Here is a 72089-nt window from a genome sequence, read left to right as displayed (position 1 = left end):
TCACCAGGCTGTTGCTGTACGTTTGCTAGAGAGTCAGCTTTAATCATAGCTACTTGAGAAGCCCTGAATGCTCTCTTGAAATCAGCGAAAAAGCTCTTCCATGAGCTGATTGAATGCCTCTTGTACTGTTTGAACCATTGCCTAGCTGGCCCAATCAGAGTCGAGGGGAATATTAAGCATCTTAGCTCGGGACCGATGTTGTGGGCCATCATCATGGTGTTGAACATCTCCAAGTGGTCAGACGGATCTCCATCTCCATCAAACTTTGACAAATTTGGCATCCTGAAACCCTGTGGATATGCATTCGCCACAATATTCGGGGAGAAAAGCTTGAGCTCATCCTCTGAATCACACTCATCTTTCTCTTTTTCTGATAGGATCCTTTTCATCAGCTCCTCCATTTGGGCTAACCTTTTGAGGGTTTGGTCCCTAGTTCCTGGGTTATTCTAGGGCTGTTCAATAGCTCCCGTCCTATCGTATGCGTTCGGCGGGTTGTTGTCCTCCAAGTTCGGGCTTGGTTTTGTGGGACATTCCTGTTATCATGTACCTCGGAAGGACCTCCCCCGTGACGAGTGTAACTAACTCCTTCATTTTGAGCTGAATTTCTTCTCTGTGAGTTTAAATGATCTCGCAGATTAGGCTGTGGATCGAATCGAGGACTCTGAGTCGAACTCGGGTGATTTCTCAATTCGCCTTCAGACCTGCCACTTCGATGGCTCTCAGTTCAATAACTTCCATTAGCAATGCTCACTGCTCGCGGTTGAGGCTGAGGTTCCAGACTATTGACACGAGTTCACGGGACATAACTAGGGGCAGACGGAGGAGGATTTCTCCTGCTGTCCCCATAAGCAGGAATGTCCCGCACAGACGGAGGAGCATTTCTCCTACTGTTTCCATGAACAGGAATGTCACGTGCAAAACGAGGCGGTGTCGGATGTCTTATGGGTGATGGGGGATGCCTAACTGGCGAGGCAATTCTTGTCCCATCAGGGTGAACTAAATCAGCCCACGGTCGCTCTGCCCAACCATTTCTAGCTCTTTGTGCCTGGCAATCTGATTGTGACACAGGAAGATTGGTCGGAACATTTTGTCTCTGTGAGCCCGCCCCGGCTCCTCCTCGTGGGTTTCCATGGGTAATCCCAAGTGCATGCGACGGTGGTACCGAACTTGGGGTCGCAGTTCTAACCAATTGACTGACCTACCGATGACCCCTGGGAGGGCCACCAGGCTGAGTATTTTGGCGATCTCACGCTCTGGGCACAGAACTTGGGGTGGCAGTTCTGACTGACCGACTTGGTTTGGATCGGTTATTCCTATGGGACTTATGAGACCCACTTTGCCTCTTTCCGACATTAACGTCGGTTGCAAAAGGGGGTAACTGGGCCAAAACCTCCTCGATTTGCCTGTTTGCCTTAGCAAGATGGCTCATTAACTGTATGTTTTTTAGTTCTACTGCAATTGAGTAGTCTAGGTGTGGATTCGGCGGCAATGATGTCAAACTCCCAATATCGTCGTGGCCCACCGGTCGCTTTTTCAGTCGTTGCTGAACTGTAGGACCATGCTCATTGGAAACAACGGTATGGTGGGCCCTTTTCCCACCAGGTTGTTCCATCTCATTGTTGTGCATCGAGCGAGTGACCACCATGATGGGATTTTGATGAAAGCACTAATTTTCCTCTCAATGAAAGCACCAAACTGTTGACGCAGTTTTTCGCCAACATTGAATTAAGAAAATAACATGGTTGAATTAGTGCTTGATGGTAAACTGAAGTAAGAAAATAATTCTCAAGAACACTGATCTTTTACGTGGTTCAGTGGTTAAAATCCACCTAGTCCACGAGTCCATATTATTACTGTTTTCTCTCTCTATTTTGACAGAGTTTCGGTATTACAGGATAATCATCCCTTTTCTTGTCCAATATTCTCAGTATTTATAGAGAAATTCATTAGACAAGTTTGGGTAACCCCATAAGTCAATCACGGATTTGCGTATTTATTACATTTATTATGGAATATTCTCATTTATACTAGGATATGATCTGATCATGAAATAAATAGACTCCTAATATCTGGGGCATTAAATATCACGGGCTGGCCATAAACGATCGTATAAAGTATTCGGGTCTTTGGGGATCCGCGGACATGCCATATATTCAATTCACCCCGAGCTGAACACACCGCCGAGCTCGTATCATGGAGGCCATGCCTTATAAATACTGTAAGCTCGCGCTTATCAATTTATGCATCCCTAGCTCGTACAACCATCATGAAAATCGTGTTGTCTATATGGAAAGTACATGGACTTCTTGGCTATTTCTTCCATGCATTTATTTGCCAGCTGCACACAATCTGAGTGAAAGACCCATGTTGAAATTGGGATACACAATAATATCATTTAATTATGAATCGTCAATAGATTATTAATTTGTATGAAATTATTATATCAATGGACACTTTATGATTACAATAAAGTACTCAGTAAATATATGTCTTTAATTCTCAATAGTTCAATCTCATATTTATAGTGGAATAATCATGAGATTAATAAATATGATTATTGAATCAAAGATTTTTTGTTAATAATCATTTATTTATTGGAGCTTGGAATTATTGGTCCATAGGTCCCCGGGGTGGCTCTATCAACACTAATCAAGGTAAGAGTTGATACGAGGAATAACTTTGAATGGGCTATTTGAGAGAATAATTATTCGTCGGGATAAATGTGCTATTATGTGATAATTGAAGTTGCACAATTTATCATTGCATTTGTGCAATTTCAAAATTGTGTAGAAATAAAAGAAATTGATTTTAATCAATTATTTTATTTAAGTGTGAATAAATAAATATGGATAGTCAAAATTGGTTTCAATTATTATTTTTATTTAATTAATAATAATATGATAATGGAAATTCAAATTTCGAAATTTAAGTTGTTATCTTTTTCCTTAAAAAGATGATACATTATTTGAATATCTAACTATTAATTAATTAAAATAAAAAAACACATGAAAAATCAAAATCTCATTTTTCAGGAATATGCCAGCGCATAGGGCTTAGACTGATCTATGCGTGTGGCACATCTGAAGTTATCACATATTGGTTTTTTCATTTTTATTTTTAATTAATTAATTAAACATTTTAAAAGGGGTTTTAAAATGGAATGTTAGATTTTTTTGTCTATTATCATTATTACTATAAAAGATAATTGATTTTCTTTATTATTATTATTATTATTATTATTATGGTAATAATGTCTATATATTTTATTTGATAGAAAATAGAAACAACAAGTCTTGACAACTTTGATACAGATAAGAAAAACTATCATCTTTTTTCACAAAAAAGAAAAACATTTTCTCTCTAGCCTATGATCAAAAGTCTCATGTGTTGAGAATACTTTTGATTCACAAAATTGATCATTGTTCTCTATGTGCTCACCCACATCTTGAAGTATAGAGAACATCTTCGAAGATCTAGGTATGAGTACTCCAACATGGATACGAAGATCGAAACATATACGAAAAGATTCAAAGATTCTTTATAGGCTACAAGAGGTAAATCATTTTCGTATTATTTTTCATATTCATAATATATATTGATTATCATATTTCATATTAAAAGATCCTAATATAAAGATTGTTGATATGAAAAATTTTGTTGTATACCATTACCGCAATTTCCGTTGCGCACTAGGAACTGTTCCTATCAGTATGGATGTTACAAAATCATGCAGGAAAGGTATTTAGACGTTTTGAAAAAAGGAGAAAAATTGGGAGGCTGTAACAGCCTCCAGGCCGCGGCCACAAGCATGCCAAGCTGCATCTTGGGAAGCAGAAGCTCATGTCTGTAACGACCCAAATTCGCTAATAAGGCTTAAGGGCCTTGATTAGTGTGCCAGGAGGGCATGATGGGATTTATGTGTGACTTTAATGAGTAAAATGCATGATTATGATTTAAAGCATGTTATATGACTATTTGAATATTTGAGATGCATGACTATGTGTATTAGTATGCATGTAGGCCCTGATTGTGTTAGAAGGGCATGATAGTAATTTTGGCCATTTTGGGCATAACTGTATTGATATGAGATGATTGCCGAGACCACATTGTTATGTGGATGTATCTGTGATTTGTGACTCAAGACGATCCTAGAGAGCAGATTAGCGGAAAGTCAAGGCGGGAATTTATGCCCGGCTCGGGGCGAGCCTGGGGGTGTGAATAGGAAATTTAGTGAGTATATTGGGGTCTATTTTGATATCGAGGAATATTATTGGTGATTAATCAGGTATTGGAAAGCAACGGGAAAATATTAGAGACACTTGAGGAATTAGCGGGAATTGGGTAAAATGACTAAAATGGCCCTACTTGGACAAAAGGGTTTAGAATTAATAGGGAGGGCATTTTGGTCAATTGGCTTCTTATTAATAAGTTTATTGAGGCTTTATATACTTAGTGGGATTGATAGAGAGAGTGAGATGGCTGTGGAAAAGAAAGAAAAAGGAAGGAAAAGAAAAAAGAGAAAGACAGAGGGGTTTTTTTTCCAAAAGGGGCGGTTTGTGGATTCTAGCACCATTTCTCTTCAATTTTCTTGGAGCAAAGCTCATAGGAGAGCTAGGATAGGCTGAGCATCAAGGATCCTAAGTTAGACTTGAAGATTTGGCAAGGGATTAGCAAGAACACATCAACTTTTGAGGTAAGTTTTTAGAGTTTTCAGTTTTTGGGTTTGGCTGGTTTAAGTTGTGTATTAAGCTGAATGATGGGAACTTTAGGGGAATTTCTGGGCAAGCTTTGAGGAAGAGCAAGCTAAGGAGGTCTAGGAATTGAATCAAGGTCGAAATTGCATCAACGGTATGAATTCTAAGCCTTTAACTTTGATGTTTGACTGAATTTCTGGGTTTAGGGTTAATCATGGTAAATTTTGAGATTTGGGATGAATGTGCTAGGGTTTTGAGGATTTGGGATGCTTGGGAGGAGTGGAGAGTGTTTATAAGCTTGATTTTGAGTTTGGTAAAGATTTGGGGAAGTTTGGGTTGAGATTGGCTCAAAGAAATCGCAGAAAAAGAATTTGGGTGTTGCCTGCCTGCAACTAGCGCTACAGCGCTAGCCTTTGGGCGCTGTAGCGCTAGGCCCTGTTTCTGGGGGTGTCGGTTCTGCTTGTAGCGCTATAGCGCCCTCTTTAGAGCGCTGTAGCGCTGCCCTGTTCCCAGAAAGGGGTTTTTGGGTTATTTTTAAGGGATTTTGACCTAGGGTTCGGGGTTCGATTCCACCACCTTGTTTTGTGGATCTAGGACTTCCCGGGGGGCTCGGGATTGGTCCCGAGGCTAGGTTTTCGGACTTGAGGTTCGGTGATGACTTTGACCTATGGCTGTGTTTAGGTGTGCGCTAGGGCTCGAGTGGGATCGTGCTCAAGGAGTCAAGTGATGAAAGCTATCAATTTGACAAGTAAGAAAACTATAGCACCCGTAGGACAGGGCATGGGCCCATAGTGTGATTGCAGGGCACGGCCCTATATTGCATTACATGTTAGGGTGCAGACTTAATTGAATTGATATATGTTTGAATGTTATTTGAGTTATACTATTTGTGATTATAGTAAGAATGAATGGCAAAGGAGCCGGGAACGGCAACGGAGCCGGGAACGGCAACGGAGCCGGGAACGGCAACGGAGCCGGGAACGGCAACGGAGCCGGGAACGGCAACGGAGCCGGGAACGGCAACGGAGCCGGGAACGGCAAAAGAGCCGAAACGGCAAGGAGCCGAGAACAGTGAAAGGCTGAGAACGGCAGCTGGGCCGGAAGTAACACTTAGCACATGAAGTGCTTGTAGACAGGGTGGGACCCCAATGGATACAGGGGATATCCTTACGGTGAGGACCGAGACCCCAGGCTTAGGTAATGCCTCTGGGACGGCATGGCCGTGTTTGTTTAATTTGATGGAATACTTGTTTATCTGTGGATAATCTGATATGTTAACTATATAATTCGCATATGTTATATACTGTATGATTTTTCTTGCTGGGCTTCGGCTCACGGGTGCTCTGTGTTGCAGGTAAGGGCAAAGATTGAGTCAACCAGCCATGAGTACGGAGAGCGTGAAGCGACGCGTACATGTTTGGCCTGCCCGACTGCTTTGGTTGGGGGTTTATTCGAGAAATGGCTGTAATAATCTGTGATTTTTTATAATTAATCAACTGTAAACTTATTTTAAGTTGTAAATAGTTTTCAAACCTTATTTTGGGATCCCAAATGTTAAATACTAGAATTTTTCAATGAAACACCGCATTTTTAAATATTACAGCCTTGACTTTTGCTTAGTCACACTTTTGTTTTAAAAACCTCGGTTAGCGAGTTCTTTGCACAAATTTTCTTTTAAAACTCAATTAGTAACGGCTCTAAGGTAGTAGGGCGTTACAATGTCTATTTACTTGTATTTTGTGCAATTAAGTTGTACTTTTATTTAGTCTACTACCTTTTCTATTGTATTTTTGCATAGAGTAGTAATTTGGTTTCACAATTTCTATTGAGGCAATAATATTTTTTCTAACACATTATATATTTTTAAGGGTTTCTATTGGCATAAAAGTCCCATAAGTTTTTTTATTGTTTATCAATTTAGTCTCCGATAAATTCATTGAATTTTAAAACAAGTAACAATTAATTCCTTCAAGTTAATTTTTTTAACAAAGTTTTGGATATATTTTATGGAGAAATTTAGTTTTTGCTGTAAATGTATTAAACACCTCCGGCTTTTTTTTTACATATAATACTGTTTTGAAAAAATTAAAAAAAAACTAAAATCTTTTTGAAAAAAATAATCAATAAAAACTTAATTGTTATTGTTTATTTTTCTTTAAGAACTGAAATACTAAACAGTGAAACATTTAGAAGGTATTTATGCTACTAGCCTGTATTTAATATTTACTATTAATGTATTTCCTTTTGATTTAAAGACGTGTGAAAGAACTCAATCTCACTGGCACGCTTCCTCCTGAAATAGTTGATCTTCATTACCTTGAAAAAATGTAAGTTTTTAATTAATTAATTTTACATATGTTCTAATAGATATATATCACTTCTTTTTTAGTAATTATGTTTTAATTTCTTAAAAATGCTTGTGTTATTAATGCTTGTGGATTCCTTTCATTAGACACATTTAGTATTATAGTCTCTTCTTATTAGCTCTTATTGGTTGAAAATTAATGAAATGCAGAAGTTTTGAAGCCAACAATCTTTCTTGTATGTTCCTAAGGATCTTGGGAAACTGACTAGCCTAACTCACCTGTATGTCATTATATAATTCGTTATTTTTTTTTTAATTTTCATTTGTAATTAACATAAGATTTCGAGTTTAAATGAATATGAATCTGTATTTTTTTTTTAAATTTCAGCTTCTTTTCTTCTAATAAGTTTGTGGGAAGGTTGCCAAATACACTTGTAAACTTGAAGAATTTGCGAGAGCTTTATAGTTTTTATACTTTCTCTTTTTGCTGAAGTTTTCTTTAAAATGTGTGTTCATTTCTACACGTTATACGGTGGTACTTTTTTAAGATGCGCTAGAAGTTATTATTTGTCATGTGCAGTGGACTAAGTGATAATCATTTTGAAGGCCGTATACCAGAATTTCATTCAGAATTCCTTCAGAAGGCCCTATAGGGACTTTTAATGTAACTTGTTTATATTTTTACCTATTCACATAATTATATGCAATCGCATTAGAAGGACCCATCCCTGTTGCCATTTTTCAAAAGTTAGAGAACTTCACTGATCTGTAAGTAAACAGATTATCTTACTAACATGTGACTTCGTAGTTCTCATGATTAACTAAATAACTACAGGAGGATCTCTATGGCTGGAGGAAAGGCCAACATCCCTATTCTACATATTCAAAATCAAAATCAAAACATGATTTTTTTTTTGTCAGGTTCTTGAGAAATGTGAGTTTATCTGGAACTATCTCAACTGAAATCTTATTCCAGAGAGAGAGATGTTGTAAGTTTTTTAAACTTCTTTCCTTTGATTTCTTTGGGAACACTCTAGTGGTGTGTGCGATTGGCCTTTTCATTTTTCTACAATTAGTATTTCTACGAGATTAGGGCTTGTGTTGTGACAATTTTCACTTATCTGCATTATTTTTATATAGATTTATTAATTTTGTTTGTGAGATATGGGACAAAAAATTTGAAGATCAATCTTATGAAAATCTCCACTATCTTTTTTATTTTCTTTTGAAAAAATCAGATAAAAATAGTGACCGTTTGAGTACAATCAATTAAACACAAGATTGATTCTATATTCATGCATCCCAAAATATATAAATATTTTATATATAATTATCATAGCTTGCTCCGGTGACATGCATGATGTATGATAAATATCTGGGATGCATTCTCTTGTAACACTATAGACTACAAGATACCAAGCAATAATAAGTGACAAAATTTAGTGAGAAACTAGAAAACATAATCGCGCTAATTATAGCTTTTGTACTGATTAAAAAATATATATATATAAATTTTATTGGGAAGATTGTGTGGTAATGAGGCTTTTTCACCTTACCTGTACAATATGCTCCTTATATGCACACGTGGACGCGTCTTGACCCCAACTTTTTTTTATGATTGTGTTCATTATGTAACGAATAATTAAAGTGTCGAAAACAAAGTTCAAACAGTTTGTTGTACACATAATTTTATTTATATATTTATTATTATATACTTTTCATGATATTTTTAATAAAAATTATAAATTGTGTATAAAAAAAATTATGTTGTGTAAGGGCTATTTTGGCCGATTACCATTTATTTTTAAAAATTAACTTTTACCCATGTTTTGCAAAATGTTAAAAATATGAATATATAGATTGATTATTTGAACAGTCTATTTTGACCGATTACCTGTTTTGAACTTTTATTTTTAAAAATTAACCTTTGGACCATGTATGTATTCAAAAGGTTCAAAATTCTTTATAAAAAAAGTAAATTATCAATAATATGTTTTGTGTAAGGGTTCACACCATTTTGAACCTTCTGTTTTAGCCGATTACCCGTTTGGACCTCGTGTTTTGTCAAAGCGTTAAAAATAGGAATGTATGGATAGATTATTTGAACCACATATATTTTGGTCAATTACGTACTTTGTTGAGGCAGCTCGGGAAAAGCGAACTAACAAAAAGCCATAAGCAATATGCCACGTGTTCACCATTCATCCGGGGAAATCTGGTACAATCCCCTAGACGAATAGCTCGAACTGATGAATCATTCAACAACTTATCACCTGGAACCATTGTATAAACATGGCACCAAAAGACACAAGCTAGATTTACATTAAGCTCGTGGTACCTCAGAGGCCTGACATACCCCAGGGTCTTTGTAAAGTTGACCACGCAATATAAACGTACCTATAACAGACATCACGTGTCTGTTTAATTCCCGAATTCCCGGATACGCAATTTAAACGTGCGTAATCAGACATCACGCACCTGATTAAGGCCATGCGGCCCATTACCTTTTTTATCTGGTTGATTAGACCGCACCTCAATGTAAAATTTAGATATTAATCATCAATGTCACAGGAATGATGTGAAGGATCAAGAGATCACGAGATGACCCTAATACCTACCTAGAGATCATTCTCCTATAAATACCAGGATCCTGGGTAGTGCAAGGGGGGTAGTGCAAGGGGTTGGATTCTTTCTGTAATGCAAATACTCTGTAAAAATAGCAAGAGAGAGAAACAGTAATAATATTGACTCGTGGACTAGGGAATTTTAACCTCCGAACCACGTAAAAAGGAGTGATCATTTCTCTCTTCATAGTTGACTTCCAGCATCCTTGAGTATTATCATTTTCTTATTACGATTTATCATTAAGCACTAATTCATCCTAGTTATTCATATAATTCACTGTTGGTGAAAAACCGCGTCAACAGTTTGGTGCTTTCATTGAGAGGATTTAGATTAGTGCTATCACAAAAACCTGATCATGGTGATCACTTGTTCGAGACATGGTAACGAGGCAGATCAGCATGGTGGGCAGGAGGCTCACCATACCGCCGTATCCAACGAACAAGACCTGAAGATCGAGCAACGATCGGGGAAACAGCCGATGGGCCATGATGACACTGGGAGTTCAGCGCCCCTACCGCCAAATCCAAACTCAGGTTACCTGACGACGGTGGAAATTGAAAACATGCAGTTGAGGAGTCTTCTAGCCAAAGCAAATAAGCAAATCGAGGAAGTCTTGGCCCGACTACCCCCTCTTGCAACTGACGTTAACGTCAGAAAGAGGCAAAGCAGGACTCACAAGTCCCGCCGGGATAGTCGGCCCAGGCCCAGTCGATCGGTTAGAACCTCAACCCCGAGTTCTGCGCCCATGTGGCACCATCACCAGGAAACTGTGTTTGATGATTTTCCTAGGGCCCATCAACGAGTCAGCCGGTCAGTCAGAACTTCAACCCCAAGTTCGGCTCCACCATCGAATGCGCCCAGGAGAGCTCACGATGGTTCAAGGAGGAGATCTGGGGGAAGCTCACGTAGCCAACCTGCTCCGACTAGCCCCCCCGCAGCGATCAGATCGCCAGACGCAGAGGGTTGGAGGCGCTAGAACAGAGAGACCGCAGGCTAGTTTGGTCTGACCTGATGGAACTAGAATTGCATCATCGATCAGACATCCTCCTTCGCCGATAAGATATCCATCTCCTCCTCATCCCACTCAAGACATTCCAGCGTATGGGAACAGTAGGAGGAACCTACCTCCCGCCGTTCCTGCTCATCACCCGCGAGCACACGAAAATGTCCCAGATCCTCACCCTCGGCAGCATGCCCTGAGCTTTTCCAATGGGAGCTATTGGACCAAAAGCCGCCGAAGTGGCAGATCTGGTGGAGACCTGAGAAATCATCTAAGTTCGGCACAAAGTCCTCGAGCCACCCCGCGGACCAACCTTCGAGATCGCCTCAACTCGCAGAGGGGAGAGCCGACCAGAAACGAAAGTCATGCTCGCCGAGAGGATGGTCCTTCCGAAATACGTAACAAGGGGAATGTCCCACCAAACCAAGCTCAAGCTTGGACGGACAATAACCCTCCTAACGCGTACAATGGGACGGGATCTGTTGAATAGCCCCAGAACAACCCAGGGATCAAATACCCAACCCTCGAAAGGTTAGCTCAGATGGAGGAACTAATGAAGAGGCTCCTATCAGAGAAGGGAAAAGATGAATATGACTCAGAGGACGAGCTTGAGCTTTTTGCCCCTAACATCGCAGCAACGGCATACCCGCCGGGTTTCAGGATGCCCCATCTATCCAAATTCGATGGGGACAGAGATTCGTCAGATCACTTGGGGATGTTCAACACCCTGATGATGGACCATAATATCGGGCCTGAGCTGAGATGCCTGATATTCCCTTCGACTCTGATCAAGCCAGCTAGGCAATGGTTCAAGCAATGTAAGAAATAGTCTATTAGCTCGTGGAAGAATTTCTCTGCCGATTTCAAGAGGGCATTCCGAGCCTCTCAAGCAGTTTGAGTCAAATCAGATTCCCTGGCAAACGTGAAGCAACAGCCCGGAGAACCCTTAAAAGCTTATCTGAGCAGGTTCGCCAATGTTGCGGCCCGAGCTAGGGACGCGGACGAAAGTTCCAGACTCATGGCTATGAGAACTAGAATCCTTGTTGGGGGCGAGCTATGGAAAGAAATCCAGAGGAAAGGTGTCACCATCATGGATGAATTCCTGAACAAGGCCCAGAGATGGATAAACTTGGAAGAAGCGCGAGCATCGGTTGCGGGAACCGGCCAAGTCTCTAACCAGCCCGTTGGAGCGGAAACGGACGTCGTAACAACGACTCAAACTGCTCCCCAGAATAACCAGGGGGGAGGAAACAAGAGAAAGGGAAGTGGTGAGGGTGATCAGCACAGTCCAAAGAAGAACAAGCCCGTGGAGAAGTTCAAACCGGCCTACGCGGTTTATACCGACCTCACAGACACTAAAGAGCACATTTTCCTAGCGAATTCTACTGGCCTTCCCTGGAAGAAGCCAGAGCCCTTGAAAAATCAAAAGGCTAAGAGACAGACCCTTCAAAATTCTGTCGATTCCACAACAACATCAGTCACAACACCGATGATTGCAAGCATCTGAAGGATGAGATTGAGACATTCATCCGGGCCGGACCCCTGGCTCAGTATGCCCGGAATCGAGTCACTCCTAATCAACCCGCCAGGCAAAACATTCAATCAGCTCCGGAAGTCCCAGCAAGTCCGACCGGAGCCCAGGTGGGTCAGGACATCCCTCCTCCAATAATAGGAGAAGAGAGAACCACCATTTCTGGAGGCCCTCATTTGGTAGGCTCGAGCAGAGGTGCTCAGAAAAGACACGTCAATGAGTTGAAGTCTCATAACAGAGTCGAATTTGTCCCAAAGCAGCACATACCCAAACAACAGCGATTGGAGAGGCAGCCAATCAGTTTCACCGAAGAAGATGCTAGTCATGTCCAGTTCCCACATAACGATCCTCTAGTCATAACCGCCCATCTTGCCAATCGGAGAGTTAGGAGGATACTAGTTGATAATGGGAGTTCAGTGAACTTGTTGTTTCGGTCCATGCTAGAAAAAATGGGGCTGTCGGTAACCAAGCTGAAAGCCACCTCCATCATGTTGTATGGGTTCTCTGGCGAAGGGTCGGTAGCGATAGGAACAATTGAGTTAGTAATAACCTTGGGAGAGGGATCCCGAACTGTCTCCAAGTTCCTCAAGTTTGTGGTCATCGATTGTCCCACCGCATACAGCACAATTTTGGGTCGGCCTACGTTGATGGCATTTGAAGCCATAACTTCTATCCGCCACCTCGCAGAAAAATCCCCCTCCTCTACGGGGATATGTACAATCTGAGGCGATCAGCTCGCTGCTATGGAATGCTATAGCATTTCCATGAAGGGAAAGTCACAACCTGGGCAGTAGACGATGGCCATTCAGGACGGAAGCGAGGATCCCCAGGAAGTGAGAACTGGCTCTGGGATAAAGGAATCTCAGCCAGCTGATGGCGTAGGTACCACCCTGAGTGATGATATCGACCCTAGAATTGGCGAAGATAGGTCCGAGCTCCAGGCTATCGAAGAGCTCAAAGAGGTAAACATCGATCCTAAAGACCCTTTGAGGGTGGTTAGGCTCGGGAAAAACCTTGGTGATGAGATAAAGGCGGAGCTGCTGAAATTCCTACAAGGAAATCTAGACGTTTTCGCCTGGTCTCATGAAGACATGGTAGGGATCAGCCTGAGCATCATCATGCATACCCTCAACTTGGACAAAAGCATGCCTGCGAAGTCGTAGAAACAGAGGCGTCTGGGCACGACCCGAGCTGCGGCCCTGGAAGAGGAAGTTGCTCGACTTTTAAAATGCGACTTTATCCGCGAGGCAAAATACCCGATCTGGGTCGCCAATCCTGTTCTGGTCCCAAAACCTAATGGAAAATGGCGGACCTGCATCGACTTCTCTGACCTTAATAAAGCATGTCCCAAGGATTGTTTCCCCTTACCAAGAATTGACCAGTTGGTGAACGCCACAGCAGAGCACAAGCTCATGTCCTTCATGGATGCATACTCTGGTTATAACCAGATCGCTATGAATCTCGCGAACATGGAGCATACCAGCTTCATGACTCTAACCAATGTTTATTGTTACAAAGTCATGCCCTTCGGGCTGAAGAATGCGGGAGCTACATATCAGAGATTGGTCAACAGGATGTTCATCAATCAGATCGGGAAAAACATGGAAGTGTATGTTGACGACATGTTGGTCAAGTCAAAAACTGCAGATGACCATGTTCCCGATCTGAGGGAATGTTTTGAGGTCCTAAGGAAGTATGGTATGAGGTTGAGTCCCCAAAAATGTACCTTTGGGGTGGCGTCAGGAAAATTTCTAGGTTTCATAGTCAACACTAGGGGGATAGAGGCGAACCCTGACAAAATCAGATCGCTACTAGAAATGCCATCGCCCCGGTCGCGAAAAGACGTCCAGAGTCTGACAGGAAGGGTGTCAGCCCTTAATCGGTTCATTTCCAAGTCTACCGACAAGTGTTTGCCATTCTATAACCTGCTCCGAGGGAATAAAAAGTTTGAGTGGACCGAAGAATGTGAGCGGGCCTTCCTCAACCTAAAAACACATGTAGCCGAGCTGCCAGCGTTGTCTAAGCTAATGGCAGGATAGCCTTTTTTGCTTTACTTAGCTGTTACGGAAGATGTGGCTAGCGCTATGCTGGTCCGGGAAGAGGACCGAGCTCAAAAGCCAGTCTATTACATTAGCAAAAGGCTTCTTGGAGTTGAATCTTGATATCTGTTGATGGAAAAAATGGCTTTCTGCCTAATCATGGCCTCCAGAAAGCTTAGGCCATATTTCCAGTCCCATTCAATCCACGTCATAACCGATCAACCTTTAAGGCAGGTACTGCAGAAACCTGAAGCATCGGGACGTCTTTTGAAATGGGTATCGGGACGTCTTTAATGAGAATTTTGTTTATTTTGGTTAAAGATAATAAAATGATGATATGATTAATTTAATCTCAATGAGGGGACATTTTTAATTGTAAAGCCAATTTTAAGTATAAGAAATCAAAGTATGTAAATAAATCAATGATGGTTTATTTTCTTTGATTTAAGTATTTTTGACATCTTCAAATTGATCTTAGTGAGGAAAATCAATGGATGTCAAAGTGGTGATTTCAAAAGAATCTCAAAGAGACTCTTAGAAAAGGCACAAAAGGTGTTTAAATGATTTTGAGATTATTTAGATAACTAAAAGTGAAAATTAGTTATTATTTTCTTGAGAAATTTTCACATGGTATTTGTGTTCACATATTTCATTTTGTGAAATATATAAAAGAAAGAAACCAAGTGAATGTTCAAAGAAGTATGTCTTGCTTTAGCAAGTAAATAAATCAAAATAAACAAGCATTGATGTTTTGTTTATCTCAATCTATTGAGAATTTATCATGTGGCTTAAATGACTCATGATGAACTTTAGAAATTATAAGTCTATATTTATCTTGAAAGATAAAAGACTTGATATAAATAAAGATTTTTCTATTTTAAAATGATACTTTTACTCTATGTGAGAAATGTAGGTGCTGCTTCAAAGATTAATCAATTTATTTTGTTGATAATAATTGATTAATTTGGTCATCCTATAAAATAGGTGATTTGAAATTCTGCATTCTAAATTACTTTGCATATATGTGTATAGAATGAATAAATCTAGACATACTTGACGTCTAAAGTTATTGTTTGTAAAATATTTGATTCAAGAAGTAATAAATTTAAAACATAAAGGAGCATTTTAGAAACAAAGAGGTTTCTAGAATTAATATTCAAGAAAAAAAAATTATCTTGGATATTAAAGTATAAAATATTAGGGGTGTTGACTATGTTCAAACTTACTATTTTAAGGGTGTAACTATCTTAACTAAACTATAGCTATAACCAAGGTTTGAATAAAATAATGAGAGAATGATTAAGTATGCATACATGAGAAAAGAAATTACTCAAATGAAATCATTTCTACATCTCAAGGGATGAGACTTAGACTCCCTAAAGAGATTTGCGGTTGACGGTAACTTATCTTAATACTAGTAACCAAACTAGTATTAGGTTCAATAGGTAATAACAAGTCAATAAAGTGAATAGTAATAGTACTCAAAAATTGTGTCCCGTCTCAGATATGAGTACTAGAGTGTTACCAAAATGAAGGTTAAAATCGAAAGGATTTTTTAATAGAACTCAGTCTTGAAAAGACAAGCATTTTAGGGTAACGAAATACTGTAAGAGTTCTACCTATATAAACCTAGGAGTAGTGCCGCCCCTTATGAGAATTGGGAGTCATTCTCAAGAAAATTCTATGAATGGAATGTGCATATGGCCAATAACAATGCAAAAGTGAGACATTGAGGTCTCAAGTGAACATAGCAAAGGTGTATGTGTTAACACCGATTTGTTATCAAGGAATAGTGGTTCAATACTTTGGCAACCAAAACTTCAACAAACTTTATGATGATTACACTAAGATAAAATTCAAGTCAAAAGACGTTTTATTTTATGCACCAATACAAATGTTTCTATTGAGGGTGATTATTTAACCAAGTGAGGAAATATTATATTTTAATATAATGTTTGATTGATTAAATAAGTGTTACAAAACGTGATTATTTAATCTAAGTGGGGAAATGTTATATTATTTTGAATAATATAATGTTAGATTAAATTGTAATGACCCAGATTCACTAATATGGCTTAAGGGCCTTGATTAGTGTGCCGGGAGGGCATAGTTGAGTTAAATGTGATTTGAGTGACTTTATTGTTTTGAATGCATAACTATATGATTAAAAATGCTCGTATGATTATATTGATGTTAATGTGATATATATATATATGGTATATGTGAGAACCACATTATTATGTGGGTAGGTTTGTAGAGCACGACTCAAGGCGATCTTAGGGCTAGATAGCGGGAAAAGTTACAACAGGGCTTAACAGTTGACTTTGGATAAGTCAGGGGTATTTTAGGTATCGGGTAGTTATTTAGACTATCAGGTTATGAAAATAAATATATGGAGATATATTTGAGGTTAGGAAGTCTAGGCGGGAATATTGGGGAATTTTACCGTTTTGCCCTTAGGGATGTTTCCGGCACCCCGAGCCTCGGGTTTGACCTATGTGATAAAGGATAGACTTACAAAAAAAAACAGTAGAAAGAAATAAGCCGACCCTTTTTCCTTCTCAGCTCTTTTCCTTCTCTCAAGGGAACTAAGAAGAAAACACAAGGAACACTGAGAATTTTGGAGAAATTGCTAGAGTTTGAGTTGGGATTTCAGAAGAATTCAGAGGGGAAATTAGAGGCTAGCTCAAGGATTATCCAGGGAACATTCAATCAAGGCTAAGGTAAGAATTAAACTATGTTTTGAAGTTAGAAACTTTGAGCTTTTGGCTGAGTAATGAGATGATTGTGATATTAATGTTTAAGGTTGAATTGGAGCTGGAAAACTTGGGAATTAACAGGGATTCTGCTTAGAAAAGGAGTTCAGCTGAAGAGGTCAATTATAATTCATGATTTAGAGGCTTAAATTCGAGTTTTGCATGGCTGGTTTTGGTATTTGAAGTTCTTGAGTTTCAGAAATTGAAGATGGGATTTCCATGAGTTTTAGGTTGAGTTTTCAGTTGAATTATGTTGTTTAAGCCACTTTAAAAGTGTTGGGATTAATTGTTGTTGAAATAGGGAACTTTGGGGTGACAATTGTTCATTTTGCCTTTGTACGGCTGACAATTGTTTGTTTTTTTTGGGAGTCTATAATCCAACTTTTAAACCTTGTTTCTTTTGGGATCCCATGTATATAACTGCTTAATTATATAAAGTGAAACTTTTTGAGACCAAAACCTTTTTAACCCTAGTTCATACATGTTTAGTGACACGTTTTTAAATTAATGACTTGATTAGCAGGTCTTGCACCTTTATAAGTACACAGTGTAGCGGTCTTGGCTATCCAGGGCGTTACATAAATAATGTGACAAAATGTGATTTGTCACACCTTATAGCATATTATTGAGAGTTACCCAAATTGGACACATGTGTGTGCCCAAATGTAACATATTTTGGAGTTATAAAACCAGTTACAATTTTGTAACTCTCAAATATTACTCAATAATGTTTAGATTGTATGCTACACATTTGAGTTTTAATTTCACAAAGTCATAAGTGATATGACTATTGGAGAGGTGATTTTGACACCCATAATGTGTATGGAACTTACAAAATCAAGTGGGAATGAGTTTGGGACGTTTTGGAAAAGTATGGAAAATTGGGAAGTTGAAATGCATTGTGTTCGCGGCCACTGTTTATCCCTGATCGTGGCCTATGGGACAGAAGCCAGTGCTGACAGGCTTGCCAATTTCAGTTTTCTCCAAATTTGAACGTTTCCAACACCCAAGTAACACCTATGGGACATAAACATCTAATTAAACATTGGTAACAACTATGGAGGTTGGTGGAATTTAAAATTCAAATGATGTCTCAAAACTCTATAAAGAGGAGCATATTGCTCACTTGTAAGACACATTATTTTCTATCCATAAAGCACTTGGCTGGAAAATACACCATAGGAGTTTGATAATTCAAGAGAGTTATTTCCTTGAGATATCCCTTAAAGCTTAGAGAATAACAGGAAATAAGCTTTTGGACAAAGGTCTTGAACCTTGTTCAAGTTGGTGATCCACACTACTCTAAACTTTGGTTGTGTGATAGTTTGTATTCTTATTATTGTTCATTTCACTCTTTTACTCTTCTTATTCTTATTTTACTTGTATTATTGTTATTTTGAGTTTTGTGATCTTCCTCTTTTACATCTTTCTATTTACTTGTATTTTGTGCGATTAAGTTGTAACATTACTTTATCAAATACCTGGTCTATTGTATTTTTTGCATAAAGTTGTATTTTGTTTTTCCATATTTTCATAGAATATATATATGTATAAATATTCTCTAACTGTTATTTAGGTTATTTTCTGAAATTGTTGGGGATAGGATATGCTTATTTTTTTATTTCCTTTTCATTAACTTGTTATCTAATAAATAATATATTTTTATCTTAAATAATACCTTTATATTTCTAGAAAGACAAAATTATATTCAATTCGTCATGTGCTAAACATTTAAGTTATAGTCAATAAATTTACAAGATTTTTGTAGTCACATGTGAAAATCTACAGAAATGATATATGTTGATGGTGAGAACTCGTCAACGATGTTAGATCGGAAAAATCAAAGGTAAGTAAGAAGATAGCTAGATAAGAACTTATAATAAACTTGAGGAAGAATAAGTGTAGATCAAAAATGGAGTAAACATTCGTATATTGCTTAATAGCCTGAATATACAATGAAATTTCCAACCCCTTATTCTGAGGGGTGAAGGTCTAATTATAGTTGGGCTCTAATGGTCCCGTATACAAGGTGGTCCTTGGGCACAAAATAGTATACGAGTACACCGTCAGGGTAGTAGCACAGGTGATAGTGATGTCGGAGGAGTGGTGGTTGGCCTTAGTACGGGTCAGGGGTCTGCAAAAGTACTCCTGCCTTGGTACCATAATATACCTCCACTACTTGTCGGGTACGGACCTCATAAGCGTGTTAAGGGAGTCCTTACCATGTACCGCTCTATTACTGCCACTGCTTGTCTAGCGTGGACATTGTGTCCGTACTCTAACTCCTCTTGGTTTATAAGTGTATTTTGTATCTTTCCTGACTTCATACCGAATCATTGTGAGGCCTTCCCTAACCTTCCTTGAACGCATGTTCAAGAGGTCCTTGACTCTACATCTCATGAGACCCACAGGGAAAAAGTTTCCTCGTTGTATGCAATGAGACATGGTGCCCATGTGTGAGATGAGAGTCTCACTTGACGAGACCATTTCCCTGCAGCCCCCATGCACGAGACCCTCTTGGCGTGAGGCCCCTCCGAGGTGTGGGACACCCTCCAGGCACGAGGCGACGAGGCTCTGCGCGCGAGGCCATGGTACAAGACTCTTGGCGCGAGACTGTGGTGCGAGTCCTTCGGAACAAGGCCCTTAGTGAGATGCTCGCGCGCGAGTCGAGGCTCCGTGCACAAGGCCGTGGTGCGAGGCCCTTGGCGTGAGACCGTGGTGCGAGGCCCTTGGTGAGATGCTCGGCGCAAGGTGAGGCTTCACGCGTGAGGCCGTGGTGCGAGGTCCTTGGCGCGAGACCATGGTGCGAGGCCTTTGGCGCAAGGCCCTTGGTGAGACACTTGGCACGAGGCAAGGCTCCACGCGCAAGGCCCTTGGCATGAGACCATGGTGCGAGGCCTTTGGCGAGACACTCTGGTGTTCATCAAACCGCAAGGGAGTGTGGCACCTAGGCACAAGGAAATTTGGTCTTCACCGAGGCAGAGGCCTCGTGAGCCACAGGGAGCAAGACTCCTAAGAGCTTGGCACTCAGGTCTTCAACCAGGCAAGGGTCTCGCGAGGTACATGAACGCCCGACACATGGGCGCGAGGCGGGGGCCTCGTAAGGCCCAGGGGCATGAGACACACAAGGGTGTCGTGAGCCTTCGAATCTTCAATAAGGCAAAGACCTTCGGGGCACTTGGGAGTGTTGGCTAGAACGTGGTCTCGTGAGACCTATAGGCCTGAGCCCGATAGCAGGACTAAGTGACCCTTAGCCATGTATTTCAACCAAGGATCAGAGATTTTTTCCTTGGTGGATTTTTGGCATCCACACTTTCCCCCCAGTCTATAAAGAGGTCTTTAGGCGACCTTGTAGACTCGTTATAATGCTACACTTACTATGCTCTGGTGGTACTGCTGTGTGATTTCTTGTAAACCAAGTTGTTGACGGTGAGAATTCATCAACAAAGTTTGTGATTATAGGGACAATGGTGGCACACTCTGGGCTGTCTTGGTCACGTGAGTGGAAAGACAGCTAATCGATATCCAGGCATGCATTACCTCCACGGGGGAGTTGTCGAGCATCATGGCACGTTGTTATTATTTCGTGAGATCTCTTGGGATGACTAAGTATAGATGAAATCGTATGGCACTCGAGAACGGGCTTTGGAGGGCATGATCAAGTGTTGGATGAAAAGGACTGGGCATTGACATGCGAGGCCACAGACCAAGTTATTCGGGGGCATCGGGCCAAGGGTGACCTTCCCTCTTGCCTCCAAGTCTTCAACCTTCATTTGTCAACACATGAAGGCCTTTGTTTGTCATCTTTTTAATGACTACGATACTTTCATAATACTTGGAGGCATATAAGGCATCAAAAGATTTCATTCAGCACTATTGTTTGATGAAGACCTCGCTATGCAAGATGGTCTCGCACAGTGAGACCCTCTCACATGGTGAGATTTGCCTCCTTCTCTCATTGGTGTGAGACTTTGAGAAGCCCACTCTTTTCTTTAGTACGGAACCTTGAGAAGCCTTATTTTTATTAGTCTGGGACTTTAAGAAGCCATTATTTTATCTTTTTTTTTGTATGAGGAGCCTTTGCAAGTCCTCATGGTCAATAGCTTTATGTTGAAAGGGTTCACTTTGGGACCCCTCTACTGCGTGTGATTCATGTCTGTTGGTGCACCTTGATTACTTGTAAGGATATGTTGACCATTTGGGTTCTCGCTATCCTTTTATATATTTTTGCACGCGCATTTTATTTTGTGCGAGAAGCGTCCTTCTCGTCATTATGCATAGTACTATTTTTGCAAGCGTCTTCTTCGAGACCCTTTTTGCAAGTGTCATCTTTGAGACCCTTTTCACAAGCGTCTTCTTTGAGACCCTTTTCACAAGCACCTTCTTTGAGGCCCTTTTTGGGCTAGGTGACCTTGGCCAACCTAGGATTGTTATGAGGACCTTTTTTGGTCTTTGACGTGATCTACCCTTGGGTTGGGACCCTTTATAGGGAGATGGTATTTGTGAAACCTCGCAATCGCCTATTTTCAATGCCCTTTTTCCCTCGGTAAGGCGACTCAGTCGATCTAGACTTAGGGATCTCTTTGGGCTCCCCTTTGGTCTTCTATGAAGTGGTCCTTTTATAGGGTGCGTGTGTTCGTGGAGAGGTAACTTTTGAGGGACCTTTTGAATTTCTTAGATTCTATAAGGGTAGCTAGTCCTTATAGATTCAAATGTTGTCTTATAAGATTCACCACTCATACATACATATATTATAAGTACTTACATATATATTTCACAAGGCCAGACACCCGTTTCGAACTTTGCCAGGAACCTATTGAGGCTTGCGAGGCTAGTCACCTATTTTGCACATGGCTAGGTATCTGTTGAGGCTTGCGAGGTTGAACACCTCCCAAGTGGTTGATGGGGTCTATCTTGCCAAGCAATTTGTTTTGTTTTTTTATATGCTCTGACAATTTCATATCTCTGGAGTCAGCTTGGTGACCTCTTTGGATCTTTATGGAGGCAATTGTGATGACTTCTTTGGTTCCTAAGCGACTCATATAAAGGGAGTCTTATCGAACGTTATCCTTGATGAATCCCACTTGCCTCTTCCTTGAACCCTTTTCGTAAACCTCTTCCAATCTTCAACTTAATCAGTGACTCCTCTATCACAACGATCTCTTCTATGCGGAATCTTCAAACGTATTGGTAGAATGATGACCAAAGGAAGGCTTGCTCTCCTCAACATGCAAGTTCCTATGGCCCTCTTCCACACATATATACTTTTGGGCTCTTTCGAAGAACTCCTCTAAGTTTGTAATCTCCCTCTTGAGTATGTTATCCCATAACTTGCTTCCAGAATGAACCCCAGTTGTGATTTCCCTCTTGAACTCTGCTCTAGCGCACTCCCTGTCTTAGTTGCTTCCATATTGAATCTGTGGATATAGCTCTTCAGGCTTTCACTTTTTTCTATTTTATGTTAGCAAGGCAGGTACTAAGCATAACATAGTCACAAAGCGCATGGTGCTGCTAAAGAACTTCATCAGAGAACTGTTACCATGACTTGATTGTTCCTGGCCTTAACCTCTTCAACCACTTATACGCCACCCCTTTGAGTGTAATGACGAAGTAATGGCACTTTGCTCTACTGTTGACCCCCTTTAACTCATCAGGTTATTGAAAGTGTCTAAGTGATATTTTGGGTCCGGAGTGCCCTCGTACGAAGTCATGCGAGGCTCTTTGAGGCTGGTGGGGATTTTCTCAACCTGGATCTCCCTTGTGAAGGGCGACTCACGGTCAAATTCTTTGTCATCTCTATGCCCCCCAGGTATAGCGATAATCTTTCTTTGAGGGCTTTGAATTTCAATGTTTAATTCCTTCATCTTTCTGTTTAAGGATTCTCGTGGATTCTTAGGGTGAACCCTTGCTTTGGTTCTGTCCATCAGGGGAGTTGTAGGGGGTGTTATTTTTACCTCGGGCCCTCTCTGGTTATGTTTATCCCTCAAGTCGAGTGAAGCTCTTTTGGAGGCTACCTTGAGTTCGCACTTCCCGTAGGTGGGGTTCGCGCTAGGTTGCTCCGTTTGTGTAGAATCTTCCTCGCGTCCTTGGTGGGGGGTACGACTAGTGGAGACTTTCATTTTTCCCCTGTCCACAAGCATGGTGACTTCTCTTCGTATGTGTTCCCTCTCTTTACGCCTAGAGAGGGGAGCCTCAGACTTTTTATGTAATAGGTCGTTGAGTACCTCTTGCATGTTCTCCATGGTGGCCTGCAAGCTCTGGTTTTTCAAGTGTAGGTCATGTATTTCCTCTTCGTAGTGATGATATCGGGAACTTGAACTCACTGAGTGTACTTGTGGGCATTTACCATGCCTTTGTTTGAAAGGACCCGGGTCCTGATGGTTCGGACTTGGGGCCACCGGTGGCTGTGGCGGAGGGTGAGTTGTACGAACTTCCATTGGAGTGGCAACATGTATTACAGGGTCCGGTGTAGGATGAATGGCAGGGGATGATACTTCTTCCTCTTCGCCCTTGTCTCTAAGTAGATCCGTTGCACCTCCATTCATCGGCGGGGCCGGATCCCTCATGGACACCCTTAGCTGGGTTCCGTCTAGGTGAACCTCTGCTTCTTGGTGGTCTTGTAGGCGTTTTGAACGCCTTGGCATGTTTTCTTACTGGAATCAATGGAGGAACTATTGTTTTTTAGTTGTTCTTCCCACAAACGGCACCAAACTGTTGACGGTGAGAACTCGTCAACGATGTTAGGTCGGAAAACTCAAAGGTAAGTAAGAAGATAGCTAGATAAGAACTTATAATAAACTTGAGGAAGAATAAGTGTAGATCAAAAATGGAGTAAACATTCGTATATTGCTTAATATCTTGAGTATACAATGAAATTTCCAACCCCTTATTCTGAGGGGTGAAGGTCTATTTATAGTTGGGCTCTAATGGCCCCTTATACATGGTGGTCCTTGGGGACAAAATAGTACACGGGTATACCATCAGGGTAGTAGCACAGGTGATAGTGGTGTCGGAGGAGTGGTTGTCGGCTTTAGTACGTGTCATGGGTCTACAAAAGTACACTTGCCTTGGTACCATATTATACCTCCACTACTTGTCAGGTACGAACCTCATAAGCGTGTTGAGAGAGTCCTTACCATGTACCCCTCTATTACTGCCATTACTTGTCTGGCGTGGACATTGTGTCCGTACTCTAACTCCTCTTGGTTTATAAGTGTATTCCGTATCTTTCCTGACTTCATACCGAATCATTGTGAGGCCTTGCCTAACCTTCCTTGAACGCATGTTCAAGAGGTCCTTGACTCTACATCTCATGAGACCCATAGGGAAAGAGGTGCCTTGTTGGTGGCACTTATCTCAGGGAGAGAGATAAGGCCTCTTCGATGAGGCTTGCTGTGTATGCGATGAGACATGGTGCCCATGTGTGAGATGAGAGTCTCACTTTACAAGACCATTGCCCTGCAGCCCCCATGTGTGAGACCTTCTTGGCGCGAGGCCCCTTCGAGGCGTGGGACACCCTCCAGGTGCGAGGCGGCGAGGCTCCGCAAGCAAGGCCGTGATGCAAGGCTCTTGGCGCGAGATCGTGGTGCGAGGCCTTTGGAACGAAGCCCTTGGTGAGACGCTCGATGCAAGACAAGGATCCATGCGCGAGGTCGTGGTGCAAGGCCCTCGGTGCAAGACCATGGTGTGAGGCCTTTGGCGCGAGGCCCTTGGTGAGACGCTCGACGCGAGGCCATGGTGCGAGGTCCTTGGCGCGAGACCATGGTGCGAGGCCTTTGGCGCGTGGCGAGGCCCCGCGCGCGGGGCCGTGGTGCGAGGCGCTCTGGTGTTCAGCCAGGCGCAAGGGTGCGTGGCACCTGGGCGCAAGGCGATTTGGTCTTCAACGAGGCAGAGGCCTTGTGAGCCGCATGGGAGCAAGACTCCTAAGAGCTTAGCACTTGGGTCTTGAACCAGACAAGGGTCTCGCGAGGCACATGGACGCTCGATACATGGGCGCGAGGCGGGGGCCTCACAAGGCCCAGGGGCGCGAGACACACAAGGGTGTCGTGAGACTTCGAATCTTCAGCAAGGCAGAAACCTGCGGGGCACTTGGGAGTGTTGACTAGAATGTGGTCTCGTGAGACCTGTAGGCCTGAGCTTGATAGCAAGACTAAGTGACCCTTAGCCATGTATTTCAACCAGGGATCAGAGATTTTTTTCCTTGGTGGATTTTTGGCATCCACAATATATTTGTTATTTTTCAGCGATCTATCTTATAATAACTTTAATTGGTCAGCTGCTACCTTTAAAGGAGATCGGTGAGAAAACAAACTTTAGATTATTATTTCTCTAAATATCTCACCCTCGAATATTATTTAATGTATTGAGTAAGTTGCCAATTTCTCATGGGCATTTGGATTTTCGCATACACACTCTTACATTCAAATATTGTGTGCTCATGATCTTTTTGTGGAAAATGCAATACCTATTCTTGTCTCTTCGATCAGCTGGGATTTCATATTAAATGGAGTTCACCAAATCTAGCGATCTTCATTTTCTTCATAGATTGTTTCTTGGGGAGTATTAAATTGAAAATCTGACTAATGTGATGCTCCGTCCCCAATCTTTGGCCTTTTTGATTCCTTCTATTGATTGTAATTTGTGGATTTCCCCTTGTCCTTTTTGGTTGGCGAAGGTGGGTTATTGACAGCTAGGACCAAAATTAATGTTAGCTTGTTCTACGCACGCTCATAAACAACATTCTAACTTGCGGAATTTTGACGAACAAGTTGACAGCAATGAGAGTGTCAACATTATGGATTTGGTGTACCAAATCGTTGAAGGTATGGCTGGGGGTGCTCATTTTCTCCTTGTTAAATGCAATAGAGATCTCCCATAGTCTTTGGTTCTTCACGGTTGGCGATGTATTGTTGCAAGAATTGCCTTCTACGGTCATCGAAGTTGTTTATCGAACATGGTTGAAGTTGTCTGAACCATAGAAGCACGGGCCCAGTCAATGTGGTAGAGAAGACTTTGCAATGAATAGCCTCATTGTTCACTTCTAGTGACATTTTCTATTGAAACTGGAAAATATGATCTAAGGGATCTCCTCTTCCATTGAAAGTTGGTAGAGTCGAGATGAAAAAGTCTTTTGGCTTTGGATCTTGCACGATATAGATCGATGACATCCATTTGGTAGGAGGGCCTACCTTCGAAGAATTTTTGTAAGACTTCTTTCATGTGAGGCGTGATCTTTGAACTTTTCTTGGTTTTTGAAAGTATCTCATGCTTCATATTATGTTCGTTCGGTCGACCCCCCTCCGACGACGCAAAATTTCTCTCTCTTGATGTTGGTGCTGACTACCTTGTTGGCGTTGGTCTTGATTCGTGGTAGCTTAAGCCTCAGTTTGGCGAACAAGATGGGTTCCTGCGTGTACCCGCTCGTTGGCGGTGTGGCCATTGGGAAGTGTGGGCACTGGTTCTTTTGCATGTGGTGGAATTTTGTTCTTCAATTCAGCGTTTTCTTTTCGAAGTGTTGCCATTTCAAATTCCATATTTTCTTGAGTCACTTCAAAGATTTGATTGCTTCTTCAGAACGTTGTTGCGACGCTTCCATCAGTTTACACATCTGATTGAGCTGTTCATTGTCGTCTATCGTGTTGGTCAATGCCGGGGCAATGGTCTTTGGAGCCATGACTTCTTGTTCTTGTTTGAGTAACATAGTTATCAACTAGGGATTATTAATGATCGCTTCTTGAAACTGATCGTTTTCCAAAGACGACGTCAATTGTTGATGTCAAAAAATTCATCAGCGTATTCTTGTAAATTGATCTTTCTTCTCCAGTCACTTGGGCTCTCTTCTCCGATTGGTATCTTAAATCTCCAAAATGAACAAAGCACCTGAGGGTTATCTGCAAGAAAATTCTCTAATGCTTAATTCATATGAGTATTTATTCAAGTAAGAAAAATCATATGCTCATGTTGTACCACCCATTGAATTGAGTAATAAATTGAATTGATAGTCCTCAAGAAGTTGACTCTTACTACCACCTATACTGAAGTAACTTGTATAATTTAGAATTAATTATTATTAAATTTGGTATGATATACAACATGCATCAATGAACAAATTAATAAAAATAATTTTTGGGGCAAAGATTGTTATAAATATTCTAAATAAAGAAAAAACAAAATACATTAAATAGTTTTTTATAATCTAAAATTTTAAGATAAATTTTCGAACTGTTTTAGAAGCTATATATAACCTAAGGTAACCTTTATTGATTAACTCTCATTAAGTTAGATGCCACGGTGTTTGCTGGACTATTAATTCATAAGTTTATTATTTATTTTATTTTAATTGGTTGAATACTCTCCTTTATTTCTCCATTTTGCAGTAGAGAATTGGATGTAACACTATATAGAAAATGCAATAATTAAGCTCTATTCATATCCGTAATAAGAAACGATAGCTATTGTGTTAAATTTAGGCATTTCTTATAAATGCTAAAAACATTTTTGAGAGTGTTTGGGTAAAAAAAAAAAAAGTAATTTTTCAATTTAAAAAGTCATTTTAAGAAGTTAACTTTTTTCAAAAGACCTTTTTTGAGAAGTTATTTTTAAATTAAAATAATTTTATTATCTTAATTTATTCATAAAAAAATCTTGTTTAATTAATTTCCACACTTTAAAACCAACTTTTCATAAAAAAAATATCAAGTTTTTCCAAATGGGACCATCAAATCATAACAAATCTTTGGGTAATCCATTATAATCCTAATTTAGCTTGAAAAATCTTTCTTCAAACTGGCATGAGTATTCGTATCTCAATTTTAAACCATTTGATAGAATATGTAAATTATTCTGGTATCTCTTTTGTAATCTTCTATATTAAGTTAGTTAGCATGTATACGTTCTAATTAAGTTATCATATATTACGTTGCAATTAATCAATAACGTTCGAATTTTGTAGCCTTAGATTATGTATGTACCTATTGTATAAATATGTAATTCAATCAATGAAAATGGCATGGGAATTACAATCTTTTATGGTATCACGAGATTAGTTTTTCTCTCGCTTCCACAACCTCCTTGCCCGTCATTCTCCTTCTCCCTTCTCTCTGCTTTGTAGTCCACCATGGCCGAAACTCCCAAATTTCATCCTGGTTTGGCTATCACAATGTGAAAACTCTCTTCCCCATCACATTGGACCTGGAATCGTGACAACACCATTCATAGGAGGCATTATTCAAGGTTCAAGCGAGGGTTCGTGACGTGATTGAACACCTCATCCCACCTACGGATGCATAGGAGAAAGCAATGTATGACAAGGCCAAAGCAAATGATCTTCCTCTCTGGAAACGGCTCGATGAGGCGGTCTTGCAATGGATTTATGCCATGGTCTCATCCAACATCCTCACCTCCATTCCTAGATGACTCGGCTGAACATGCTTGGCAAAGTGTTGTAGATCTTTTTCATGATAATAAAAACTCAAGGGCCTTGTTTCTTAATAAGGAATTCACCAACACAAGTCTTGCTGATTTTTCGACAACAAATGCGTATTGCAATCTTCTCAAAAGTCTTGCCGATCAACTAGCCAATGTCAGGGCTCTCGTCAATGATCAAGGTATGGTTTTAAAAATTCTAGAAGGTTTGACAGAACAATATTCTAATTTTTTCACTGTGATGCAAAACAAGAAAACCCTCCCTAGGTTTGCTACGGCTTGTTCCAAACTCGCTTTTGAGTAAACAACCATTTTGGAGCGAGCAAAACAAGAATCTGTTCCAGCTGCCCTTCTTGTTAATTCTGATAATGATTACAATAATTCTTCTCATAGTAATCATACTAATAATCGGAATAACAATAATAACCGTGGAAACAAGGGTAAAAATAAACAAACTCCCAATAAACATTCCAGCAGAGGTGGTCGGAACTCCGGCGAGGGTGGGCGAACCTCAGGCAAGGACGACGACAGTGGTTCTGGTGGCGGGCAGACCTCTGGCAGTGGGCGTCGACATCAGATGGAGTGCCAGCCACATCCTTGGATGCAACAGTGGGCTCCTTGGGTTGTTCCTCCATGCCCATACCCTTCCTACAATTGGGTCAGGTCCCAATTTTTCTCTCAAGCCTCAGCAGCGCTGGCCTTCTTGGTCCAAGGCCACAACAATCATCTTTCAATGTAACGACTTCTCCTAGCCCAATTGACATTGAAGCGGCATTGTACACTATTAGCATTTCTCAACCAAATCCATCGTGGTTTATGGACACAGGGGCAACGTCTCATATGACATCCGCACAAGGTAATCTCTCGTCTTATTTAAATTTGAGCAAAAAACATGGTATAATTGTTGGAAAAGACATTCTATTCCTATTCGTGGTTTTGGTAGTGCCAATTTACTTTCCCCTCCCCCCTTCCCCTCTCCATCCCCCTTCTTTTGTACTAAAAAATGTCCTTCATGCCCCTAATTTGATTAAAAACATAGTTTCGGTAAGAAAGTTTACTACAGATAACCAAGTTTCTGTTGAATTTGATCCTTTTGAGTTTTCTCTGAAGGATTTTTAGTCAGGGATGACACTAATGAGATGTGATAGTCAAGGCGAGCTATATCCTATAACCACCACCACAAATCAAGTCATTTCTCCATCCACATTTACAGCTTTATCTCCATCTATTTGGCATGACCGTTTAGGTCACCCGGGAGCACCTGTTTTAGACTCCCTTAGGCGAACAAATTTGAGTTTTTGTCATTCTTGTCTGCTTGGTAAACATGTTAAATTGCCTTTTGTTGATTCTCATAACTCTACTTATTTGCCTTTTGATATTTTGCATAATGATTTGTGGACATCTCCTATTTTGAGTTCTTTGGGACACAAATATTATGTACTCTATTTGGATGACTTTTCAAAAAATTTATGGACTTTTCCCATCTCCAAAAAATCTTAAGTCTTTTCCACCTTTCTTAAATTTAGAGCCTACATCAAAACTCAATTCGAATGGGAACTCAAAAATATCCAATGTGACAATGGTAGAGAATATGATAATGGTCCAGTTATGAGTCTTTATGAAGCAAATGGTATTTCTTTTCGTTTTTCTTGTCCTCATACCTCATCTCAAAATGGAAAAGCCGAAAAAAAGATTCATTCGATTAATAACATTATTCGAACTTTGTTAGCTCATGCTTCATTACCTCCATCGTTTTGGCACCATGCATTGCAAATGGCAACATATCTTCTTAACATATTACCAAGTAAAACACTCACCTATCAATCGCCACTACAAATTTTATACCAAAAAGACCAATCGTACTCTCATTTATGAATTTTCGATTGCTTATGGTATCCTCTCTTCCCTTCCATTATGATAAATAAGCTTCAACCTCGTTCCACACCATGTGTCTTTTTAGGTATCCGTCTAATCATCGTGGTTACAAATGCTATGATTTATCATCAAATAAAATTATCATTTGTCGCCACGTTTTATTTGACGAAACCCAATTTCCCTTCTCACAATTGCACACTTCAACTTCCACAACTTATGATTTCCTTGATAATGGTATTTCACCTTTCCTAATTAATCATTTTCAAAATAAAGCTACTGCTCAAAATATGCCCAAGGCACAAACATCTCAGCCCAACTCACCAAGGCCCAGCTTTCCAGGGCCCAGTTCTTTGCAGCCCAGCTTACCAAGATCTCCCATCTCTCTGCCTACTGCCACGTACCCAACCCCCAATTATGCAGCCCAATCCGACACTACCAACCTAGTGCCAGACTCCAATCCTTTAGCCTTCTCACTCATGGCCTTCTCACTCATGTCAAAAAATCACCTCTACCTCGTAACCCAGTGTTTGCACTCAAAGACCCGAATTGGAAAATAGCTTTGGATGATGGATATACTTCTCTTATTAAAAATAAGACGTGGGATTTGGTTCCCCGTCCACCTGATGTTAATGTTGTTTAGTCTATGTGGATTTTTAGACATAAAGAAAAATCTTATGGTTCTTTTGAGAGGCATAAATCCCACCTTGTAGGTGATGGTGCAAGTCAACAAGTTGGTGTGGATTGTGGAGAGACTTTTAGCCCGATAGTCAAACCAGCAACCATACAAACTGTGCTCAGTCTTGCTCTCTCTAAAGCTTGGCCCATTCATCAGTTGGATGTCAAGAATGATTTCTTACATGGTGAGCTAAAAGAAACAGTGTACATGTATCAACCATTGGGGTTTAAGGATCCAGATCATCCTAATAGTGTATGTCTTCTGCGGAAATCGTTATACGGGCTCAAGCAAGCTCCTAGTGCCTAGTACAAATGATTTGCCAACTACATTTCTTCTATTGGGTTCTCTCAAAGCAAGTCTGACAACTCTCCTTTCCTCTATCGGAATGGTACAACTATGGCTTACATACTTCTATATGTGGATGATATCATCCCCACTGCTTCTTCTAGTACTCTTCGCAAGTCTATCATGACACTTCTCAACTCTGAATTTTCTATAAAAGATTTGGGTCCAATGAGTTACTTCTTGGGTATAGCAGTCACTCGACATGCAGGTGGTCTATTTTTGTCTCAGAAAAAGTATGCAGAAGAAATTATTGAGCGTGTTGACATGTCCTCATGTAATTCTTGTCCTACTCCGGTTGATACTAAACCAAAACTCAGTGCTAAAACTAACACTCCATATGAGGATCCCTCTCACTACCACAGCCTTGCAGGAGCTCTTCAATATCTCACATTCACGAGACCTGGCATTTCTTATGCGGTGCAACAAATCTGCCTATTTATGCATAATCCAATGGATGAACATATGCATGCTCTCAAGCGCATCCTACGCTACATTAAAGGAACACTTCATCATGGACTGCATCTATATCCTTCTTCGATATCATCTCTGATTCAATATACAGATGCAGATTGGGATGGGTGTCCAGATACCAGGCAGTCCACTTCTGGTTACTATGTGTTTCTTGGTGATAACTTACTTTCCTGGTCCTCTAAACACCAAGCCACATTACCTCTCTCCAGTGCTGAAGCTGAATACTCAGGCGTTGCCAATGTGGTTTCTGAGTCATGTTGGTTGCGTAATCTTCTTCTGGAGCTACAATTTCCTATCCATAAGGCTACATTGGTTTACTGAAATAATGTTAGTTCGATATACCTTTCTGGTAATCCAATTCAGCATCAACGCACTAAACACATAGAAATGGATATTCATTTTGTTCGCAAAAAAGTTGCTCGTGGACTAGTACGTGTCTTACATGTCCCCTTGAGCTATCAGATTGCAGATATTTTCACAAAAGGACTTTCTTTAGTGTTATTTCAAGATTTTAGGGACAGTCTCACCGTACGACAACCTCCCTCTTTGATTGCGGGGGTGTGATAGAAGATGTAAATTATTCTGGTATCTCTTTTGTAAACTTCTATATTAAGTTAGCATATATACGTTGTAATTAAGTTAGCATATATTACGTTGCAATTAGTCAATAACTTTCTTATTTTGTAGCCTTAGAATACGTATGTACCTATTGTATAAATATGTAATTCAATCAATGAAAAGACACGGGAATTACAATCTTTTACCATTTTTGTTAGCTTATAGCATTTTCTTAACATCATTATTGCACTCACATAAGAGGAGTTTCACTGGGAATCCATTAAAAATATGTATGTACATTGTAACGTTGGAAAATACATCTTAAACAAAACTAACTGGATCCATAGTTTGAAGAGGAGTACTCCATTATTTACAGGGGAAAAAAAGCACCCACTAAAATTTCAAGGATGAAGTAAAAGAGAACAATTCTTCTCTTACCCTACAACTGCTTATAGGTTCACAAGTGAAAAATTGTACAAAAATAAAGAATGCTCAACACCATCATGGCACCATAGATTGTGGGGTTAATCCAGAGGGACCATTGTCATCTGATGAGGACGAGTGGAACATAACTGTGGTCAAACTCTTGGTATGGCTTACACTGGAACTTTCATCTTTCCTGTGCTTATGGAGGTCTCTAATAGCCTTGAATCTTAAATCACTACCATAGTTGCTTGGCTCTGAGACCACTTCAGGAACTGTCATTCGTTCTTGAAGCATGTTCACCACTTCAGACATTGTAGGCCGAAGTGAAGCAGCTGCATGAGTGCACAGGAGAGCTACTCTAATCGTAGTTTCGGCTTGCTTTTTGTCTACCTCAAAGCCTAATTTCTCATCCACCAACTCCATAAGGTTTCCACTCTGTTGTAAATGACAGGCCTGCAGCACAAGTATTTGTTTGAGTATGAAATGAAGTAGATATGTTCTTTATCATTCAGAAACAAATGGGCCAACTCATTCAAAAACAACAATGACAACTAACAATCAGATGTTGCTTAACCAAAGAAAATGAAATAAAAAGGCAAAAATATAGACGAAATAAGAAAGATAGAGCAGGGATTGTGGAGAACCCAATCTAAAAGACAAACGTAATCATTGCTTGGGATATAGTTATTATTGTTCTCCCCGCTAACAATTTCCAAGACCACAACTCCAAAACTGTAAACATCTGCTTTGTAGGTGAGATGACCCCATAACGCATATTCTGGTGCCATATATCCACTGCAAATCATAATTCCAATAGTCCATAACTAAAGAATGGATGTCTCAGCCAAATAGTCCATAACTTTAAAGCATTGAGATATGGAAAATAAGGATTTTTCTTTTGATAAAAAATAGAAGAATTAAAAATAAATGTCAACTAACATAGTCCCGGCAATTTTGGTGCTGATGTGAGTCTTTTCCTCTTCATCAAGCCGAGCCAATCCAAAATCAGATATCTTTGGATTTAAGTCCCCATCTAGCAGCACATTGGTAGCTTTGATGTCTCTGTGGACAATTTTTAGTCTAGATTCTTCATGAAGAAAAGCTAGACCCCTCGCTATCCCAATACAAATTTTATGCCTTGTTGACCAGTTCAATGGAATCTGAAATCTTGAATCTGCATGTTATCCAATAAATAATATAAGATTAAGGGAGAATACACAATTTCCAAAAGACTAGACATAAGACATGCCACAGTAAACATATCTCAAATCTAGTTCACATGTCTCAATGTAGGACATGAATATTAAATGTCTTGATAATTTCAGAAACTTTTCATCGTCAAGGCTCACCAAATAATGCACGTGCAAGGCTATTATTTTCCATGTACTCATAAACCAACATCAACTGATCGGCTTCAATACAACATCCATGGAGTTTCACAAGATTTGGATGCTGCAGACAAGAGATCATGCCTATCTCATTTAAGAATTCACGATTGCCCTGCCTTGATCTAGATGAAAGCTGCTTAACGGCAATAGCAGTTCCATCTGGTAATTGTCCCTGTGCTCCAACCCATAGTCAGATTGTACATCTGAAATTAATAGACAAAGAAAAAGAAGATATATTTGCGAAAATACCTTGTACACAGGTCCAAAACCACCCTCTCCAATCTTATTGGCATAGTCAAAGTCGCTGGTGGCAGCCTTTATTTGTTTCAAGGTAAAAATTCCTGTCTGCATTTCCAGTCCTTTAAGATCTGCAAGGTGGCACAGATGAAACCATAAACTAAGGGTCTTGTTATAATTTATAGTAATTTCTAGCTTTTTTATTAAAGACAGTATGTGCAGCAAAACAATATCTGCATAATGTCTCATCAACCTAAAGGTGCAATCATATGCTCTCAAGAGGGCCACTAGAACCCCACTGGTGTATATGGTTCACCTTGCACATTGCAGACTACTGAATGACAATTTTTTCCTTCCTTTTGTCACCAAAGGAGACTTCAAAGAACCAACAACCGATAATATTCTTCTAACAAGTAACAAACCATTGTCTCCGGGCAGCAAGGCAGTCTCAGCTGGTACTGTATTTAACAAACTAGTACCAACTCTGAAAAACTAGTGTACTACACCTTCCATTAGATCTGACATCTATGGCAGCCCGCTTTAAAACCAGACTTTTCCTAAGTCCAAATCGTTTGTAGCCAGAAAAATATCTACATATGGACCTAATCTTTTCAACATTGATTTTGTCAAATTAAAGAGGTTATGGGATCACACTCTTAAGTCCTTTTTTAGCCACACACAAAAGTTTCACACTTGTGACCTTTGTGCTTCAATTCTTTAAGTGCCACACTTGTTGGAGAAGAGAGACTATGACTTATGAGTTACGACATGTCCAAAATTATTGTTTTATGTACAAAAAATAAATTATCAGCTTGCAGTTCTCCCCCATTTCGTTTAATAAAGCAATGCATTCAATTGTTGAAGACCCAAATATGACAAAAATGACACTAAAATTTTTAATGGATCGCACCTTTATTTCCCTTACTTCTTCCTTTGAAATAGCCTTTCCAGCAAAGGATCCCTAGTACAATAAAGATCAGGCATAATGCTCCTATAACAACCCCAACAATGATAGAAGTTGTTTCATTGTTTCCACCATTGGAACAGTGCTTAGAATCTGCCAAAGAAAAGTAACTAAACAAGTCAACCTCCTACAATATTTTGAGGAATACAAGAAAGGAATCAAAATAAAAAAAGTTTACTTTGACAAGCAGCAAGAACTTTTCACGAAGATGTAAATTGTAAAATGGTGTCTTATTAGTTCACAAAGCCAAGTGCCTAAAACAAATCATCTTGTACCCTACCCCCAATCTTTACCATGTCAGTTATCAAATAAGATCTCATAAATAGGACCAGATGACAAAGATTAAGTGTTTGGACCTGAGAAAAGCTACTACAATATGTATCTGCAACAATTGTTTTTTATTTAATACTATCTGCATAGATATATAACTCAATCATCTGAAGAGACCAAGCTTAAAATATGTAATTCCTTCCCATCTGAGCATTATAATTTCAAACTACAAAGTAGAACCAACTGTTGGCCAATCGAGAACAAAATTATATTTCGGATATTTAAACCCGTGGGCCAGACTATATTAGTAGGATCTTTGTATATTACATATTCAATATAGCACATAAGAATGACTCACTAGAAACGACAGATATAGCAGATATCAAAGGCCCGTATACTGATCTTTCAGGAATCCTTGTTGTCCCTTTTCCAGCAAAATAAAATCGAATCTCCAACACATTATCTGTCACACTAACACTATTTAAAGGTATCACTCTCGGCTTCTGTGCACCCCCTGCCTCATGTACAATATTGAAATCTTTCAACATTAACTTTTCCTGCAACAAGATCTTCATGTTTAACATATAATTTAAACTCTGACAAATCATAATTCCATATTTTTCTATTTACCTGAACATAGATGTCAAAAATACGCCTCCCAAGACTTTCATATGTTTGTCCATTTGTAAACTGTATCTCCGCAAAATGGAGATTCACTGTGTAGTTCCCATTTTCCAAGCAATGATGAAAATAAGTGAGTGAAATTGGCGCTATGCGGGCTGATTTATATAGCTCAGACATATTTGATGACGGCAGATTTGCAACATAAAATTTATTTTGGAAATCATTATCATCCAGGAAGTCTCCAGTACTACTAAATCCCCAGTCATTCTTTTCATTTAAAAATAATTTTGCAGTGCCACCTTCCACATCTCCATCTCCCTCGTATAAAAGTTCTTTGTTATTGTTATTGTTCTTGACATTAACATCCTTTCCACCACTATTAACATGCCAACAAGTTGAATCTGCCATAAAGATATGGTGAGATCACACATTATGGGAAAGCAATATTGTGTAATATCTCTATAATAATGGTCATTTAGCATAATAAAATGAATAGAACTTAACTCAGATAAACATTTAATGTCTTTAAGTCAAAAAGGACTAAAAATGCAAATACCAGGAACATTATATAGATACATTGATAACATTATATCTCAAAAAGTTGACACAGTTAAAGAATATGATTATTTCAGAGTTTCTGTTAAATATGTTAGGGCGTATTTAATGTATTTAATAAAAAAATGAGTAATCATCCCAGAATCCTAATTCAAATATAAGTCATATATATATATATATATATATATTCTAAGTTAATATAGTATATCCTTACATCGTCGACAGTTAGAATCCTTCAAGCAGGGAAGGCCTCTTCTGAGATAGAGTGGAAAAAACATCTATTAGGAAAGGCAATACACACCAAGCTTTTATAAATATATACTGTAACCGTAGAATCCTGAGTCTAAACTCGAAAAACAATACAACAAATGATGGCATCCCACAAAAGTTGAGAGAAAGAGCATCTCACGAGGTGTTCCAAGAGGAAGAGCTTCGGAACAGATTCAGGTTTAGATTCCTAAATTAAAGGGAAAAACAAAAAACAAAACAATTAATTCAAAATCCACATGCAACTGCAAACAGCACCAAAAAAAGATTATGGAATAGAAATCTGACCTGCTTTCCAGACAAGTATATTCATCAGGTCCTTGCCACGTGAAGTTATTGTATGAAAGATCTCTGTAAAATATTAAATGTTATTAGTCATATAGGATAACCAAAATGTGTGTGTGTGTATATATATTAATTGTAGAAAAAAAGCATCTAATTCAGAATACAGGTCAGAAAAATGTCTAAAGTTTCTCCACACTATAAAAAGATTAAAGGTATACCATCATATTGATGAAAGAAAAAGAACTATTTCAGCAGATACATATTATCCCACTAACCCTCCACCTTCCCCCAAAAGAGTAGGAAAAAAAATAAGAAATAATGGAATAGAAAAAGAAATGAGATCAGCAGTAAAAAGAAAAGGTATTTGACAAGAAGACCGACATCCAGAAACACTCCAACTAGAATGAATATAGTGCCATATCTGAAGCACGAATGATGGACTTATGTTATAGGAAGAGGATGGTCTAGGAAAAGAAATAAGCAGTTTCCATGAAAAGAAGGAAAAAGTAGATGAGAAAGTCATCGATGATAATACATGTAAGTGAAATAAACACCAACAGTGTATAAGATAAAGGAAGGTCAATGACAGTGCTTATTGACATAATTGCACCAGCAATTCCAACCATGGTAAAGGAGAAGTTTGGTACAAATAGTAGCACATCAAGGTTTTATTTCAAATATTTCTAAAGATATAAACAATAATAGCATTACAGATTAGAAACATACACGCTAGTTCCATCCTTCAAGAAATCTTTTGTTACATTTCCACTTAGTTGATTTCCAGTTAAAAAGCTAACAGAAGGCAACATCGAATTTGTCAATGTACGAAATCAAAGTTAGATGAAAAAATAAATACAAGACTGTAAATCCAGCATACCTCTCTTGAAATTTAAATAACAGTGCATTGTTTCTAATCCATAATTGAATGAAGACTGAGCTCATAACAAGACTTACATGAATCTTATATGCTTCATCATCATTGTCTCTGAAATTTCCCCTTCTAAATTGTTAAAACTCAAATCCCTGCCAATGACACAGATTCACAAACATGATATGAAACTCTCCATTCTTAAATACAGAAATTCCTCCCCAGAACAAAAATAAATAAAATACCAGAATTCCAAGATATGGGCATTTACTTTTATAATTGAAATTGGTTATCACAGATAAGTCACTTGGCATGTTTGAGGTAGTGATTTTTCTTTAGGAAATGAAATTATATAATTACAGAAACTATATCTACTAGTACCTTTCCATGCTCAGCAAAAGAAAAGAACTGAACAGGAATAAAAAGAAATTGGGACAACAAAGTGTACTAATTGCAAGAAATTGGGACACTCTGTCTCTTCTTGTAAATTTGTCTCTGAATCTGTCTGGAAGCAGAAGGAGCTGAACCAAGCGGAAGGGAATTCTGGGAATGGCAATACAGGACGACCTGAGGCGAAGACGACAATTCAACCACGTGAAAAAATTCCTGAGTCTATAACAATTGCTAGTCCCGCTACTACTGCTGTCATTAATCAAGAAAACTCTACTCAGTTAGCTACTGCTCAGACTTCTCCTAATCAAGTAGAAGCTCAATGGATTTCTCCAAAAACGTCAAGAGTCAAGAGGCAGGGAACCCAGATATCAGTTAAACAGGATATTAACCAATTTAATGTCCTGCAGGACTGTCAGAAACCAGCAAACACAAGGCCTTCTACGTCCAATAATTATGGATAGCAACAACATAATGAGTTGGAATGTTAGAGGGCTGAATAAGTTGAATAAACAGAAGATGGTTATGGAAGTTTGTAGGATGAATAGAGTTGGGATTGTGGCTCTTCTTGAAACAAAAATCAAGGGAGCTAAAATAAAAGAAGTTATGAGTTCTACCTTTTTTGGTTGGAATTTTTACAGTAGTGAGTCTGTGGAGGGTCGAATTCTAGTGATTTGGAAATCTAAGTTGGTGCAGCTTGCTGTGATACAAGAGAGTGATCAGTTCTTACACTGTTAAGTGAGGCTTTCTAATAAAGCAGATTTCTGTCTTACTTTTGTTTATGGCTCTAATAGTTTGGAGACTAGGAGAACCTTATGGGATGATTTATCCCATTTGATTTGGCCTAGTAAAGCTTGGATGATTCTTGGGGATTTTAATGCTGTTTTTACTCCGAAAGATAGATTGGGGGGCAGGCCAATCACTGTGAAAGAAATGGAGGATGCTAGGCAATGGTATGATCTTGGTTTAGTTGAAGAAATGAAGATTATAGGTCCATTTTACACCTGGTCTAATAATCAAGAAGGAGGGTCTCGCATCTTTTCCAAGTTGGATAGAGTTTTTGTTAATGATGCTTGGCTGGAGCAGTTCCCCTCAGTCTCGGCTTGTTCTCAATGGGAAATTGGTTCAGACCATTCTTTAATTCTGATAAAACATATGCCTGCTCTAAGGGTTAGGGTGCAACCTTTTCGATTTTATAATATGTGGATCACTCACCCTCAGTTTAGAATAATAGTTTTATCTGGCTGGAGGCAATCTTTAAGGTTCAAGGATAGAAGTTTGGATCAAAGCTGCTGGAAACTCTCCCGGCTGAAACATATATTGAAAAAGTTTAATTGGAAGGTAATGGGGGATGTAGCTTGTAGCTATGAGAGGAGTAAAAATTTATATCAACAAGCTCATGCTAAATGCTTTGCAGACCCATCTAATATGCTGCTATGTAAAGAGGATCGTGATGCTTTTATTGAGTTTAAAAGACAAGAGAAAGTGTATGCTAGCTTTCTTTACCAAAAAAGTAAAAATGATTGGTTGAGGTTTGGGGATGACAACTCTTCCTTTTTTCATGCTAGTTTAAGGAAAAGGAAGTTAGCTAACAGGATTGTCACTTATGTTACTGCTGAGGGACAAATTGTGGATGATTATGATAAAGTAACAGCTCATTTTCTGCATCACTTTAAAAGTTTTTTGGGTACAACCAACCATGCTACAGGGATTATTGATGTTCAAGCTATAAGTTTTGGCTCGGTCTTGAGCAGTGATGCTCAGCTGAGTTTGATAAAGCCTTTCACTGTTAAGGAGGTTAAAGCTGCGATGTTTAGTATCCATTCTCTCAAAAGCCCGGGTCTGGATGGGTATGGGGCAGGCTTTTTTAAAGTTTTATGGAAGGATATTGGTAAGGAAGTTGCTTTGGCTGTTCTTGAATTCTTTGAGACATCTAGTATTCCTCATTCTTTAAATAATACTCTATTAACTTTAATCCCGAAAGTGAACCAACCAGTGAATGCCTCTGATTTTCGGCCTATTGCTTGTTGCAATACTATATATAAATGTAAATCTAAAATGTTGTGCAATAGGCTTAATCTTGTTATGCCTTTGTTGATAAATCAGAATCAGGGGGCCTTTGTTAAAAATCGATTTCTAACCCATAATGTGCTTATTCTTCAAGACTTGCTTAAAGATTATAATAGGAAGAATAGTTCCCCTAGATGTCTTATGAAGATTGATATAAGCAAGGCTTATGACTCAATTGACTGGGATTTTTTTGAGAATCTTCTAAATGCTTTTTGCTTTCCGAAGAGGTTTATTAGATGGATCATGGTCTGCCTTAGGGGTACTTCCTATTCCTTAGTGATGAATGGAAGCATTCAAGGTCAATTTCAAGGAGCTAGAGGTCTTAGACAAGGAGACCCAATATCGCTTTTATTGTTTGTCATGGTAATGGATTATTTTACTCGCTTGTTGTTAAAGGCTTCAAGGGAAAAAGAGTTCAGATTTCACCCCTTATGTAAGTCCTTAAATCTGGTCAGTCTATGTTTCGCTGATGATCTCCTTTTATTTTGCAAAGCTATCCCGAGCTCAATCAAAATAATTCAGCAAGTGTTCACAGATTTCACAAAGGCATCAGGGCTGTCTATTAATCAAAGCAAGTCTAAAATCTATGTAGGTGGTCTTACTGCTGGAAAAAAAAGTCTCTGCTTCAGGATTCTAATCTGTCTGAAGGGCAGTTCCCCTTGAGCTACTTAGGTGTTCCTTTGAGGCCTACTAAATGGAGAGCCATTGACTGTGAAATTATTCTTGATAAAATGAGAACTCGGCTGTCTGGTTGGGCTAATCGCCACCTATCCTATGCTGGTCGGATCCAACTAATTAACTCTGTTCTGTTGGGGATTCGCTCTTATTGGATGAACATCTTTCTGTTACCTCAGAAAGTGGTCAAAGCGATAGACTGTCTTTGTAGAAAGTTTCTTTGGGGTGAGAAGAATAATAAAAGTAAATTTCACAGGGTCTCTTGGGAGCAGGTCTGTAGACCGAAATGCTGTGGTGGTTTGGGTTTCAGAGAAAGTGCTTCTTGGAACAAATTAATGTTGGCTAAATTCATTTGGGCTGTTTCTTCCAAGAAGGCTATGCTTTGGGTTAAATGGGTCAATTGTGTTTATCTAAAAGGAGCTTCTATTTGGGATTATCTTTTAAAACATGATACCAGTTGGTATTAGAGGAAAATTGTTAAATTCTGTCACATTGTGTCCAAATCTGATTTGGAGGCTGCTGTGAGGAATGGAAAGCTTCAGCTAGGCAGACTTTACTCAATGGTCTTTCCTAGCTCCTTGGTGCACTATGATAAGGCTGTTTGGTGTAGACTCTCGACCCATAAACATCAATTTATCCTTTGGCTTGCAGTGAACCAGAAATTGCTTACTAGAGATTGGCTAATTTACTGTCATGTTCCTCTTTCTTCCTTGAACTGCCCAGTTTATTATCAAGCAGAGGAAAGTAGTTCTCATCTGTTTTTTGAGTGTATTTTCTCCAGGAAAGTGCTTCATTCAGTCCAAGAAAGGCTGAGAGGAATTGCTTGGCCAGATCAGTACCAGAACTGGATTCTATGGCTGTCAATGCCTCGGACTAACTAGTTTTCGAAGGTGACCCTTGCAGCTTGTGCAGCTTCTGTGTATCTCATTTGGATGAATAGAAACAAGTGTTGGCTTGAGAAAAGTTGTATACCAGTGCACAAGATTGATCAACTGATCCGTTTTTCAATTAAAGCTAGAATTCTGAATTTAATTGGTTGTAAATGTTCTCCCAAAGAAAAACAAATGCTGAAATTTGTTAGTTTGTTGTAAGTTGTGAGTTTGCTGAGGTGGTTTTTTGTTTCCAACCTCTGGGTTTTGTAATTGGTTGTTGATCAATAAAAGTTTTCTTTTGATCAAAAAAAAAAAAGAACATTATGTAGTAACATCAACATATACAAGATGCTCTTAAAATCCAATTAGTTTAAGGCTGTACACAGAGTTCATGAATGTTAGTTTCGTATTACATATTTATTTGCAATCACTTTAAATTAACAGCAAATGTACATCTCATAGTCATCCTTGGAAAGCTCATATAAATTTTGTTACATCTCTCCTAACAGTTGCTTAAATAAGCCCCAGAACTTTCACATTAAATAAGCAACAGTTTTCAAACCTGGTGCGAACTTCTACGGTTTAACATTTGTCTTTTCCATCATTTCAATAAAGCTGCTTAACTACTATAATTAAATTAAAAATCATTAAGGAGTACATTGGCTAGTACTATTTCAACAAACAGTTTTCTTCTTAACATCATCATCCAAATCATTCCATTTACAGGACCTTTTGAATCATTTTATACAAGGTAATCAAGCAAAGAAAAGCTTTATGGACATGAAGATGCTCTACTTACAGTAGTTCCAAACTCTTCCTTGTCCAGATGTATGAAGGGATCTTCCCTGATATGTTGCAGTTTCTCAAGACTCTGAAATATATAACTAAATGGCGTTACATAAACCATCATTAAATGTGTATAACAAAACACTGTTCATGACATAGATTAAATGAAATACTGAACATACAATCTAACTAAGCCTGTTGTGCCATTCAACGTAGGAAAGTTCTGCTCAGGCCCACTTATGTCGCTAATTCTCCTACACATAAAAGACAAACTATGCTATGAGCAAAGTAAATGCCTAAAGAACAGTCATTTTGAAAACTAATGAACAAATGCAAAAAGCTCATGAAAGAAATTAGCAAAGTGTTTTACTCACAGCTCAGTTAATTCAACCAAAAGGGATATCTGTGATGGGATGGGCCCCTCAAATCCACTCGCATGCAATTCTCTTCAATAATTCAAATAAATGTGAGAATAACTATTAGAAATGAAGTATAAATATGGATCATCTAAATAGATTTTAGCACTTGGAAAATGTAGGGAAAAAACTAAAATCTTACAATCTTTGAAGTTGTTTCCAATTCTGTATGAGAACCGGAATGCGTCCATTTAAGTTATTATCATTTATCCTACTGCATTCAATAACAAAATGCACAAGTGAGACAAGTATACTGACCATAAAGGAAATCATATACATAATAACTACTAACAAATCTGTTAAATTTCCCAGCTTAGTAAATGTCATTGGTAGGGTTCCAGTCAAATTATTTGAGGAAAGCATCCTGCAATTATAAAAAGAAAGCGTGTGAGATATATCTATGGCATTCTTCATAATACACTGATAGCTAAAACAAACATTTGAGAATAAAAAATGAGGGGCGAAACACAATACAAAGTTTGAAGGTTGATCAGGTTCCCAAGTTCAGGAGGAAGACTGCCAAAGAATTGGTTTGCTTCCAGACACCTGATCATTTATTAAAGAAAAACAAAAAACAAAAAAAATATATTAAAAGAACATGTCATAGTCATACTATTATACCATGTGGGAAATTTTTCTCAATAGGAAAATGAAAAGTGGTTCTGAGTAGATGGAAAATTGGAACTTTTGAAACACATAAACCTACTTCATTTTTCATAACTTGACTATGCTTTCCAAATAAAAACAACAGTCCAAAGTTTAAAACTTACAGATACGTGAGACTAGTAATATTTCCCAACTCCTTAGGAATCTTCCCCGATAAGCGGTTAACAAGAAGAGAGCTGAATGGTTTATTCCAGTTAATGCACTACAGATACATTTGAATCAAAACTTGACAGCAGAAAATGATGAAGCAGCTTACATGTTAGTTAAACGTAGTGAAGCCCATTCTGGTGGTATTGTACCACTCAAGTAGTTATATGCAAAATCACTGGTAACAGAGGAAGCAGAAAAGGAGGTAAAATAAAGGACAGAAGAGAAGAGATCAAATATTAAACTAAAACATTTCAAATGCTCTTACATTTTCTCAAGGAAAGGAAGTTTAACCAGTTGAGGTGGAAGCACGCCAGGAAGATTAAGACGCTTCAGTTCTCTATCAAAAATGGGATATTAATGGTTTCAGTATTATGAAAAATAGTAACTGTTGAACATAAACAATTATAACAATAACAGAACAGAAGTTGATCTGAAATAATTTGTAGATGGTCTTTATTTACAATTACGATCTCTTCAGTTCCAGCCTAACTACAGAATGGCTAATCAACTTCATTCTATTTTCCCAACCATGTTTATCACTAAATGCACCTTACGTATGACAAATCAAAATTAAAATCAAAACTGCCATCAAACTCAATTTTACTAGGTGTAAATTTCCAAACTCATACCTCAAATGCAAAATTGGCAGCTAGCCGAGAAATAAAAGCATTTACTATTACACCTGTTCTAGAGCTCACTAGGCAGGAAGCTATGTAGAATCAATCTAAAGGAACGCCCTTGTAATTCATTGCTTACCGGCCAATGTCTATGCAGTAAACTTAGTGATATAAATGACATTCATAACACCTCTGTTGTATAGTATGTATCATTGTAAATACGACTTATTTGACAATGAAGGAGTGATACATGCTTACGACGTGACAAGTGTTTATCGCCGAGGTGCAATTACAAGAAATGCTACTCTCAGCTCCCGTTGGTCGGTTTTCCGCAACACCAACCATTTCAATTTGACAAGAATCATCATTAATAAACTTCCAATACTTTGCACCCATTGTACTTGCTATTTCTTCAAGAGCATCAACTGTGCATAACGATAATTACAATAATAAGTAAATATAACATTTTAAAAGATTAACCAGTTTACTATCTACCCATGTGAGTGAACAAAACTAATAAACATGTTGCTCGCTATTTGTTAAAGAGTAGGTACAAATTCATATTAGAGGTTACAAAGGTCCTAAAAACCGTACTCACGTAGATATACATAGCTTGTTAAGAGAAAAAAGTTTGGTCATTGCCAAAGTAAACACCAAAAATATAAGAGACCAGAGGGAACCACTTGGAGCAGTTTAACCAATAAGGTTCGTGAAGAAGTGCATCCAGGAACCCCTTTAAAAAATATCCATTATAGCTTTAGTTTTTCATTTGCTTTTCCTTTTTCAGATAAGAGTTACTCCTAGTATGATTGAAATTAGGACTTTACAAGTTGCTCTAGTCTAATTTTCTCTCTCCAAGCTCCATAAGAGAGCACTGGCCAATTTTAGCAAGATAACAGACAGAACAAAACTAAGGGGAGGCAAAACCACAAAGCACAAAATAACTCCAGAGTTAACTGGTTACTGAAAAAAGATAATTAAAACCCCTCAAAGTAGTAAACTAACTTTGTTAAATTTCTGAAATAAACCCATCTCAGTTTTGAAAACCAAAGTATAATACACAAAACAATTTTTCCATTTGTGAAAATCCAAGGAGGAAAAAAATTACTGATTCATATCAACTCATTGGTGTTTCTCGGTCTGAACAGGCCACCCATGACCCAAGTTCAAAGCTTTCACTTTCTTTCTTTCACACTCCACCCCGCAAGCACCAAAACAAAGAATATAAACCAATCTAAACACAAAATTATTACTGACCTTCTTGTTGGGGCAGCTTTGCCTGAGTAAAACGCATGAGCAACCCAAAGTGACTCATTGCAAAAATGATGAACAGCAAAAAATTGCTGGCCTTCATAGTAACGGTTTGAGCTATTTGGCCAAAAATGTTGCTTTATTTTTAATTTTTCTTTGGTAGTTCTTTTTTTCAGAGAATTAAACTAAGCAGAAAGATGATAAAACGGATCATAGATGGTTTCAATAACTCAATGGGCTATGAAACCTCATAAGCAGCAACTGTTTAAGATATGCACTGTAGACAATTTGACAATGACAAGTGAATTTATAAAAATCGTGCTTTATTTTTTATTGAATATGTGTATGTTTGTTTTTTGACTTTTCTTTCCTTCCTTTTGTAATTCAATTTATATATCATCACAAAACAAAACACAAGTACACGCATTCGCTGTATTTTCAGTATATAGAGAGAACGAGGGAGGAAGGGAATATTTAATGGATTTTGGAAGGGAAATTTGATTTTTAATGCAATAACTCATACTCCGTTTGAAAAATATATTATCTTTATAAGTCTCTCATTTTGGTCCTACTAATGTCGTTTGTACGCCCTGATTTTCCCACGGGCTGATTAGCGAGTTGAGCTGCGGCCTAATCATGATTATCTCGTGGACATCCCCGGAACCGGAGCTGCATCATAAGGTCGTACCTACTTAGCTCGAGGTAACCCAAGGGTTCGCCAAACTTGCCTAAGAACTGAGTCCGGACTCTGAAGGCCGAAGGTCGAGTTAGGTATCCAGATCGTGGTACGAGCTGGATCTGGAGGCTATGACCCTTGGTAAAGTCAACACACGCAAGGTAAACGTGCATATATCAGACATCACGTGTGTGATATGCCCCTGACTTCTCGGACACGCAGCAGGAACGTGCGTATTCAGACACCCACAACTGAGACGGTGGGGGATAAGCTTCATCGTCGAGAGGGAAACAGACCCATTATCTCCTTACCTATTGATTTGACCACACTTATGTGTCAGGTTTAGGAATTAATCATGAATGTCACAAAGTTGATACGATAGGTAAGAAGGTCACGGGATGACCTTCTTACCGACTCCCAGGTGCCTTCTCCTATAAATATGGAGACTCTGGGAGTTGATAAGGGTTGGATTATCTCTTGTAAGAAATACTATGTAATCAAATATCCAGTATATAGCAAAAATACTGACTAGTGGAGTAGAAGGATTTTAACCTTTGAACCACTTAAAAAAACGTGTCTTGGGTCACCCTTTCATTTCTAAGATCATATATCTGTTTCGGTTCAACATTAGCACTGATCACTTTCTCTTCTTTTCTTAATTATCTGTTGGCGAAGAACCGCGTCAACAGTTTGGTGCTTTCATTGAGAGCAAGTTTGGTTAGTGTTGTCGCAAACATCTAACTATGGTGACTACTCGATCCAGGCACGGTAACGAGACAGAGCAACATGATGGGCAGGAGGCTCATCATACTGTCACCCCTGGTGAACAAGTTCCTGAAGCCCAGCAGCGGCCAGGAAAGCAGCCGGCGGGCCAAGATGACACTGGAAGTTCGGCGCCCCGGCCACCTAATCCAAACCCGTGTTATTACACGGCGATGGAGATGGAGAACGCTTAGTTGAGGAGCCAGCTAGCGATAGCTAACCAGCAGATCAAGGATGTGCTGGCCCGACTACCCCCTCTCACAACCGACGCTAACGTCGGAGAGAGGCAAGGCGAGGCTCCTAAGTCTCGCCGGGGTAACTGGTCCAGGCATAGCCGCTCGGATAGACTTCCGACAGCCAACTCCACTCCTTCGTCACACCACCGAGAGGCAAACTTCGAAGAAATGCCTGAAGCTAGGCAACAGCAATACATCCGTTCGGTCAGAACGTCAACTCCTAGCTCCCAGCCATCCTCGAGAGCGCCAAGGGGAGCTCGAGGAAATTCCCGAAGGAGATCCGGGGAGGGCTCGCAGCATCAGCCCGTCCCCAACAACCGTCCTGCACCTCGTCCAGATCGCCAGGCGCAGGACCAGCAGGTTGGCAGGGCCGAAAGGCCCCCACCAAATTTGATACGTCCCGACGGAACTAGGATCGCCTCTCCAGTCAGGCATCCTCCGTCTCCAATCAGATATCCATCTCCTCCTCGGCCCGTCCGAGATATCCCAGCCTATGGGAGTAGTAGGAGAAACCCGCCATCAGCCGGACCTTCCCGTCGTAGCAGGGCGCCGAGGGAAAGCCTAGATCCTCACCATCAAAGGCGGACTCCAAGCCTATCTAGCAGGAGCCACTGGACCGGCAGTCGCCGGAGTGATCTCTCTGGGGGAGACCTGCGTCAGCGTTTGAGTTCAGCACAATGTCATCAAACCACCCAGGGGGGCGACCTGCGAGATCGCCTTAACTCTCATAGGAGGGAACCAGCAGGAGGAGATAGCCACGCTCGCTCAGGGGGGGCCCTGTCCGAAGTACGTAACGGAGGGAATGCCCCAAACAACCTATCTCAAGATAGGAGGGGCAATAACCCACCAAATATGTGCAATGGGTCCGGAGCTGTTGAACAGCCCCGGAATAACCACGGACATCAGGACCAAACCCTCGAGCGCCTGGTTCAGATGGAAGAGCTGATGAGGAAACTCTTGTCAGAAAAAGGAAAAGATGAATATGATTCAGGGGACGAGATGGAACTCTTCGCCCCCAGCATAGCAGCAACGGCGTACCCATCTGATTTCCGTATGCCGCACCTGTCAAAGTTCAATGGGGACGGAGACCCATCAGACCATCTAGGGATGTTCAACACCCTAATGATGGCCCACAACATTAGCCCCGAGCTGAGATGTTTAATCTTCCCTTCCACACTGACTGGACCTGCCAGGCAGTGGTTCAAGCAAAGTAAAAGACAGTCAATCAACTCCTGGAAGACTTTCTCGGCAGATTTCAAAAGGGCATTCCGAGCCTCCCAGGCCGCCCGTGTTCAGGCCGACTCCCTGGCTAACGTGAGGCAGAAGCCCGGTGAGACTCTGAAGGCCTACCTGAGCAGATTTGCGAACGTTGCTGCTCAAGCTAGAGACGCGGATGATAGCTCCAAGCTCATGGCCATGAGAACTGGAATCCTCGTTGGAGGAGATCTCTGGAAGAATATACAAAGGAAGGGAGTCAGCTCGGTTAACAAATTCCTTAACAGGGCCCAAGAATGGATTAACTTGGAGGAGGCCGAAGCCTCAACTGCGGGAACCATCCAGGTCCCTGAACAGCCCGCTGAAGTGGGGACGGAGGTCGTGGCAGCGACCCAAAACGTCACACAGAACAACCAGCCCGGTGTAGGCAAAAGAAAGGGAAATGGCAAAAACAGTCAGCACGGCCAAAAGAAGAATAAGTCCGTAGACAAAGTCAAGCCCGTCTTCGCGACTTATATAGAGCTCACCCAATCTAGGGAGAATATCTTCCTAGCTAACTCTACTCGAGTCCCCTGGAAGAGACCGGAGCCATTAAAGCACCACAAGGGGAAGAGAGACACCTCCAAGTTTTGTCGTTTTTATAACGATGTTGGCCACAATACCGACGATTGTAGGCATTTAAAAGATGAGATCGAGACTCTCATCCGAGCCGGCCCCTTGGCTCAATACGCACGGAACAGGGTTACAGCAAGTCGACTTGCTCCAGAAGTCCCGGCCAGTCAGCACGGGCCTCGGGTAGATCAGGACGTCCCTCCTCCCGTGGTTTGAGGAGAGATATCCACCATCTCTGGAGGTCCGCATATGGCCGGCACGAGCAGAGGCGCCCAGAAGAGATATGTGAACGAACTAAAGGCTCATAACGGAGTAGAGTTTGTCTCGGAGCAGCGTCACTCAAAGCAGCAGCGATTGGAGAGGCAACCGATCATTTTTACGGAGGAAAATGCGGGCCATGTCCAGTTCCCTCACAATGACCCTTTGGTCGTGGTAGTTGAGCTCGCCAATCAAAGGGTGAGGAGGGTGCTGATCGACAACGGGAGCTCGGTGAACCTCCTGTTCCGATCCACGTTGGAGAAGATGGGTTTGACCGTCGCCGAGCTAAAGGCGACCTCCATGATGTTGTATGGTTTTTCGGGAGAGGGATCAGCAGCAATAGGGACGATCGAGCTGGTGATCACCCTAGGAGAAGGATCTCGTACAGTCTCTCCTCGAGTTCGTGGTCATTGACTGCTCCGCTGCATACAACGCGATCTTGGGACGACCTACGCTCATGGCGTTTGAGGCCGTCACTTCCATCCGCCACCTCGCGATGAAATTCCCTACTTCCACGGGAATATGCACTGTTCATGGCGATCAGCTCGCTGCCAGGGAATGCTACAGCAATTCCATGAAGGGAAAATCTAAACCCGGGCAGCTGGCAATGGCCATTCAAGATGGTGAAGAGGAATCTCAGGAACCCTTAGCTGATCCTGATATTGAAAAACCTCAAAGCGTCGAAGGGGAAAATGTCGTCTTAAGTGAGGATATTGACCCCCGGATAGGCGAGGACAGATCCGAGCTCCAGGTGATTGAGGAGCTCGAGGAAGTGAACATTGATCCGCAGAATCCATCACGAAAGGTCAAGCTCAGGAAAAACCTCAGTAGCAAGAGGAAGGCGGAGCTGACTAAGTTTCTGCGGGATAACCTAGACGTGTTTGCATGGTCCCATGAGGACATGGTGGGAATCAGCCCGAGTGTCATCATGCATACACTTCATTTGGATAAAAGCATTTCCGCCAAATCCCAGAAGCAAAGACGCCTAGGAACAGCTCGGGCTGAAGCCTTGAAGGAAGAGGTGGCCCGACTCAAGAAATGCGGCTTTATCCGTGAAGCCAAGTTTCCAATTTGGGTCGCCAACCCCGTGCTGGTCCCGAAGCCCAACGAAAAATGGCGGACCTGCATAGACTTCTCCAACCTGAATAAAGCCTGCCCCAATGATTGTTTTCCACTACCAAGGATTGACCAGCTGGTAGATGCCACGGCGGGGCACGAGCTCATGTCCTTTATGGACGCGTATTCAAGCTACAATCAGATCGCCATGAATCCGGCGAACCAGGAACACACCAGCTTCATGACCCCGACTAACGTTTATTGTTACAAGGTCATGTCGTTCGGGCTGAAGAACGCGGGAGCTACCTACCAAAGGTTAGTAAACAGAATGTTCGCAGGCCAGATCGAGAAAAACATGGAAGTTTACGTTGATGACATGCTAGTCAAGTCAAAGACTGCCGATAACCATGTTTCCGACCTGGAAGAATGTTTTAAGATACTATGGGAGTATGGCATGAGGCTTAATCCACAAAAGAAAAATGTACCATTGTCCCCTTTGTCAACAATGCCAACATTTTTACCCCATTTTCTACACATTTTACCCCAAAACATCATTATTACACCCTATAATTTACCCCTATTTGCCATATTATAATTAATTTAATCAATTTAAATTGATTATTTTAATACCTCCTTTTGGCTATAAATATGGAGTTTTGAAGACCATTTAGGGTGTCAATTTTAGAGGGAGGTTACCACACTACACAAGTTTCTACACTTTCAAACCTCCCTATTCTCTTCATTTTCTTCTTCTTTTTGGTTATTTTTTATGTATTTTTAGAGGAAAAATTTGGGGGTTCATCCTCCAAATTTTCTTATTTATGTTTGTAATTTTTAGTTTGTATTTGCTATTCTAGTTATGAGTTTCTAATCTTTTTAAAATTATTAAGGTGATGATGAAACAATATGTACCTAGATAGTGTTTATTTTGTATGTTGATTTCCCATTTTGTGCAACAAGTTTATGGAATTTTCTTCTTCAAATACCTTCTTTCATCTTAAATATCATGTATTTTGGATTGTTAGCACATATTTACACTTTGTTCTTTATTAGTGCAAAAACATAATATTCTTTGTGTAAGATGTGTCATTAAATTGTACACATCCATGCTTAGAACAAAAATATTATGTTTTGCCTTATAAATAATGTTCATTGATTTATTTGTTATTTCATTAGATGGATTTACACTAAATGCTTTGAAATTATAATTTTGAAAAGTAAAGAAAAATCCGATCTTTTTAGAAGTAATTGGTGTTTAAAATTACAAATTTATTTAGAAAATGATAGTTTGATTTATTTTAACTATTACTAAAACTTGGGAATCAATGTACTTTTAAATATTATTGAACTTATATTTTGTGGATTCTATTATCTTAATAATCTTTCTTTTACCATCTTGTTTACAATTATTAATTTAGTAATAAATATTGTCTTTAATTTGTATATTATTGTCTTTTATTTTATTTTCATTATTAAAAAATCTCTTCAATCTTTGGAGCTGGGTTAGAATTTATTAATTTTGGTTTAAAATAGTTTTCTTTTTTTTTATTTTAGACAACTCATTTGGGTTCGACATCCTTGCTTACACGATCACTATTCTATATGAACGATTCGTGCGCTTGCGATTTATAAATATTTAAAACATACCCGTTTTGGGTCCATCAGTTCATATCGTAGACAACTCGGGGTTTTATGCCCAAATGAAAAACCAAATTTCTTTGTAATATCTTTTTATTATCAATAAAAGAATATAAATCATTTTTGACTTGGTCAATCACATTGCTCACATGTTTTATTTTCATGATTATTTGTTCAATATAAAGTTCTATTAAATCCCGAGCATGTAGTTAATCATATTTATAGTGACGTCATCACAATGGAATATAAATATGCTTATATGCTCAAAATAAATTAGTCCCAAGATTACTCAGTGCACATAATTTACACTGACTTGCCAATCTACAATATGATCTACTTACATATTGTAGTGTTATCACAGTGGAATATAAATATGATTATATGTTCAAAATAAATTTGTCCCAAGATTAGTCAGTGCACAGGATTTACACTGACTTGCCAATCTACAATATGATCTACTTACACATTGTAGTGTTATGTTCTTTCAAGAACATTAGCAAAGTTTATAAGATCGGATGTATTTGCTACATCAAATTGGACCGATATTGACTTTATATAGATAAGTAAATGTGTCGTTATTATCTAATATAGTCATATTATAAATTTGACCATAGGTCAATTCAATCTTAATTCTGAGTGGTTAGTATTCTAACTGATTATATTATTCAAGTCCTTTGATCTATTTGTTACCAGCTTACCCTACGGATTATCTCATACTTACGTCTTGGGGATTTGGTAGTATAATGGAGTGGCAGTGTTAATCATAGATATGAACATTTATAGCTTCTAGCAAGAAGTGAAATGACGACCACCATATAGCTTGGTTCAACGAATTAAATGATTGAGTACTCATTTCTGTGATTAAAGTTCACAGAAATATCATTTACAAGGACATAGTGGTATTTAAGGATAAAATATAATGAGGGGTAAAATGGTAATTTGCACCCGACTTAGTTATAGATCATCTATAGAGGATTGAATGAAAAATTATGGTTCTAACAATGGATGACGTATTTACTTTAAGTGTAAAGCGTTTTATGAGTTCAAGAGTGCAATTCCAAGTCTTTAGTGGAGTTACAAAGAATTAATAAGGTAGTGAAATTATTCGATAATAATTTTATGGTAACTTATTGAAGCTTGAATTCATGGATCCATGGTCCCCACAATGCCTTTGATTAAATTTTCTAGATAGTCTCCATTAATTGATTTAATTATCAATTAGGATTGTGAAAATTGGTTTGTATCAATTTTGGACAATTTTACTAAGATGTAGAATCTAGAGAAGAAAATAGAAATTTGGAAAAATTTATTAATTATGATAAATTAGTGTCAAATTAATAAATAGTATTAAATCAATGTTCAAATTATAATTATTTAATTTGAATAAATGATTTAATTAATTAATTATTATTTAAATATAATTAAAATTATATATATAAAGTTTTAATACAGATTTGGTTACGAAATCGGTTTATAATATATATCTTACATTTTTTTAATTAAGCAATAAGGGTTTTGTTTTCTTATATAATTATAGAAAATAATTGTATTTGAATTTAAAGATTTTTATGCTTTGAATTTAAAAATTAAAAAATCCCAAGATTTGGAAAAATATCTAGTATTCAGCCATATAGGGGGTTTAAGTTATTATTTTAATTATTTAATTAAATTAAATTTACCCTAAAATGTTGCTCTAAATAGGTACTTATGTCTAGGGTTATCAAGTGAAGTGTTAAGTTTGAAAAAGCAAAAACTTAGACTCAAAAGAGACCTATTGTGGTCGCCCATCACTACTCTCTTCTTGTCCATAATTTTCTCATCTCATGTGTTGAGAATTGTCCACCTTAGTCTAGATGATCAAAGGAAATTGTGGAAGACTGTGTAGTTTGAAGATCCAGTTCACTCTCTTCTTATTACTCTGGGACAGAAAGGAACAAGGGTTAGAGAGAGTGAAAGAAGGAGTCTCAATATCCGTTGCGTAAAAGTAAGATTCTTAAACTCTGTTATTTGATTTACTTTATAAAATTCATTAGAAACATGTTTCTAGGTTGTTTTATATGTCAATTTGTTTCTTATATGAAACATACATTAAAATATTTATGATCCTATAAAATATATTCCTAACAACTTGTCTCAGAGCCTTGGAAATCAATATTTTCTTGCCTGAATATATTTAGTGAATTTTGAGATATGTTTAGCATAATTTATTGGAATTTGTTTTAGTATGAAGCATATTGTTTTTATGTGTATTTTGTTGCCATTTTTTTGATGATTTTAGGATTGAAAAACTACACAAAATTGTTTTTTTTTTTTTTTAAAAAAAATTGGGACTGATTAGGCATTCAGTGTGTTGGGCACACAGTAAAAATTTGTCGGGGACCCCGGGGCCATACGTCATTCGTACGGCGGCCTCGTGCGGGACCCGTGGTGGGCTTTTTTTACCCAAAAATAAATTTCCAGAAATATCTTAATTTTATTTATTATCTTTTTATTAATTTATTTTTGTTGAATTAATTCAAATCGTCAAAATATCTTCTATTATAACCACGTTGATAAGATTGATTATTTTTATTCTAAAAATAAATATTGATTTTTAAAGTTATGTTAATATCTATATATTTTTGATAAATTTGAAAATAGATATTCTTTTTAAAAGGAATAAGATATTTTGGTTCAATTTGATAATAGATATTTTTATGATATTTTGGTTATCATAATAATAAAATTAATTATTTTTGCATAAAAATAAAATTTAGTTTTATTAATATCTATTAGATTTTATGTTCATTTATTCTATAAAATCAAGATATTAAATTTAATTTTATTTATTTAATATATTTCCTAAAATAATATAATTGAGTTTGTTATCCAGTAAAATAGCATTTGTGACGTGGCGAAGCATTTTTTGACACGTGGCTAATGCCTGGAAGCATCTGCTAGAGTATCGAGCAGGAGACACACCAGATGTAAAACGAGCCTGTCTTACTCGCGACAGTCTGGTCGATGGTTCCGTAACAAAGCAATATTTATGGGAAGATCTTTATGAATCTCGAATTTATCTCATGCAATCTTCTGAATATCCCACTATTCCGGGGATAATATTTGTAACAATCTTTTGTAACCTACCTTAGGCCTATAAATAAGAAGAGATGACTCAAGGAAAGGGACTTTTGGATTCTGAATCATTAGACATTGTAGAATTGCTCCAGGAAAAACTTGGATTGTTTTGTGAGAAGTGCTGAAACTCATTGAACCCCCAGTTCTATGATCACACTTCTGATTTCATATTAATGTTATTCTAAGTGGACGTAGGTCATTACCAAACCTTGGGACCAAACCACTATAAATTACGGTGTTTTCTTTACTTTCGTCATTACATTATTCTCTTTAAATTCGTCCATATCATTCATATTTTGACTCCGTGTCAGTTGGCTAAATCGTGGGTCAACAGAGTTATAAATAAAATCCAAATTAGATTAGTTAATTGTTGATAGATTTTATTTAAATTGACTTAATTAATCTTGCAAAATTGTAATTAATTATGAATTTTTTATAGATAAATTCTAGATTAATTAATTATGGTATTTTTACAAATGAAATAAATAGTGATATTTTTGCATAAACACATAGATATTGCTCATTTAGTAACATGATTAGGATATTCAATTATATGACATATCTGTAAACTTTATGTCATTTTTTGCAATTGGGGTTATAAGCATATAGTGACCCATATATTTGGATATATATGTTGTTTTGGTTGCCAAATAAAATTTTCATAAAGAGGAAATTACATTTTATATGAAATTTTTAATAGAGGGTGCAAAATTTTTCATAAAGTTAATCTATGGGTTTTTTTTAAGAATTTTCACTTTTATGAGTTTATTTTCCCATATTTTTGTATAAAAGTTGGTTTATGCCATAGTTTTACTCTTAATAAAGTTTTATTAATTTGGAAGGGTATGTTTCTAATTTGATTATTAGTTTTTTTAGCTTATTTGGTTTTTTTTTTCTATGTTACTAATTTTATATTAAATTTTTCTTTGGTTGTTTTGCAATTTTTGTTTTGTAAGATGAATTGTGTTTATTATTTTATTTATTTATTATAAACATTGTCTCATTTTTTTTAGATTGTACGTTTCTTTTTTCAATTAATGGGTAAGGTAAGTAGTTACTTGATTGATCTTTGACAGTTATGTAAAAGTAAAATCCTAGAGCTAAGGTTAAACAACATGTGTCAGGAGGGGTAACCAGTTACTCCGAGAGGAGTAACTCTAACGTGCTCCTAATCCAGGACAGTTACACTATGTACTTTAAAAAGTATCAGACTAGCTAATCAAGTCATTTGGTTATCAATGTGTAACTTAGATTAACGTCAAGGGTTAAAAAATTTGGTCAAAGGAACTGTTGAATTTTCATTTACAAGTTTCATATATACTTGGGATCCCAAAATATTACAAACAACCATTTAAAAGGTTGTATATACATAAAAAATTACAACCGGTCAACCTAAGCAGCAAAATAAGGGATACAACCCTTGTTACTCTGAGATACCCTCGTGGTGGAGGAGCAGCCGCATATGTACATGCTGCCACCAAAGCTCTCCAACTCATGGTTGGTCAAGCTTTCATTTCCCCTTACGTGCACCACATAGCCCCCGTGAGCCAAGGCTCAGAAAGAAAACTTAAACATGTGCATGAACATTAAATACAAGTTCTAGATACATATCTAGCATACCCAGCAGTAATAACCTACTCATGCATGCATACAATTACAAATAAATGATCATTGGATCATTCTGGGCCCGCTGCCCTGAATAGTTGACCATAGAGTCAACCCTGGGCCCTATGCCCTAGCTATGTGACCATAGAGTCACTTGTTGCCTTTTCCCTTAGCTCTGAGTAACTAGCCATAGAGCAAGCCAGGCGTACCTGGTGCTTTAATTCTTCAATGACCGTAGGGTCAGCCGATGTAATAGCATGTTCCTGATTGGGCCTAAGCCTTTTGACAAGCGCGTAGCGCGCTATTACTGCCCTTGACTAATAAGTGAAGCCCTGAGCCAGGTATTCAGATACACATACAGATAAGCATACTTCAGACAATATAATGATGCATACATATTAAACATATATTACAATTAATTAAATGCAAACATAGTAATAACCATGTTCCTTAATTGGGTCGAACCCTAGTTACGCAAACCATGCGAACAATCATATAACACTTAGCTAGAAAGAGAATATTCAAGTATGTTTAATTAATAAGCGCAAACATAACTCAATCACGTTCATTCATAGGGCCTGAGCCCTATTAATAGTTATAATCAACAACCGGACAAGCCTTAATCACATATATCATGTTTTGGGTACAATTTTCTTACCTCAGGTCCGAGTATACTGTAATAATAAGAACGACCCTCGGGCACGATCCTGATTCCGAGCTCCTAGCGATAACCTAGTCCAAACTATAACATAGGATCCCATCAAAACGAGCAAACAAATGCTACCGGCCCAAGTCCTAGCCTCCAGGACATCGAATTCTACTAAACCGGGTAGTAGAATTGATCCCGAGCCCTTAGGGTTGAGTCCCGCACTCAAAAACCCTCCTGGGGCTCAAAAACCCTTAAACATCGCATCCCCAAGCATCTGAGTAGTGGCCCGCCCAAGTCAGAGGCACCAGCCTCTCTTCAATCTGGACACGCTTTGTGGCACAACCTAACAAGTGCTGCGACGAGACATCGCATCAAGAACCGCCCCTGACCTTTGGGTTCAAGAGGGTCGCGACCTGACCCTACCAACCCAGAATTCCCTATTTTTTCATTAGACAAACTCAACCAAAAACCACCCTAATCAGTTCCCCAAACCAGAATTAAATCCCCCAAACACTATCAACACATTACTAGCATCGAAACCTAACTTAAACTTGATTAAAAACCCATCAAAACTCAACATCAAACACTTCGGCCACAAATCTCAAGAACACCTCAATAACACTAAGAAAACTTAACAAAATTAAACTAAAACAGAGAATAGAAGTTTACCTCAGCTGTGATTTAAGTCCCCCTAGTTGTAGCTAATCCAATTCTAGAGCCAAGCCTTCAATTTCCCAAGCTTCAGCCAACAATCCTCTTAGTTTCCTCAAGTAATTCACTTACAAAGTTGAGAGGGAATGAGGGAGAGAGAGAGTCGGTTGGTGTTGGCAAAAGAGAGTGTGTGTTTTGTTTTCTTAAGGCTCAAGTATCTTAAGCTAATCTTGAGGCTCAAGGTACCAAAAACGTCCCCGAGGGAAAAATGGTCAAAATCCCTTATATTCCCTCCTAATCTTACTAACTCCAAATACATCGTCAATTATCTATTCCCGTTACCCGATAACGTACTAATTACCCAAAATACCCCTTGACTCACCCTAATTCGGGTATTGGGTCCCGTTGTGACTTTCTGCTAACTTGCTCCCTAGGATCATCTCATGTCGAGTAACCCAAATAAACCCACATAATAATGTGGTCTCACACATATATCGCATATATGCACATATATAATATTATGCCCATAACAGGCCAAATTAAAAAAATTGCCCTTCTAATAAGAAACGAGCTTACAAGCATATCTAATACACCTAAACATGCATATCTAGTCATATTATCATATAACTCACATAATTACACACAAATATATCTCATATAAGCATATAATCCCATAAATTTCCATCCTGGCCCCCTAATCAAGGCCCTAAGCCTGATTAGGTAATTTGGGACGTTACAATTATTCCCTCCTTACAAAAGTTTTATTCTTGAAATTTTACCTGAACAGCTCGGGACACTGATTTTGCATATCTGCCTCCAGATCCTAGGTTGCTTCCTCGACCTTGCTATTCCTCCATAATACCTTAACTAAAGGTATAGTCTTATTCCTTAGGACCTTGTCCTTTTTGTCTAAAATTTGAACTGGTTACTCCTCATAGGACAAATTTGCCTTTAGTTCCAGAACCTCATAACTCAATACATGAGTCCCATCGGATACTTACTTCCTCAGCATGGAAATATGAAATACATTGTGCACACTAGACAATGTAGGGGGTAAGGCCAACCTATAGGCCACTTGACCGATCCTCTCCAATATCTCAAATGGTCCCACAAACCTAGGGCTAAACTTGTCCTTCTTACTAAATCTCTGCACCCCTCTCAGTGGTGAAACCTTAACGAAGACATAGTCTCCCACTTGGAACTCCACGTTACTCTGCTTTGGTTCTGAATAACTCTTATGTCTGCTTTGAGACGCGATCATCCGAGCTTTAACCTTTTCAATAGCCTCAATGGTCCTCTGAACTGCCTCAGGACCCAAATATTTCCTCTCACCCATCTCATCCCTGTGAATGGGTGATCTACACTTCCTACCATACTGCATCTCATAAGGTGCCACTCCAATAGTGGTAGCTATTATTATGGGAAAACTCTATTAGAGGCAAATATTTACTCCAGGACCCCTCAAAGTCCAATACACATGCTCTCAACATGTCCTCGAATATCTGGATAGTCGTCTCAGACTGACTGTCGGTCTGAGGATGGTAAGTTGTACTAAACTTTAGCTGTGTACCCATCGCCCTCTTTAAACTTCTGCAAAACTTAGAAGTAAAGATAGGGTCTTGATTAGTGCTCAAAAGTATCATTTTATTAGTCTTAAAGTTTAAAATTAATTAAGATTTAATTAATATTTTCATGGATTTATTGTCATATATTTTATATTTGAAAATATTAATTTTAATTTAATTTGTGTTTAATTTTTAGGAAATAAAATGTATTTTGACACAAAGAAAAAAAAAAGATTAAAGAAAGAATTAAAATTGAAGAAATCATGAAAAATGGCATTTTTTAAGATGAAATGGCCCAAATAAGCCTAGGCCGAGCCTAGGCCCAAAGCCTTCATCTGCCAGCATCTGACGGAGCCGAGCCGAGCCGTACAGCTTGTAACGCCCTACTTCCTTAGAGTCGTTACTAAGTGAGTTTAAAACGTGCTTTTAACTCCCTAATCGAGGTTTTAGGGTAAATGTGTAATTGAATCATAAACAGAGACATAAACTTTGAAAATTATACCATTTACTGAAAATCATAAAACATTTAACATTCGGGATCCCAAAAGACTGTTCATAAATATTTACAACTCAAAATATATACTTTAAGTCGACTAAATGACAAAATAGGGTTCTTTACAACAACTTCCAAAAATACCCTTAGCCGTGGCAGCTAGGCAGACCAGACATGTATGCATCGCGTCACGCTCTCCATACTCATGGCCGGTTGACTTTCTCCTTGCCCTTACCTGCACCACAGAGCACCCACGAGCTGAAGCCCAGCAAGAAAACTCCACATAAATAGATAACATTTGCATATGAACCATTTAGCATATAACCAATTTGTCAACAAGCTAAACACATACGGCCACGCTGTCTCAGGCGCTTTACCAGGCCCTGAGTTGCGGTCTACACCGTAAGGATATCCCAGGTATCCTTCAGGGTCTTACCCAGGCAGCTTGCACTCCGCGTGCTAAACACGGCTCCCGGCCCCTTGCCGTTCCCGACCTTCGCCGTTCCCGGCCTTCGCCGTTCATTCACATATATGCATACACAGCATAACTAAAACATAACTTCAACATATACTAACATAATCAATGGGCTACACCCAACACATAATCATATAGGGTCATGCCCTACAACACAACTATGGGGCCTCGCCCTGCTCTATGGGTACAACAACTTTCTTACCTGTGTCCCGAGCTTCTTGAGTACTGAACCCTCGAGCACGGTCCTCAAGTCCGAGCCTCACCGAGAACCTAGTCACAACACATACATAACACTCCCATTACAAACCAATTCAAAAACATCTCCCGGAACCAATCCCGAGCTCTCGGGACCTCCCGGATCCCCACACAAAGTGGCGGAAGCGTCCCTCGGGCCCCCTGGGCAAAAGCCTAAAAAATGAAATTTCCCCCTGCCCAGAAATGGCCTAGCGCCGCGGCGCCACCCTATGAGGGCCGCGGCACCTAGAAGGGCCCCCGTCCACTGATGCAGTCTAGCGCCGCGGCACAGAAGAACAGGGCCACGACGCCCCTTCGCGAACCCAGAATTCTGGGTTTTCCCCGAGCCAAAACACTCCCAAATCATTACCAAGACTTACCTAAGTCCCAAATTCAATTTAAATCCCCAAATAAGCCATCTAACAACCTATAAACATCAACAACAGACCTAGATACACAATCAAACTCAAGAATCACCTAGTGGTTCAAAATTCTCCAAAACTTAAACCAGCCTTTGCAGAGTTTAAACCAGCCTTCAGAATTCTTAAACTAAACCAGAAATAACTTTCAAATATGCATGGAATTCATACCTCAAGACGGAATTCGACCTTAGGCTTCTTCCTACTCCCACTCCAAGCTGTATCTCCTTGATTCCCAGCTGAATTCTCACAAGCAACAAGCTGCAAATTCAGCTTCAACCCTTATTCTCAAACCCTCAAAACAAGCTTAAACTTTAAAGAAAACCCATGGATGAATTTCTTACCTCTGAGATTAACACACCCTTGAGCTAAAGCTTGAATTCAATTGCTCTAATCTCAGCCCTAAACCCCTTTCTTGATCCCAAGAGATTTGCCCTTCCTTCCTTTCCTTCTTGCTTCTTAGCTTTTCCTTCACTTTCAGCAAGAGCTGAATTTGTCCAAGTGTAGAAAACGTGAATAGCTTTCCCACTTAGCCATAGTTATCTAAATCCTAGCCAAAAGACCCATTTACCCTTCCATCTAACCCATATTCTAACTAATCCTCAAGGGCAACTTAGATCTTTCCTATCCTCTTACAAATATACCATTTTCTCACTTAGAGTAACTATCCTCAATGGTTACCTATGGTTACCCAAGCTACTAAAATACCATTAATCATTAATTAAAAGTCCCCAACTAAATTTATAATATTCCTGAAATACCCCTAGGCTTCTCCCGAGCCAGGTATTAAATTCCGTTGTGACTTTAAGCGGAATAGCTCTCTAGGACCGTCTTGGAACGTGCATCACAAATATATCACCATTATATCGAAAATATCACATATACTACATTTATGCCCTCAACGGGCTAAAATTACAAATTTGCCCCTAACTACCAGATGGGGCCCACATGCATATTTATTTCTCTTAACCATGCATTTCTAATCACATAATCATATAATACACATATATTATCATAATAAACCATTTATTGCCCTCCAGGCATGCTAATCAAGACCCAAAGTCTTATTAGCAAATTTGGGTCGCTACAACTATCCCCTCCTTACAGAGATTTCGTCCTCAAAATTACCTGAACAACTCGGGATACCGCTCCCGCATGTTTGATTCAAGTTCCCATGTCGCCTCCTCAACCTTGCTGTTTCTCCACAGCACTTTCACCAAGGCAATGGTCTTACTCCGCAAAACTTTATCTTTCCGGTCAAGAATCCGAACTGGCTTCTCCTCATAGGACAAATCCTGATCTAGCTCCAAACTTTCATAACTCAGTATGTGTGTCGAATCCGATACATACTTTCGGAGCATGGACACATGAAAAACATTATGAACCCCTGATAAGACTGGAGGCATCGCCAACCTATAGGCTACCTCCTCAACCCGCTCCAGAACCTCGAAAGGGCCTACAAACCTAGGGCTCAACTTGCCCCGAACTCTAAACCGTTTCACTCCTCTCAACAGTGAAACCCTAAGGAACACATGGTCTCCAACCTGAAATTCCACACTCCTGCGTTTCAGGTCTGAATAACTCTTCTAGCGACTCTGGGAGGCGAGCATTCACGCTCTAATCTTCTCAATCGCCTCATTGGTTCTCTGAACCATCTCAGGACCCGAATAACTTCTCTCACCCGTCTCGTCCCAACGGATAAGTGATCTACACTTCCTCCCATATAGCATCTCATACGGAGCCACTCTGATAGTCGCTTGATAGCTGTTATTATACGAGAACTCAATCAAAGGGAGATACTTACTCCAAGATCCCCCAAAGTCTAATACACAGGCTCGCAACATGTCTTCCAATATCTGAATAGTTCTCTCAGACTGTCCATCGGTCTGACGATAATAAGCAGTACTAAACCGTAACTGCGTGCCCATAGCCTTCTGCAGGCTCTCCCAAAACTTGGAGGTGAAGGTGGGGTCTCTGTCAAACACTATTGACCTCGGAGCTCCATGAAGTCGAAAAATTTCCTTCACATATAGTTCAGCATACTGCTCCACAGTATAAGTCGTCCTGACAGGCAAAAAGTGGGCTGACTTGGTATACCTATCCACAACCACCCACACTGAGTCATGCTGTCCCACAGTTCTCGGCAAACCAACCACAAAGTCCATGGTAATGTCCTCCCACTTCCACTCCGGAATCCCTAGAGGCTGCAGCAACCCTGCTGGCCTCTGATGTTCAGCCTTGACTTGCTGACACGTTAAACACCTGGCCACATAATCCACCACATCCTTTTTCATGCCTGACGACCAATATAAAGCTCTCAAGTCTTGGCACATCTTCGTCGTACCCAGATGTAAAGAGTAGGGAGTTGTATGCAACTCATCTAAAATCTCCCATCGGATAACAGAATCCATCAGAACACAAATCCGACCCTTGTACTTCAGTAACCCCATCTCCGAATAGGGAAAAGTCCTTAGCCACTCCGACTAAGACGTTCTCTCAGTGACCTCTCAACTGGGAATCTTTCCCCTGCGCCTCCTTGATCCTCTCAAGGAGTGTAGACTAAAGAGTGATGTTGGCTAACCGGCCAACCACCAACTCTATTCCTGCCCTAGTCATCTCCTCAGCCAGCTTATCGGATATCTGTCTTGAACTAAACAACTGTCCTGGGCCTCTCCGACTCAATGCATCAGCCACTACATTAGCCTTCCCAGGATGGTATAGGATATCACAATCATAATCCTTAACCAACTCTAGCCACCGTCTCTGGCGCATATTCAGATCCTTCTGAGTAAAGAAATATTTTAAACTTTTATGGTCGGTGTATATCTCGCACTTCTCTCCATATAAATAATGTCTCCAAATCTTAAGTGCGAATACCACCGCCGCCAATTCTAGATCATGTGTGGGATACCTCTGTTCATACTCCTTTAATTGTCTTAATGCATAGGCTATCACCTTACTAGCTTGCATCAGCACACACCCCAAACCCTGTCTAGAAGCATCACAGTAAACCACAAACTTCTCATTATCTGTTGGCAGACTCAATACTGGTGCGGTGGTCAGTCGCCGCTTCAACTCTTTGAAACTGTTCTCACATCTGTCTGTCCAAACATACTTTGTCTTCTTTTTCGTCAATTCTATCAATGGTGTAGCTATCCTGGAGAACCCCTCAACAAACCACCGATAATATCCTACCAATCCCAGAAAACTTCTAACTTCTGGAACATTGCTCGGTCTAGGCCATTCTCTAACTGCCTCAATCTTACTTGGATCAACCAGGATCCCCTCCTTACTGACGATGTGACCTAGAAACGTGACTTGCGGTAGCCAAAACTCACACTTGCTAAACTTAGCATACAACTTATGCTCCCTTAACCTCTGTAAAACCAATCGCAAATGCTGCTCGTCCTTGAAAAACCTATCCAGATATATCCATAAAAGCTACTGGGACATTGGTTAATCCAAAGGACATAACCAGAAATTCATAGTGTCCATACCTCGTGTGGAAAGCAGTCTTTAGTATGTCCTATTCTTTGATCCTTAACTGATGGTAACCTGATCGGAGATCAATCTTAGAAAACACCGTACTCCCCTGTAACTGATCAAATAAATCATCGATCCTAGGCAGTGGATACTTATTCTTAATGGTTAACTTATTCAGCTCCCTGTAGTCAATGCACATCCTGAGAGATCCATCCTTCTTCTTAACAAACAACACCGAAGCACCCCATGGCGAGAAACTCGGTTTGATGAACCCCAAATCAAGTAATTCTTGCAACTGAATCTTCAACTCCTTTAACTCTACTGGAGCAATTAAGTAAGGCGTCCTAGATACTGGCTCCACCCCTTGCGCTAACTCAATAACAAAGTCAATCTCCCACTGCGGCGGCAAGCCTGACAGATCTGCTGGAAATAAATCCAGAAATTCACACACCAATCTAGTCTCACCGGAGCCACATGAAGCCTCCTGACATGCGCCTGCCACGCCTCCCTGTCGAGTAAACCAAGAGACGCCACCTGTCCCACTTGCCTGGCAGTTGTCTCCCACGCGCTTGCCATGCCGTCTGCCGAGCAAACAAGTTGCTGCCACATCGCCCAGCTGTCCCCTACGGTCCAACATCACTTGCCCCACTTTCATCAGTTTTTGTAGCCACTTTCCCACTATTTTGTACACAATTTTACACATTTTGGGTCCTATTTCCACTATAAATAGAGAGCCAAATGTAGGAAAAAATTATCAGATTGTGGAATTAAGTGTGGAGAGTGTAGTTAGAGAGAAAAAGAATTTTTTTCTTATTTTTCTTTCATTTCTTTTACATTTCTTTGAGTGAAAACAATGCCTATTTTAGGCTAAATTCTCTTGTGGAAAGGCTAGAGTGAAGTTCATGTTTCACATTATATTTTTAATATATTGATTCTTTATTTTGTTCTTCATTTATATATATTTGTTACAATTAAATTTATTTTCTTCTGATTTTTATTCTGAATTTATTAGTGTCTTTTACATAAGTTTAGTCTTGCTTTTCTTATGTAATTTAGGCTCTTGATTTAATTTAGGATATTTGTTATATTATATGGTTTTTATTGCTTTCTACCATCGATATTTTGTCACTCTAAGGTATATAATATGATAGGATTTTAAAATTAGAAGTTAGTATAATTTAATTAAGAACATATTTTAAGCTTTATTATATATATTTTCCAACTATAATTAATGGTGTAGAATTATAGTTGAGTAGAATGAATCAATTTTATTAATATATATATATATGTTTGCATGAATGAAACTTATGCCTTCCATATTTTCTTTCTGATTCTAATTCCTAAATTTTGTTTATTTAGTGTTAAAAAATATATATTCTTTTTCAAAGTTACATTATTTCAAAGTTTATTATTTCTAATTTAATAATCTTTCTTTTTACTTGTATTTTACATCTCTGTGGATATGACATAGCGCAATTACTACTGCGGCCGCTTATGAGTTTATTGGACGATATCAGCTTTTGGCGCCATTGCCGGGGAGGTAATTCTACAATTAAATGATTGCAAAGTAAATTAATTTTTTTTATTTAAAAAAAAGTAGTATAATTTTTTTAATTATTCTTTTATTTTCTTCCTTAGTAATTTTTTTTAGTTTTTTTATTTATTCATTTAATTTAATTTAATTTATTTTTTGTTATTGTTTTATTTTATTTATTTATTTTACATTTAGGTTTAAAATTTTATATTCTAGATTTAGGTTTTTTCCAGAAAAAAAAAGCATAAAATTTTAAATCATAAAATTTTAAAGCATAAAAAAAAGTATTGAGAACATTTGTGTAATTTTTGAAATCAGTAAAAACCAAACTTGTCCTATCTTAGAAAAATTGGTTCTTAAGTAAGGTCTGTGTCAGCGTTACCCTCCAACCATTTCTAAGAACCTCGAGGAGTTCTAGAAAAGCTCTTGGGCCTAAAGTGGTACCTTGGCAGCCTTCCCAATTGGTCTGGGAACAATTTTGGTGTATACTTATTACACGTTTACACACTTGCAATACTTACAAAATAAAATAAAAAAAATAAAAACAAAAATTAATGCCACAAAATAGAGACCCACTAGGGAGATTCGTGAGAAAACAAGTAGAAACATTAGAAAACTCTCCTAGTTCGTCGTTTTCTTCCATTTATTCAAATTCTCCCGATTCACTGAGACTTCTGAACCACCCACGATGGCTCATCAAGATGAAGTCTAACCAAGAACGCTACAGGATTATTTACATCGTACGTGTACAACCACACCTTCATGCATAATGTATCCCAAAAATATGCCAAATTTTGATTTCAAACCCGGCATGATTAACCTCTTACCAACCTTCCATGGGTTGGAAAATGAGAGTCCGTACGTGCATATACGAGAATTCGAAGAGGTGGTGGCTACATTTAACAACCGAGCTAATGCCACCAACATTGTGAGATTGAAATTTTTTCCTTTCTCTCACAAAGACAAAGCAAAAACCTAGTTGTATTCCTTAAGGCCTAGATCTATCGGAACATGGGACGAAATGACAAAAGCATTCTTTGCCAAATATTTTCCGCCCCATAAGATTAGCATCCTTAAGAGGAAAATCTCTACCTTCATCCAGAAAGACCATGAAACTTTCCGTTAGGTCTAGGAGAGGTTTAGAGATTTGATAAATCAATGCCCACATCATGGATACGAAAGCTGGCGTCTGATCAACTATTTCTATGACGGTCTCACAATTGGACAAAGACAATTCGTGTGAATGATGTGCAATGGAAAATTCCTTCAAAAAGATCGCGATGAAGCTTTCGAGTACCTCGACGATCTCGCTGAAAAGTCCTACACATGGAATGGACCGAGTCCTATGGACAAGCCACGATCAACTGGAATCTACCAATTAAGGGAAGATGACAACATTAAAACCTAAATTGAATCATTTAGACAACAATTCGAGGCTTTCAAATCTCAAGAAGGTAGAGGAATCTACATGGTTGCAAAGGTAGAGACACGAGATCCTTGCTTCATATGTGGAGGGGCGGAACACCAACCGCAAGAGTGCCCAACTCTTGGTGAGTTAAGAGGAGGAAATAAGGAACAATGCAATGCTTTAGGGGATTACAAGAAGTCTTATAACCCTTTCTCAAACACTTACAATCCCGGTTGGCACAACCATCTAAATTTTAGCTGGAAGGATTCAAACCAAGCATATGGGAGCCATTGGAGGTCTGAGCATCAACAACCGCCAAAAGCATACATTGCTCCTCAAAATAACATGTAGTCAAGTAATTCTCTTGAGAATACTTTACAAATGCTTGTGCAAACACAAATATCCTCAACTCAAGAGCTCAAATCTTATTTCACACAAATGATAGAGGAAATGAAAAACATAAAAATCCAAATGATAAAGCTAAATACTACTTTTGCAATTCAAGAGCATGGTAGACTTCCGCTCAACCTCTAATTTATCAAAATGGGAAACACATGGCACAAACCTCCTCCTCTCCAGATACAAATTTCAAAGAGGTTAATGCCATCTCTACTCGAAGTGGTCAAAGTATGGTGTCACCATTAACTAAGACAACGAGTAAGTTAATGCTTGCTCCTGATGATGATTTGCCAATGAGCATTCCAGTAAAGGCACCCTTTTCTCAAGCTTTGAAATCCATTGGAAATGTAGTGGAAAATCATGGTGAAATCCTATACCTTTTATCACAAGTGAAGATCCACTTGCCATTGTTGCATGTGATCAAACAAGTGTCGACTTATGCCAAGGTAATCAAGGATTTGTGCACCATTAAAAGAAATCACCATGTCAAGAAAACTGCATTCTTGGCAGAACAAGCTAGCGCGGTAATTGACTACAAGACACCGCCTAAGTACAAAGATCCTGGTTGTACCACCATCTCATACCAAATTGGGGAATAGGAATTTGGTCAAGCCCTTCTAGACTTAGAAGCAAGTGTAAATCTCATTCCATATTCAATATACTTGCAATTAGGTCTAGGAGAACTCAAGCCCACATCTGCGGTGCTACAACTAGCCGATCGATCAGTCAAGAAACCTCGGGGAATAGTAGAAGACGTTCTAATTCAAATTGAAAAATTCTATTACCTTGTTGATTTTCTCATTGTGGACACTCAATCTGAAGTGAGTATAGAGTCCAAAATTCCCATCATTCTTGGTAGACCTTTCCACGCAACAGCAAATGCACTCAATAACTGTAGCAATGGTCTCATGAAAATCTCTTTCGGGAACATGACTCTAGAAGTGAATGTTTTCTACATCGACAAACAACCACCTGATAATGATGAGTGTTTCCAATCATATCTGATCGATACACTTATTTTGGAAGTGGTCGAAGCGAAATACACATCTAGTCATTTTAATCACTTCTTCCAAATTTCAGAAAGTTCTGAGCCTGATGAGTCTAAAATAAACCCTGAAATCTTCAAACACTCACAGGCTAGAAGAACCATGTTTTGGAGTCCAATCTTTGAGGAACTCCCTCAAGATCGAGAAACACCAAAACCCTCCATTGAAAAAGCTCCTCAACCAAAGGTTTCCCAACTTCCCGAGGGTCTTAAGCATGTTTTCCTGGGAGCTAACAACACTTTTCCTATCATAATATCTTCCAAGATCAATGCCACACAAGAGCGCCAACTCATCAATGTGTTGCAAGAACATAGAGATGCATTAGGATAAATGATAGTTGACATCAAATGTATTAGTCCTTTAATTTGCTTCCATCACATTCAATTGGAAGACGGGTCTATACCACGCCGTGACCCTCAAAGAAGATTGAACCCAACGATGAAGGAAGTAGTTAAGACTGAAGTCTTGAAACTTCTTAATTCTTGAATAATCTATCCTATTGCTGATAGTAAATGGGTTAGCCCAACTCAGGTTGTTCCCAAGAAATCAGGGGTAACAGTCGTACAAAATGAAAAAGGGGAACTTGTGCCTACCAAAGTCACAACTAGGTGGCGCATGTGCATTGATTATATAAAATTAAATGCAGCCACCCGCAAAGACCATTTTCCACTTCCATTCATCGATCAAATATTTGAACGTGTGGCGGGTCATCCTTTCTATAGTTTTCTCGATGGTTATTCAGGGTATTACCAAATCGAGATTACCTTAGAAGATCGGGATAAGACCACATTCACTTGTCCTTTTGGTACTTTTGCCTTCCGGCGTATGCCATTTGGCCTGTGCAATGCTCCAGCCACTTTCCAGCGATGCATGATGAGCATATTTAGTGATATGATCGAGAAATGTATGGAAGTATTCATGGATGATTTGACAGTCTTTGGAGATTCCTTTGAATCAAGCCTTCTCAATTTAGAGTCTGTGCTTAAACATTGCAAAGAGAAAGGCTTGGTACTTAACTGAGAAAAGTGTCATTTCATGGTGCCATCAGGCATAGTCTTGGGGCATGTCATGTCAGAACGAGGAATTGAGGTTGATCAATCAAAGATTGAACTCATATCAAAGCTGCCCACCCCCAAGATTGGTAAAGACATTCGATCATTTCTTGGGCACGCAAGATTATATAGGAGGTTCATACAAAATTTCTCGACAATTGCTCGCCCTTTGTCAAACCTCCTAGCAAAAGATGTTGTGTTTAGTTGGACACTTGAGTGTGAGGAATCTTTCCGAACACTCATTGCAAAACTCACTTCCGCCCCTATCATTCAGCCACAAGATTGGAACTTACCATTCGAAGTCATGTGTGATGCTAGCAATTATGCTATAGGGGCCATCTTAGGTCAAAGAAGGGAAGGGAAGCCCTTCGTTGTCTATTACGCAAGTAGAACTCTTAACAATGCTCAGATGAACTATTCTACTACCGAAAAAAAGTTACTTGTTGTAGTATTCGCACTTGACAAGTTTCTTTCCTACCTGATTGTTTCACCTATCACAGTCTTTACAGACCATTCTGCCTTAATATACCTCCTTTCCAAAAAGGATGCTAAGGCGCATTTACTTAGGTGGATACTTCTGTTACAGGAATTTGATATGACCATAAAGGATAAGAAAGGAGTTAAATACGTGGTAGCGGACCACTTATCTCGTCTTGAATTTTCTGATTTCGTTGATGGCCCAGCCATTCGAGATGACTTCCTTAATGGATATCTCTTCGCAATCACTAAGTTTCCATGGTATGCTAATATTGTTAATTACTTAGTGACTGGCGAACTTCCAACTGCATGGAGTGCACAAGATAAATGTAAATTTTTGGTCGAGGTTCGTAACTTCTATTGGGACGATCCATATCTTTTCAAGTAGTGCCCCGACCAAATTATGGGACGCTGCATTCTAGCTGGTGAAATTTTTAGTGTCCTGAATTTTTGTCATAATGAAGCTTGTGGTGGTCATTTTTCTATGAAAAAGACTGATGCAAAAATCTTACAGTGTGGTCTTTATTAGCCCACTCTGTTCAAAGACACTAACAATTTCTATCGATCATGTGAAAGGTGTCAGAAATTAGGTGCTTTGTCCCAGCAGCATATAATGCCATTAAACCCAATTCTTGTAATATAAATATTCAATTGTTGGGTGATAGACTTTATGGGACAATTTCCACCTTCTTCTGGCTACATTTACATTCTCCTCACCATAGACTATGTCTCAAAATGGGTGGAAGTTGTGCCTTGTCGAAATAATGATAACACAACTGTTGTGAAATTCTTAAAGGAAAATGTGTTATCTAGGTTTGACACACCACGAGCTATCATAAGTGATCAAGGCACCCAATTTTGCAATTATTCTTTCGAGACCTTAATGCAAAAGTATGGTGTAATTCATAAGGTTGCATTGCCTTATCACCCACAGACAAATGGACAAGCTGAGT

The 72089-nt window shown here is 39.2% G+C and overlaps 3 protein-coding genes and 1 non-coding gene across 8 annotated transcripts; 2 read left to right on the top strand and 2 right to left on the bottom strand.

The window, feature by feature from the left end:
* Window positions 1-28252: 28252 nt before the first annotated feature.
* On the top strand, window positions 28253-31231 carry LOC133799774 (uncharacterized). The gene is made up of 3 exons (XM_062237773.1): window positions 28253-28641; window positions 28768-29037; window positions 30907-31231. The coding sequence occupies exons 1-3, from the start codon at window positions 28253-28255 to the stop codon at window positions 31229-31231; spliced, it is 984 nt and encodes a 327-aa protein (XP_062093757.1).
* A 90-nt stretch (window positions 31232-31321) lies between these two features.
* Window positions 31322-32062, top strand: LOC133799773 (uncharacterized mitochondrial protein AtMg00810-like). Its single transcript, XM_062237772.1, has one exon. It carries the CDS (start codon window positions 31322-31324, stop codon window positions 32060-32062), a length of 741 nt encoding a protein of 246 aa, XP_062093756.1.
* A 496-nt stretch (window positions 32063-32558) lies between these two features.
* LOC133801201 (probable LRR receptor-like serine/threonine-protein kinase RFK1) lies at window positions 32559-46391 on the bottom strand. 5 transcript variants are annotated; one of them, XM_062239372.1, is made up of 24 exons: window positions 46083-46384; window positions 45076-45250; window positions 44474-44545; window positions 44315-44383; window positions 44163-44234; window positions 43867-43938; window positions 43685-43756; window positions 43535-43606; window positions 43351-43422; window positions 43159-43230; window positions 42990-43061; window positions 38270-38338; window positions 38042-38107; window positions 37319-37381; window positions 37173-37220; window positions 36978-37018; window positions 36215-36609; window positions 35943-36141; window positions 35261-35407; window positions 34363-34481; window positions 34075-34285; window positions 33665-33899; window positions 33370-33520; window positions 32559-33178 (listed from the first exon to the last, which is right to left on the bottom strand). In XM_062239372.1, exons 1-24 carry the CDS (start codon window positions 46177-46179, stop codon window positions 32801-32803), a joined length of 3039 nt encoding a protein of 1012 aa, XP_062095356.1. In that variant the 5' UTR covers window positions 46180-46384; the 3' UTR covers window positions 32559-32800. The 5 variants fall into 5 exon arrangements, with proteins under 5 accessions (XP_062095356.1, XP_062095354.1, XP_062095355.1 ...); XM_062239370.1 differs by having other exon boundaries at window positions 43535-43756; window positions 46083-46386; XM_062239371.1 differs by lacking the exon at window positions 38042-38107 and having other exon boundaries at window positions 43535-43756; window positions 46083-46386.
* Window positions 46392-67823: 21432 nt separating this feature from the next.
* Window positions 67824-67930, bottom strand: LOC133802737 (small nucleolar RNA R71). Its single transcript, XR_009877483.1, has one exon. It is a non-coding gene; the product is annotated as a small nucleolar RNA R71 (small nucleolar RNA).
* Window positions 67931-72089: the final 4159 nt, after the last annotated feature.

This window comes from Humulus lupulus, chromosome 9 (assembly GCF_963169125.1).
Source record: "Humulus lupulus chromosome 9, drHumLupu1.1, whole genome shotgun sequence".
NCBI lineage: Eukaryota > Viridiplantae > Streptophyta > Magnoliopsida > Rosales > Cannabaceae > Humulus > Humulus lupulus.
Note: the sequence above shows the minus strand (reverse complement) of the source record. Positions and strands in the feature narration are given on the sequence as shown.

Coding starts and splice junctions, on each gene's coding strand:
- LOC133799774 (XM_062237773.1), top strand. CDS start 28,253: ATGACAAGGCCAAAGCAAATGATCTTCCTCTCTGGAAACGGCTCGATG. Junction 28,642..28,767: donor AACAAGAAAACCCTCCCTAG/GTTTGCTACGGC, acceptor TTCTTCTCATAG/TAATCATACTAATAATCGGA. Junction 29,038..30,906: donor CCTTCCTACAATTGGGTCAG/GTCCCAATTTTT, acceptor GTGGATTTTTAG/ACATAAAGAAAAATCTTATG.
- LOC133799773 (XM_062237772.1), top strand. CDS start 31,322: ATGGCTTACATACTTCTATATGTGGATGATATCATCCCCACTGCTTCT.
- LOC133801201 (XM_062239370.1), bottom strand. CDS start 46,179: ATGAAGGCCAGCAATTTTTTGCTGTTCATCATTTTTGCAATGAGTCAC. Junction 44,384..44,473: donor CTTCCTTTCCTTGAGAAAAT/GTAAGAGCATTT, acceptor CTCTGTTACCAG/TGATTTTGCATATAACTACT. Junction 43,939..44,162: donor ATTACTAGTCTCACGTATCT/GTAAGTTTTAAA, acceptor ATAAATGATCAG/GTGTCTGGAAGCAAACCAAT.